The sequence below is a fragment of the Dermacentor variabilis genome, chromosome 9 (assembly GCF_050947875.1).
Source record: "Dermacentor variabilis isolate Ectoservices chromosome 9, ASM5094787v1, whole genome shotgun sequence".
Taxonomy (NCBI): domain Eukaryota; kingdom Metazoa; phylum Arthropoda; class Arachnida; order Ixodida; family Ixodidae; genus Dermacentor; species Dermacentor variabilis.
In genome coordinates this window covers 137,936,024-138,008,112 of record NC_134576.1, presented here as the reverse complement: position 1 = coordinate 138,008,112, position 72,089 = coordinate 137,936,024, and the positions used below count along the sequence as shown (strand labels likewise).

General features: G+C 47.4%; 1 protein-coding gene and 1 long non-coding RNA gene across 2 annotated transcripts in view; one reads left to right on the top strand and one right to left on the bottom strand.

Annotated features, from left to right (window-relative positions):
• LOC142557673 (uncharacterized) overlaps positions 1–17,346 on the bottom strand; it is a 62,043-nt gene extending 44,697 nt beyond the window's left edge. Inside the window, exon 1 of the long non-coding RNA XR_012822806.1 lies at positions 16,597–17,346. This is a non-coding gene — a long non-coding RNA (uncharacterized LOC142557673). The remainder of the gene's footprint in view (positions 1–16,596) is intronic.
• Positions 17,347–19,985: 2,639 nt separating this feature from the next.
• Positions 19,986–66,995, top strand: LOC142557669 (uncharacterized). Its single transcript, XM_075669682.1, has 7 exons — positions 19,986–20,092; positions 20,151–20,686; positions 54,647–54,833; positions 58,856–59,113; positions 60,427–60,606; positions 61,936–62,251; positions 66,685–66,995. The coding sequence occupies exons 3-7, from the start codon at positions 54,664–54,666 to the stop codon at positions 66,781–66,783; spliced, it is 1,023 nt and encodes a 340-aa protein (XP_075525797.1). The 5' UTR covers positions 19,986–20,092; positions 20,151–20,686; positions 54,647–54,663; the 3' UTR covers positions 66,784–66,995.
• The last annotated feature ends 5,094 nt before the right edge of the window (positions 66,996–72,089 follow it).

The window sequence follows — 72,089 nt, the reverse complement described above, 5'->3', positions numbered from 1 at the left end:
TTATGATAGAAAAGCTGGGACGTTGGTCTGAATCAATGTTCTGACCTGCTACTCGGCGTTGGGGGAAGCGGAAAGGGTGTGGACGGAAAGAATAGAGAAGACGTTGATTATGAAGATGGTGGTGAAACCCTTGCCCTCTCCAAGACTTCAAAGTATCTTCCAATCCGCTCTCATACAAAAATTTGTTGAGAGCCTTCAGACTATTAGGCTGACGGCGGGGCTAGGGGATACGCGCATTTCTGGAATAGTGAAACCATCTCCCCTTTTTCGAGAGCGTACCTGCGGCCACGGTTCGCGTGTTGCGGCTCATGTCGAGCGCAATAGTAGTACACACCACAACTTTGTCTCGGCCTCGTTACTGCCATCATCATACAAGTTACAATAACCATCATTACAATTGCCGTAACGCAATCTCAAATTACACTCGTCATAGAAAAGATCGACAATCGCGTTAAAGTCGCGAATCATTTATTTATTTATTTATTTATTTATTTATTTATTTATTTATTTATTTACAATACTACTACTCTCATTTGAGAGCGTGGCAGTTGGGCGATACAGTATACATGTATATCAGTACGCATCTAGGCAGAACAGTTAATTGAAAAAAATGAAAAGAAAAAGAAATCAATTGCCCAAAGATGGCAATATAAGAAGTAAGCTGAGTTTAGGAACAAAAATGCATGTTTTCAGATGACAGTTAATTACCATGATACCAGCAGTGAATAACATGTAAGTAACCAGTTATACATGAAATAGGAGCGAACTGAAAGCTAACACTTAACGCGTCAAGAAATCTTAAAGTTGTTTGAAGGGATGCGCTTAAAACATATACACTTTGAGAGCGAGAAGAAATAAATTGAAAAGAAAATCTAGGCAAGCAATTAGCCGGAAAATGGCAGTTACAACAATCGTCTTAGGACTAGAAGCAATACCGTAATGAAAATTTATTTTGGGAACAGAGCGTACCATATGTCCACATAATAGCAGAGCCATACCAAAGGATGCATGCGCCGGCAATTTTCGTCGACACCGGCACACTGCGGCTTGTACGCCATTTTCTGACAACGCGATTGGTAACCTGTAAGCAGAAGATGCCTTGCCTTAACGCAAGAGTCGTAAAGCTGGCTGACGTCGCGGCACTCCAAGTGGCCTATACCCGATGCTGCTGCTTGCTCTGCGGGGCTCGCGTTCTTCGGCGACAGTTGCACGCGCTTAGCAAACGAGACGAAAGCGTTGGGGGAGTATGCTGTAAGAGTCCACCTAGTGGACTGTCCATTTTGGCCGCTGCTGATTGGATGCAGCTGTACGAGCGGCCTCGGGACTCCCTGTCTGCACAGCTGCGCAGCCGATGAAGCCCGGTCTCTGACCGTCAGTGGCAACGCCCTCTTGAGCAATTCACGCGAGTTTTCTTAAATCTTGGGTGAAAGATGAACTCTAGAATGAATCCTACAAATAGGTGCTCGTATTTCACTTAGAACAGTACATTTATAGTGCACGCTTACGGTACGTGCTTAATATTTAAGCAAGCAGACTTTATCCACAGACTCGGTCGCATTCTTAATATTTAATGAGGATTTCGCAGCAGCATTTGATGTTGGTAAATTACATACTAACGACCAATCTTTATTTCACGTTGTTTGTTACCCGAGAATACCACAGAGCTGCACAGGTACCCTTTGTTTCCACCATTCAGTCAGTCGCATTTCCTGCAGTCGTCTCCGCGTCGTAAAAGGATGGCCTGTACGATCGGGTGATTGAACGTGTGTAGTTCGCAGCACCATTCATTGACTAGAATGTGTATAGTGAGACATGTAGCGATACTGCACTTAAACCGCTGGTCGCCTTTTCCGGAAGCGAGTGCTCTGTGAACTCAAATATGTTGCCTCTACTACGCACATTCATGTAGCTAGCTCAAATCTGACTTCGTCAGGGCCATTATCAATGCTTTTATTGTGTTCTTCACTGCAGCTGAACGTAGCAGACAGATCACTTTTTAGAAACTTAATAAAATACATTCCATGCGCATTCAACAAACGGTTCTAGAAGCCAGCACGCTAGGCCATATATGCAAGACCGCCTAGTAATGTTCCCTGTTACCAACTCCACGATCATATCCAAAAAAAGGAGGCAAGCTAAATCGTGTGTAGTACGCGACAAGTAAAATGCCCGTATTAGGAATGTGTCTTCGTAGCTTTCCTGGTTCGCACGCCATCTAGAAAACGAAATACAAACAAAAATCTCGTTGTTCCCCACCGAGACGATGACAGCTGATGACGTCACAGCTTCCCTTGGCTCTTTAGTCGCAACGGCGACCGCGGAGGAATGCCTGTCCGGCCGGTTCGACGCCACATCGCAGAAAAAAAGGGGGGCTCTTTTAATAACGACGCGACCCAGATACGCTTGGTCTGCCCGCAGAAAGAGAGAGAAAGAAAGAAAAAGAAAAAAACACGTGGCAAGAAAGTGAAAAGGGGAATGCCGAGAGAATTGCTAAAGGGCGTTTTAGATCGACCGGCTTTCTCCGGTGAGCCGCTGGTACGAAATAAAGAAACAAGAAGTCAAGAATCTCTCATCCTTTATCGAAATTCTCCGCACCAGCACCTCGAATGGAATTGCGCTTTCTCCTGAGCACGTGGGCAGATAGCAGTTTCCTCGTACGCACAGCCGTGCCGTTGTAAATGATCTATCCTGTAGAGAAGCAATGGGTTGCCTCCTTTGCGGCATCCGCGCCGGTTCCCCAACGTTTGCCTCGCTTAAGGGCACATTTTATAGGTTTCTTTTCTTTTTTTGCACTGCAACTGTGGGATTCAGTGCGGTAGCGCAAACACGCTGACTATGGGGGGTATAGACAGCTGGTCTGCGAGCTGTGCTTATGCCTGCGTCTTCCTTTTGACCGCAAGAAGAATAACACCCGCTAAGCGTATGGCTGGGCGAACATGTACGTCATTCCCGTGAATAGAGCCCAAAATTGGGCTTGCGCACACGATTTGCTCAAAAGAGCCCAAAAAGCACAGAAAGACCAGAACAGCAAAGAGTCCTTCCAACCTGCTTCAGTAAAAACCTTAGATACAGTCGAAGAACGGACACCGTGGGATTCCCTTAAACGCTGAGCTCCTTTCGCATTGGGCAAAAGCTTCATGCCTCGGTTGAGCTTCGCTACCGCTAAGGCATGAGGAAAACGTGTACCCTGAATAGCAAATGCCTGGAATCTTTTTCCTCTTTAATAAATTAGAAGAGCGCTAAGATAGATACACGAAGTATATAGCAAACAATAGAGGTGCTTGTATAACATCTGATATATTTTGTCAATTGTTTTTATTCTCTACAGCACTGTTTCCTTTGAGTTATAATTCGCATTTTTGTCCATGATTGGCGTTCTTTCTCTTAATTTTTTTTTATATTGAATACTACTGTTACTTCTTTGCTTTTATAGGGCGTCTTAAGTTCTTGGGTTCAATCTCATTTTTCTGCACTAATCGGTGTTTTACTTTGTTAAGGTGTTAATCTATTTCGATCTTTATGTGTTTATCTACTGTGGTGCCAACATTACACACTGCCCCACAAGGACTGTGTAAGGTATTTATAAATAAATAAATAAATAAATAAATAAATAAATAAATAAATCTCGGGAGGAAGTAAGGGGAAAAGGTTCATTGTCTGCACATGCGCAGAAAAAGCGCCACTTTGCGATTAAGAACAAAGCTCAGCAGCCTCAGAGGAACAGAACTCATCACATGAGTCTTTCAAGCACCCTGTTCGCGACTTTCCGCGACATAACAGATGTGGCACTAACGCAGTCGCAGTCCTTTTGCGTGATGTTATAAAGCCCCCAGAAACTCTCGTGCGACAATGTCGCTGCTTCTTCCTAATGCCCTAATTTCAGAAAACCATGGCACGCACTTGCAACTTTATCAGTGAGCGAGCAAACGTGCATGTCAGCTTCTTTTTTTTTAAGTTAGTGGCGTGTACTGGGGGACTACGGACGTTCACGCAGCTAAGTGTACCCTACGTACAAAACCTCGCCCAAGATGGAGGTGTTTCATAACCCCTACCCCCCTCCTGCGCACTGCACAGGCGGCTTTGCGTGCTTCTTACAAGTCGAGTTACATTCCCGCATCACCGCAAACGGAAGCCTTGCCTCAAGATGGGATTTCTACAATTCGCCCTGGGCCAATTCAACGCTAGCTTCGTAATGTTTTGTGCTACTGAGGACAAACATTCACAACCCGCCGTGGTTGCTCAGTGGCTATGGTGTTGGGCTGCTGAGCACGAGGTCGCGGGATCGAATCCCGGCCACGGCGGCCGCATTTCGATGGGGGCGAAATGCGAAAACACCCGTGTGCTTAGATTTAGGTGCACGTTAAAGAACCCCAGGTGGTCAAAATTTCCTGAGTCCTCCACTACGGCGTGCCTCATAATCAGAAAGTGGTTTTGGCACGTAAAACCCCAAATATTATTATATATTACAAACATTCACACATTAAAAATTATCCACTACTCTATATTCCAGTGTCATTTAACCTATTGCTGCGAATCGTGGCCTTCTACATTCAGATCATACCTCGAACAAATGATTCGCCGCGAGAAAGGGGCCTTGTGGATTATTACGTTGTCTAGCATAAATACCTAAGCCGACTACTGTTTGAAGAACTCCCCCCACACCATTTCAGCTTCTATTCGAATTAAAGGTGTCAAGAACGAAGTAGCCCACTACATGGCGCGAGAGTTTAGCGACTGCGCTTTTGGTCACGATGACCTGTCAACGTTGAGGAACCGGGTGGTCTTCTTTCAGGAGATCACCACCCACTATCGCCTGAGCAAGAAGTTTTATCCCCCTGCAGGTGATAAAACTTCAAGTTAAAGGACGGGAAGTCACTTGCTGGAGATTTCAAACAGGCACCTTCGCCAACTTAAAGCTACATTCTAGTATTTATCCTGTAGAATACTCTGAACTCTGGCTCTGGTGCCACGACAGGCGAGCAGACATTAATCATATGTAATGGGCCCGCACGGTCGAGCCCCACCGCCAGTGTTCGCAATTTTAAATACCAAGGATCGGGAGGCTGCTCTACTCAACTCGGACCCGGACCTGCAACACCGAGTCGTCCAGGAAGCCGCCAGGGCAAGCAGGCTCCTGGCCCCTTATGGACCTTTTGAATCTCGTTGACAATAAATTTTTACGAACTACGTATACCATCCATAGCGTCACAAACAAGAGCTACACTCTGCTAATAAACTTGTTATCATACCAATCTCTTGGACTATAAATGCAGGCAACCTAACTTTCACTCTCCCTGCAACTTCTAATGTCAACGGTTCACGTCTGTAGCAATTTTGTGACGCAAGAATATAGAATATACTACCACTTGGCACTAAAGTGGCCAAGAACTTTGTAGTGGTAGTGAAATTGTTCGTTGTTCGGAGAGATATATTTCCACACATATTATCTATGCTTTGGTGCTTAATTCTATTCAAATGAGCTGCTAATGTGTATGATAGGGACATTCATTAATGGGCCATTGACCTGAAAGTTTTGTGATGTACTGTTATCTAGAAATCAATAAACAAATCAATAAAGAATACTGTAGCTTGACCCATTCATCGATGGATCTTGCTGTCATCAGAGTTCATCGTAGTTTGCTTTTATCGTCTTCTGGTCTGTACTCTTGCAGTATTAAACGGTTGATATCAAGTACATCAGCTGATCATCATGCATATAATATAAACCGCTGTTTGCATCCTTCGGCAACCACCACGATTGGTCACCTTCGCGGGTGCAAAAGCGGCCCCACAGAGCAAGTGCAATGTGAACGTGACTCACGTGACCAACGTGAATGCGCATTATATTGTCTCCGGAATTGGCCCACTTTGCTATGAGACTTTATCTAGGTGTCGGGCCAATCCTGGAGCTGGTGCAACAGTAAACTGCACATAAATCAGCGAAAGGCAGACCAAACACCTGTGCCAAACCCCAAACACTAGGAAAGTAGGCGTCAAAGGCTTGGCCTATTAAAGGAATTGTCTTCTTGACCACCTGATATCTGTTGCAGTGAAGACATTTAGGTATGATTTATTTTATCACTGAGTAGTTCCATAGAAAACAAGGCCAGCAACCAGGAGAAGTGTTAAAGTAGTAAAGAGAGCAGTGCTGTCCTGCGCACGAGCTATTCTGAAAGCCTGGAGCACCCCCTGACAATCAGGAAACTCCATGTGGGCTCTAATGAAGCTTCAGTTTAAAGCCATGGCTGCTCAGTCACCACGGCAGGTATCACCTGCACGAATCATGGGACTTTTGTGAATCTTCTACACAGCTGCTTTGTGTTTTTTTGTTTTCAAGATAGAATAGTTACGGTATACCGAAGGCAGCTAGGATCCGGCAAATTCTGACAAACGTGGCATTAGTCTGCGTGTGGTCTGTTTTAACCTGCAGCCTATAGTCAGTTTCCATTTCCGAAGCTGAGCCTAAAAATTTTCTGCAAGCAGAATCATGCCTGCGATATCTAAAGGTCGGCTTTCAGTTCTGAGCTTTAGCTTCGCGGCTCCTGTGTAAACAAATGGGGACGGAGAAAACACTTTTCTTGGCAATGACTGCGCCGGATTTGGTATAGTTCATGCATTAAAAAAACAATCCTTAAAAATCTAGTGGCTGTAGGAAGCGTCTTTCTTTTCTAAATGAGACCGCCGATCCCTTTTATTATGAATGAAACAAACTCAAAGGACGGCTACGAGCGTGTAACGACCGCTCGCCTCTGTTCCCAACTGCCCATGCCCTTCATAAGGCCTCATATCCTTAAAGAATAAGAAAGTGCGCTTTCAAAACGCGGTAACTTACAGCGAGGTGTCGTCTCGGCAATACGGCCGTGCTTTAATTATAACGCGCGTCTCCGCGCAGGTCGCAAACTACTGTGGCAACGCTTTCCGGAGCTTTTTCAGTGCTCGTAAATACTTCCCCATCCTTCTTTGCCACATGCCTTCGAGAGAAAGTACAGGCACATGGCGGTGCGTCAAATTCAAATTGTGGGGCGCGAAGCCCTGAAGCTCCACATAGGATCCTATGCGAGGCCGTAGAAGAGCGCTCCCAACTAATTTTTTGAATACTTGCGGCACTATAACGTCCACGCACAGCCTCTGCTGGGGTATTTTGTGTTCCGCGTCCATCCAAATGAGGCTGCCGGGAATCGAACTCGCGATTTGGATCTCAGCAGCAGCAGCATATTATATACAGAAACAGTGCGGCGGCGGGTGAGGAAGGCGGAGCAATTGCCAGCAAGGCTCCATCGTATACTGCAGCCAATAACATCCTCCTCGTCTTTGGGTGAGCGTGAAATCCTTCAAATAGCGACTTGGCATCTCCAAGGCAATACCGTCCCGGCAGTGCGCATGTTTTCAATCAAACCAGATCAAATCGCCGTTGCGCTTTCAGTTTGTATTTGCCCCAAAAATAGCGTGACCCGGCCATCGCGGTAGCTCAGGCGATTTGGCGTACTACTACTTCTATGAGACCGGAGGACTTTTAGGAGCAGCAGCATATCAAAGGAGCCTTATAGGAGCACTAACTGGCCAGGCAGCCCTACTCCCATAAGGCTTGATGAGAAAAACACACAGAAGGGTTCAAAATACAGCATCTTTACCATGTCCCTTACTGTGGTAGTGTCGTCATAGCTAAAGCTTCCTTCTGGACGTCCAATGAATGAATGAATGAATGAATGAATGAATGAATGAATGAATGAATGAATGAATCAATCAATCAATCAATCAATCAATCAATCAATGAATGAATCAATCAATCAATCAATCAAATATGTGCATGCCTCCTTCAGCAAATGCGCGCCAGTTTCTGCGGTCAAACAGAACTGTCACAGCAGAAGAAGAAGAAGAAGAAGGACGCGCCATCAAGACAGCCAGGACGCTCTGGGACTACTTCTCTTCGTGGGCGCGACCACGAACCTCCAGCCAAGCAGGAGAGGACCAACCCTGTATCTGTGGTCCGGATGCAATCGCCGGATTCTAGAACTACAAACCCGGAGGAAGAGCACAGGGCAAGGAGAGAGTTCTCCTAAGGAGGCAGCAGCAAAGACAAGCAGAGTTTCGCGTTCTCTTGCTTCTGCGGAACGGCAGCGTCGGCCGCGTTCGTCGTCGCAGTCATATCCGTCAGCCTCTACCCGATCAAGCAACAAAGAATAAGAAAAGGGCTCTCGGAACAGCTAACATTCTGCTGCCCCGAAGACGCTGAGGCGTTGTTCAGGTACGTCAGCGCCAGCCTGAACCCTTGCGATGATCTCGACGCGTACACCTGCTCTAACGCTGTCAACCAGAATCACTTGAAACGCCAAGTCCAAACGGCGGAGCTCATGTCCGCCCTCATTACCGGAGTGCTTCCCACGGGATTCAACAGTGGGAAGAGCGGACGCTTCCTCACCACTTACTACAGGACGTGCATAGAGACTGTGCCTCGTGATAAGTCGTTCCTTGCTTCCATCGCCACAGCTCTCTGTCAAAACACCTGGAAACGCCTCGGGCGAACGGATACCAGAGCGGCTTTGGTGTACATTCTCACAGCGTCCATCAGGTACTTTCGGCCATCAGTTGTCCTTGTCGAGGAAAACCTGCTGACTTCGTCGATTTCTTTCCGTTTGACACCCGTCTGCAGTCTCACAACATTAAAGCAGGCCTCGCTGGCAGCTTCCGTCAAATCGGTGAACGACTGCCTGAATGCCACTGCGACTATGGAGGGCACGTACGAGTTCGCGCTCGAGTTGTGCAAGCTGATTAGCACCACTCCGAATAAGACGACGAATTACGCCTTTCCAGACCAAAGCGACGCTTTTCAACGAGAGGTGTGAAAAATATATGACCTCAAAGATGCGCTGCATGGCATCGGTTATACTCTTACAAGCTTCAAGTCAATCCACGTCACTCGCGCCGACGGAATCCGTCTACTGCACGACATTTTTATCAAAGGACCGTCACTGACATTTTTATCAAAGGACCGGCTTTTTATCAAAAGCCAGCCGTCACCGTTGCCGCAGTCAATGCGGTCAGATACTTGATTTGGCAGAGCCTAACGCTAGCCGCCATGATTTTCTACACCAACTACGACGGCTCTTCAACTCAGGTATTCCACATTTGCAAGCAGAGCGTGTCTAAAATGAGACGACTATGGAATGTGTTTGTGGCCGAAATGCTCAGCAGCCCTGACAAGGATGCCGAAGCAAAGGCAATATTCACCCGGGTTAAACACGCCGTGTTTTCCGATTGCCGGGCGAGCTTGCTCTTCGATGCCGAAGACTCCGAACACCTCAGCAAATTTTTCGGCGATCTCACTCTGGTCACTCCCACGGCGGCCAGCCGGTCTACGCTGACCGCCATGCAAAAGCCGACCCGCTCCTTCAGTGAGAACCTCTTGAGAATTCGCTCTAGCGAAGCCGAAATCATCGCGAATCGCAGAAAGCTCCTTAGCGATTTCAATGTGACATTCGTCGTCCGGTACGGCCTCTTAGAGTTCCTCGGTGAGCGGCGGCTGCTACTGTTGCCTGAGTCTCACGGCTACATTGAAGTCGGCTCGAAGAACCGTGACCTGCCGAACACAGCTACCGCGGGCCACGTGATGGCAGAGAGCATGTGGTACATGACGCTGCACCAGATGCCATGGAACTCCAAGACGTTGGCGAACATCGAGAGCTTGAAGAGGTGCTTCAAGGAGAATTACTTCGTGGGGTCCGACAAAGGGATACACATGATGACCCTTGCAGCCCTCGGGCTGTACTCCGTCTTGAGCGCGGTTGAAAAGACCAACTGGCACGTGCCCAGGCCGGCTTTTAGCCTGTTGCAGCTGTCTCATGCGCAGTTCTTCTACGCTTTCACCACCTATTATCGCTGTCCGACGTCCGTCCAGCCCGGCGTTGCGTCCTACATCAACAGACCGATCACCTACATCGAAGACTTCGCAAAGGCTTTCGATTGTCCCTCCGGGACGCCGATGGTGAAACCGTGCCAGTGCGCCATTCGAGGTTCGCGCGCTTGACCTCAGGTGCGCGTCATGTAATGTTTTCTGTAGTATCTGAGACGGACAGCTTGTGTGGAACCCTCAACTCATCTACCTGTTTGTTCGTCATGTCAACTATATTTGCAACGTTGTTTTCCTCATTTCTTTTGCGTTCAGAACTGCACCGCCTATACCATTCAGAATTGGAGTCAGAAACATGGCAGAGTTCTACGTGAAGCGTAAAAAGAAACCATTGCGCATACTGATATCCTTACTTCAGATGGCCTTGCGGAGAGCTCACTTTGCTGCTTTGCATTGGGAGTGATAGACGTTCTTAAAACTTTTACAATATTTCCTTTTGCTGTTTACAGTGGCTTCTGCAATATATGTCCCTTAAATTAAAGGGCGCTGCTTCTAAGGTTGTCAATATTTTCTAGGACAGATTTCGACCGTATTGAACCCACCCTTAATGGTGTACCAGAGAGACGCTCGATGTATGCGTTCCTTCGAACTCGAACATTCGTAAGTGTGCGTGTTGGTTATTAATGTTTGTTGTGATTCTTTTTTTTAACAAATCGAACCTTTCTGCAAACAACTTTTGTGCAGTTGATATGTCGTAAGCCCTTGATAAGAGCATTTATTTTTCTTGTGATCTTGGTTATATTACGTCACGAAGCAAAAAGGAGATGGACAAGTTGTGGACATGTCACTGAACCCCGCAGATGCCTGAAACACTGTTCAGTTACGGCAGACTCGAGTCTATTTATTTATTTATTTATTTATTTATTTATTTATTTATTTATTTATGTTACCCTCAGGGTACAGTGTACATTTCAGAGGGAATGGGCAGCGATTCACAACAATGAAAAAGAATACAAAGCACGTTTCATACAACAATATAAAACAGTAGATGAAAAAGGATTTAAAATCCTAACAATTGTCTTACTTTATAAGACAGTTGATGAACAATAATATTAGGCAAAGAACAAAAATAGGATACTAAAATCAGTTAATGGACAAAACACAAAAGTGGTAATCAGGTAATCAGCGTTGTAAGGACATTTTTAAATTGAATAGATTCAGTGATGTTTGTCAATGATCCAGGTAAAAAATTCCATTCTTTACAAGTTCTTGGAAAATATGATTGTGCACATGTTATGGTGTCGCAATGGGGCATTGAGACTTTCTGTAGGTGATTTTGGCGATGAAAAATGAAGGGTGCTGGTTGAATTCAGCGGGAGCGAAGATTAGAATGAATGAATAGAATTTATTGATAGGAAAGACAGAGAGGTCGACCTGAGCTAGTGCGCTCTAGTCTGCTACTCTGCACTGGGGAAGAGGGAAGGGGAGTGAAAGTATTGGAATGGATGATGATGATAAGAGAAGTGGTGAGTGCTTATGTACATGAGACAGTTGCCTCGCTAGAGCCGCTCGTCGAGCTTGGTGTCCTGCAGAAACTCCAACAATACTTTTGTTGCACGCATCGAAATTGCAGTGTCAGGCCATGGGCCGAGGATAGCTTCCTCCGACAGTAGTTGCCTGCCAACACTGGCTAAGAAACTGTCTAACGTCCTTCGCTCCAGCATATATGCTGGGCAGTCGCACAGTACGTGTTGCAGTGTTTCGGGCATCTGGCAGTGTACACAATCAGGGCTGTTCGATTGGCCGATGAGGTGTGCGTAGCGACGGGTGAAAGCAACGCCGAGCCGAATCCTGTGTAGCAATGATGTTTTGCTCCGTGTAAGCTTCGGGGGCAAACAGAATTTACCGTCTGGGTCAATCATATGTAGACGTCTGTGAATGTTATCAGAGTGGGCTCTGTAAGCCTTTGTAAGGTCCTGCATGAGTGCCTTGATCATGGAGTTGGTGTCAGGTCGCGAGTAGGCAATCCGTACTTCATCAGAGGAAGAGGAGGCCGATCTTGCCTCACTGTCAGCGAGTTCATTACCAAAAACACCACAATGGCTAGGCACCCATTGAAAGGTGACCACGTGGCCACTTAACTCGGCACTGTGATAAAGTTCGACAATTTCCAGCACGAGCAGATAGTATGGTCCTTTGTTTAAAAAGTATTTTAGCGCCTGTAGCGCTGATTTGGCATCGCACAATATTGTCCATTGATGGTGTGTCTGCGTTCTCATAAAACGGACAGCCTCCCGAATTCCCGCAAGTTCCGCAGCCGTAGATGTCGATTTGTGGTCTAATCGAAATCGTTGAGTAATTCCAAGTTGTGGGATGACAAATGCGGCCGTTGTGGCAGATGGCGTGACCGAACCATCGGTATATACTTGTACAGTCCCACTATATAAAGTAAATATATGGGACAGGGTGAGCTGCTTCAAGCCAATGGAGGAAACGTGAGATTTCTTCCTAATTCCGGGTATCTGAAGCCTCACTAGTGGTCTTGGCAATGTCCATGGAGGTGTCGCGGGGATGCCTTATGGAACAGACAAATGCGGGAGTGCTTTGGGCGGGTAGCTAGTCGGATGAGATTCAAAAACGTTTTCATTCGGGTGGCGCTAGCCGAACGATGATAGTTATCCAAGATAAAACGAGCTCCACGATTCTGCAGTTTCCAGCTTGTTTCCAGCTATGTTTGAATTCAGCCAGATGTGTGTTCACAGTCAGTGTGTAGATGGTCGCTCCTGCATTGTTTTCTGCATACTTTATAGAACCTCGTTCGAGGTTAATAACTGGTGTTGATAAGGCCAACCTTGTTGTTGATAAGGAAAGACTGTCGATAAATTGTGGTTGATGCGTCGTGGAAAGGTTGCGCCTACTAACTCGTTTAGAGAGGGAGGGGGATGTATAAGCTTCAAAAGAACAATGACCTGAAGAAAGAAAGCGAGTAGGATAAGAAAAAAGAGCAAGCAGAAAGTTTTCAACTGAAAATGACAGAAAGCCGAGCAAGCTCGTCTGAATTCGTGGTACATAGCGCGCAGAAGAGGCAGTCTTCCCTCCTTCCCGTTGTTCTTGTGTCGTATTTTGTGCGCCTGCATTCTAATGGCACGAAGTTTCATGCTTGTCTCGAAACTGCTTGTTTGAACATAAAATGTTTCGATTAGTTACAAAACGTTCAATTAAGCTTCTGCATTTTACTCCTCCATACTGAAGGGCTTCTCGTATCGCGCGTACTGCAGAGAGCTGGATGAAATGTCGGCGAGGCACCAGCTATGCAGCGAGTTCGTGAAACGCAGGTAGCGTTTAAAGTCAACACAATATGGAAGTTGGTGCTGAAGATGCGGTGGTTTGAAATTCCTCAATTGGCTTCGTTGCCTGGACCGAAAGGGTCGCTCCTCGTGAGGGGCCATCCTAGGAACCGGGCCTGCCAGATCATAACTGAGCAGAATCTCAATAAAGTTGTTACCACCACCAGGAATCAGTAACAGGGGACGAAATAAAAATAAATGCAGCACTGCTTCGCACGTTCAGAGATGTGCACAATTTTGTGTACCCGCCGCGGTTGCTTAATGGCTACGGCGTTGCGCCGCTGAGGTCGCGGGTTCGATCTCGGACGAGGCAGCAGCATTTCGGTGGCGACGAAAGGCAAAAAAACACTCGTGCTCTCTACTTAGGTGCGTGTTACGTGATGCCCAAACAACAATCTGATTATGAAGCACGGCGCAGCAGTGGGGTACTTGGAATTAATTGCGACAATAACGCGCCCTCCGACTGACGGTACCACGGGCGTCTCTGCATTTCTCCCCCATTGAAATGCGACCGGGGATTAAGCTGGCAATCTCGAAGGGCAGCCGCCTCGCGCACGCGACAGCCACTGGGCTATACCGCGGCCACGGACCGCGGCGGGACCACATTGTTCCCGATAGTTGCACGATTATGTTTCCACCGTTTACACATAAGGTAAGGCAGCGATAGGCCAACCGTCACTAGCGCTCAACTAAAACGGTAAGGACGGCGGCAGCGTGGCCGAATTGTGCTCCATGCTTTGTGATCTGGCAAGAAAGGAAAGCCGCAGCATTCTAGAATGCCGTTACTGAGCAGAAAACACCGACGTTTCGCAACGGAATAGGAACGGGCCATTCCCAGCTTGCTATAGCAATGGCCGCTTTTTCTCCTATGTCGATGGCGACGCGCGGTCTGCTTCATTTTCCCTAAGGGATGGTTGCAGTGCGCCTCGCATATGAGAGTACCTCCTTCTCAACGGTTGCCATACATATGCGTTTCTCTTTGGAACATGTACCTCTGCGCAGTAAATGGAGTTGGCGTGTTTCTTCTTTCAGAGCGGCAGGCCGGAAGGTACAAGAAGGTGGGAGGCTGTGCAGCTACCGAGACTTTGCCAGAATGCCGGCCTCTTACCTAATATCTTCATAACTTGCCGCAAGGCAAGATGCATTTCTGTATTTCAAGTCACGGGACATATTTTGGTACGGTCCCGAAAATTGTTACGACAAGTCCAGATGACCGTTCTGTTTGCCTGTTTCACGTTGCCACCTTGTATACGGTGTTTCGCAGTTGAGCACTGTCTTCTATTTCTCTCTCTCTCTCTCACCCAGTTGAGTCATTAGAAGACAAATTGTGCACGCGAACTTCATCGGTTGCCTCGTCGGAGCCACTTTAAAACCCAGTAACTAAGCAACGGCGGCTGCACACTACTCTTACACTTTTTTTTTTCATTTGTTAGGCATTCAGGCACCGTAAGCTCATTCACCAGTTCATTATAAACAAAATCACCAAAGCAATGCTTTATCTTAAGCGGACTGGTGACTTTTCAAAATTCGATACTTGTAGCAGCTTCAGAGTGGTCTCCAGCACTGCTAGAACTTGATAACAATCCACGGGTGCAACACTTCACTTGTCTATAAGATGCCCAGTGGGTATCAAAGTAAATTCAGCTGAATGTGACTGACAGAGGACTAGGCGTGGTGATGCGAAAAGAAAGTGGTGTAAGCGGATGCACTGCGGTAGTTAGAGATTTGAAGGAGAGCCTCCTTGCGGTGAGCGTAAAAGAAACCCCGGCAGAAACCATCTCACGATTAATGCCGACGTCAATGCAATTGCAATTGAAGCAGTGTGACGAGACACCGTATTGCCCACGCCGAAACGTACATACTACATGCAGCCACACTCCTCTCTCGCGCTTCCGATGATGATGATTTAGTGGCATCCCCTTTGAAACGGTGCAGTGACAAATAGTCACCTAGCCTGCTGGATTCAATCAGGTTTGCTATACATGTTTTTATCTAGCATTTTTTATACATCCCCTTAATTTTTTTCCTTCAAAATCTACCTTCTGCCGCTAGCGATGAGTGTAAGAGATCGGGTAGTATCAATCTCTTCCATGCTTTTCCACCAATACCCTAAGCGTCTCTTGCTTATCTCGACTACTGAGCGGTCGATGCTTTCATCCACTTAAATCCAAGCGCTTCTGGGAGGTGCACGGTACCTACGGTTCTCGCTGGGTGAATCCCTTCGCATTCCTTCAGGATGTATTGAGTGATCTCCAGATTTTTGCTGCAGCGTACATATGCCTCATCTAGTTGTGAATATTTGCTCCGGTATGTTTTTGTCCTTAGGCAAACAGTTTGAGCCTCAAATAGTAAAGCACTGCCTCTTTGCGTTATCGTACAGATTTTTCCTTCTAATTTCTTTCTTCTCATTCTTGTAAATCTTCACGACCCTTTTCGTTTCCATTCTTTGCATCCAATTAACTGTATTCGTTTCTCTTTCTTTCTGGCGACTCCTGGTTGTCTATATACAATTTCATTTACCCAGTACTTGGTTGCCAGCATTCTTGACCTCTTCTTCCATTCTGTATCCCCGCTTTTCAAGTACAAATACGTGTGCACTTAAGCTGCCCATTTATTTTAATCCATGTACCTGAGTCTCTCTTCAAAACTAATTTCAAACTAAACTTCAATTTCAAAACTAAACTTCGAACTGCACACGCTGCGCCATCTAGCGGCGCCGCCGCGGAGTCCGCGCGCGGCGTCGGTTTGATTTAAAGGTGTTTTTTTTTTGTCATTGAAGAGCTGCACATATAGACACATATTCAGTTAGTCAAGTTAGCGTCAAAGAGATTCACTTAGCAGCTCCGCATACCTAGTGTCACATACCCAGCGACCAAAGTTGGTGTCAAAGTGGTTCTTTGAAGAGCGGCGCAGATGAGCGGTTCATATCCAGTGCTCCGAGTTGGCCTCGAATAGTTAGTTTTGCTGAATAGGGGCACATACACAGCGCCACGTACTCCGTGGCCCAACTCGGCGCCAAGAGGTTCATTAAAAAGCGGCACGTACGCAGTGACAATATATACTATGACGATTGCTTTTAAACCCTGTTCCTCAGCACAGCAGCCCTCATGTGCTACCCATTAGACCATGGTTCAAACCAGTGACCAAAGTTGGCAGGTAAACAGACACAGATAGTAGACAGACGGACAGACAGACCACAGAAAACGCGTCAAGCATCTTAAGAATGCTAATCACATTAATAAGCTGCCTATGATGATGACGGCGATACAAATACGCTACTGAACCGCTTTTCTGGTCACCTGCGACCTTCAGTCACTATGAGTGATGCCAGGTGGTACGTACGTAAAGCATGAGGATCACTATACGCAAAGAAAGCAGGCGAAAGGTGAAAAATGTACTCACGGCAGCGGTAGCTCTTCGGTCACGTTTCCGAGACGTTTCCAACGGCATTGTGCCCCCAGCGGCGTGATATTGGATACAATGGCAGACTTTCGGTCTCATATGGGTAATGAGCGAACGAAAGGCATACAAGCTCGACGGCTTCTTGTGCTCAAACAGGCCACTGCAGGATAGGACCGTTTTTCCCGCTCGACGAATACACTAGAGTCGGAACCTAGCTCTCAAACACACGCTGTGTGTATACACGTTGGGCAAGCACAATGAAAAGTCCGTCAACGTGCAGAGACCACGCCATCCACGCAACAAAAGCTCGTTCACGCTGTAGACTCCCGCGCAAATGTCACCTTACCATCCCCCAAAAATCAGTCGTCGCCTCTTCGTAGGCTATAGGCACCACAGTAGTTAGCTTCGGAACGCATTCGCACTACTCGACGGATCGCCGTGTCAGTCGGAAGACGGTTGGCCTGTGTGACGTCGTGGCTGAGCTGCAACGAATCATGCCGCAAGCATCTCGTTAGCGGCTTCCTTTTGTGCGACGCGATTGGGCGGCGCTGAGCCACGTTATGCTCCTGCGCAGACGGAACCGGTGATCCGTCTCATCGTGTGAGTGTAGAATACGGGTACCGATGACCAACACCGACGGGAAGGTTATCGCCACATCGCTCTTTTCTACTCGATCATAACTGCCGAGAAGCCTCGGTGACGAACGATAGACGACGCAGAACTTATGAGCGGCGTCTGTAAGTTATCGGAGGCTTTCCTCCTTACCCGTGAGTTTGCCTTCTCGTTCTTCGGAAGCCTTCTGCTTCGCTACGTGAATCCCGGCGGTATAGAAAACGAGTGAAACAAAACTGCAATCTCATCGGCCGCTGCGGGGTCGCGCGGTTCGCGCTTTCAGATCTCGTCGTCTAGCGTGCCGTGCATCTTACGAGTCTTGAAAACCAAGCCTACGTGTTTCATAACGAGCCACGGTGCGCCCAAACACGCTGGCTCGCAGCGGAAATAGCGCGAGCAGAGCGGGCACTCGTTCCCAGTACGATAAAGTAGGCCCTTATTTGACAAGGTTTCGTTTCAGAGCCGCGTAATTTCCGAGCATGGGAATTGTAGCCTGCACTATCTCACCACTGCGGGAGGCGCCAACAGCGAAAAAATTAGCAACAAGCTAATAAGAGCGACAGCTTTAAAACTATTAAAAAGCTCTTTTCAGAAAACGAAACTCTGATGCTTACAGTTCTGCGACTCGGAAATGACAAACAATATAAAGCAGACCAAATGTATGTACCATACACGCACCGCTTTGGCACATATACCAATAATATGTGAGTAGGACTTTTGCAGAACTCATGGAGACAATGTAAAAATATCGCATAAGCGGTGAATTCACACATCAAATTTGGCCTGTTTAGGTGCTCTAACGAATGCGTTTTACAAAACTGCGATATCTGTTTTTGGTGCATAGTTACAGATTACTAAACTTCGCGCTTCCATTTTCTTTAATCTTGCCAATTTATGGCAATTTGTCTAAAAATCGAAACACGTAACTCAATATTTCGCTTCCTACAGTCACTAGGACTTAAATATTTCGCTCAAATGCAAGAAATTTCATTCATATCGGCCAGGTTGATTCATAAACGCATTTCTGCGTTTAATATGTATGTTATTGAGTGTATACATATGGCGCCGCGGTTAAGGAAGTTACTCAGCGATTCTGACATGAAAAATTCGTAGTCGCTTTACGTCGGAATTTTCTTTAGCATAACAGAAGGCTTAAATACGGCAATCGCTTCATTTTCTTCATTCAACCATATGAAGAAATTAACAATATACCTTCCCCGTGAAATCTTTTCTCAAAAATGAATAGACTTGCAGCATTTCAATGGGCAAATCTCATGCTTTTGACGGTAACTGTGTTATGCCTCGATGAATGTATAAAATGGTCAAGAGAGGAACGGGCCCCTACAGGGGTACAGAGTACAGATTACGGTGTACAGGGTACAGAGTACAGGGTACAGAGTACAGCGCTGATGTTAACGATATCTGCGAAACAGTACAAATTTTGTACGCTCTTACCAGACGTTAACAACAGCTAACCACGTAAACATCTGTACCAGGAAGGACCGAGCGCAACGAAGCTTTTTACGCATCTATTCATGTCTCGGTAATAATTTGCTGAGGGCCCATCGATCGATGTCTGCTTGGGCAGCCGTTCCCCGGCTGCTCTATTGAATATATATATATATATATATATATATATATATATATATATATATATATATATATATATATATATATATATATATATATATATATATATATATATATATATAGTTCCTGTTTGCTATGTCCTATCTGCTAATGTCTCTCCCTCTTCATTTAATCTGCCCCCTCCCCTTCCACTGCTGATCGCTCTTGTGGTGTCAGCAGACTGCGCTAGACAGTTACTGCGTTCAGTAGCAACTTCCTCCCCGTCCTTTTCTTGTGTATATATATATGAACAACCAATTACTACTAAAGCCGTCCCAACAAACCGCATGCCAAGGAACACGGATGAACACGACTATCGACCGGTCAGTCTCATTGTGCGTCTTAGAACACCCAGGACTCCGCGCAGAGCCGGTAGTTCGGTCATCATATTCTCTGGCAATCGCGACAGTTGATCGCAAGGAACAGTGTGATCGTTGCAGAAAGGATCATTAACGGTGTGAGAACCAGGAAAGGGTACCTTCTCATGCGCCTAAAAGAATATGAGGAATACAAAGTAGTGCATGTTAAGCATTGGGCGATTCCTACTGCCGCGGAGACTGCGACAGCCTCGACGCCGAAGTTTCTCAAGAGAGCTTAGCTAACGCTCGGCAGGAAGGAAAGCACTATCAGAAGGTCCGATCCCGCACAGGGCTAATTAGCTTCGGGGATGTGACGAAAATCGACGTATACTGAGCACTGTGTGGCCTAGGCCCGCCAATGGCCCCTCGGGCGTTCCTCTGTCCCCTCGTCACGCACAGGAAGAGGTCGAAGATCTCGCTCGGGGGTGCCGGCAAGAAAGTGCGACCGCGGACGTCCGCTTTCCACGGAAGCCCCTGCCATGCGTCTGCACGCAGGACTGTGCGTCTCCGGAGTCCCGCGAGGAAGGGTTCAAGAAAGGCGACTGAAGCCCCTTCGACAATGCAGCAGCAGACGAGGCAGCGCAACAGCCGCCGCCCTGCCGGTCCGACACGCAGAGGAGAATCTCCGCGGCTGCGGAACGAAGCAAAGAGAAAAAAGTCGTTGAACTTGTTTCACCCAAGGCGAAGGCGGGAGGAGATTGTGAGGGCGGCGGGGAAGGGTGCCCGGCCGTACGCCATGGCGTACGTACCCGCGTTGAAGACCCCGGCTGCGGCGGTGCCGGCGTCTCCGGCACACCGGCTTGACCAGACACGACGACTCTCCCGTTGCCTGCCGCGGCAGTAGAGAAGAAGTAACGGCGCATGCGCCGGCACGCACTGCCGATTGCAACCAGCAGGTAAGAGAACAGGGGGGGGAGACGTCATTCTTGTGGCCATAGCGGCACCTTCTTACAGCTTCCCTCTCTCTCTCGCACTCACCTGGCCGCCGACGACGTCGGTGGAAAGAGGCGCCGAGAGGCCGACCGGCAAACCAGCCGCCGCGCCACGCTGGACCTGGCGGCCGCTCCTTTCGACGCTGCCCCTGTACGTTCGTAACGCCGCGAGTACGTGTGTGTGCGCGTGTGTGCGTTCCCGGAGAGTTCCCGGCTCACCTCTGCCGGATTGTGTAGCCATCGCCGAGGACAGCTATACGAGTGGTGTGAAACTCGACGCCGTGCCATCGCTGCAGTTCCAGAATCACTCCTCGAGGAGCATCCATCTTTCAAGTTGTGCCGAGCGCTGGTGTTGTTGTCGTCGCGGTCGAAACGATGCCTTCTTCGCGAGGAATGCGGTGCTGCTCCCCGCCGACCGCTAGAAGGAGTGCTCGGCAGTGACTCGTCGTACGGCCCTTGCGACTCGGATTCCCGGTGCCCGCGGGTTGACGACGCGGCGGCGTGTAGTACGTCTGTCGCGTTTCTTTGTGCATTTCTGAAGAGGAACGGCGACGGCAGGTGAGATGGCGAGTCTCCTCTTTCGTGGGTGGTCCGGAAGGAAGTGCGGGGCGTGCGCCGTTTGCGCAGTGCTTGGTTTCCTTGCAAGTTAGTTCCGGAAGCCCCGCCGTGGCGTCTTCGCTTTCGTGCGTATAGTACATGTAATGACGTAACGAGGCTCGCCCAGAACGCGCTCTGTTTAGGTCCTGTTCTAGAATGCCGCGAAGCCGGTCGCAGCGGCACTAGTGCGCGTCTATTTACGCGGTTATAGATGCCGTCGGCCATTTTCGCCAGCCAAAGGTGGAGCGGCGCTGCGTATTATTAACGACCGAAAAACCAGATGAAACGGAAATACGGTGGTTTCTTGCAGATTAGAAGAACGTGGTAACACTGTGCACATATACGCACCAGGTTGGGTGGTAGACCAGGCTTTAAGAGGACGAAATCACTTGGAGATTAATCACGCAGCAACGTGTATGATGTATCGCTAAACACATTGTGCTTGAAATCGAAGACGCAGTGCTCTATGTAAAATGTGCGACAGTTTCCCTGCACAGAACTTCACCTGAGCCTCATTGCCGAATTACTAAGATTGGAACTTATAAATACATCTACTGTAGAAAAGCAATGTTGCTTCAATTTTCACAACATAGTTCTCTAATGAATGCAAGGTCATATAAGAAGGATTCCGGTTACTGTAGCAGTAAGCTAAGGTTGAAGGTGTTTGGTGACCTATTCTCCCTCCGCCTTTGTTTTTACTTTAACGGCTAAGTAGCTCCTTGATCTAGCGAACTCTTGACACTACACTTGCACAAGAGTTTGGTATATATGTAACGAATCACGCCTCCTATACCCTCGTATACAATGACTTCCGTCTCAGTACAGTGGAACCGCAATCACGTTTTGTCAAGGGAAGGCGGTCGTGCACGGTGCATTAAACAAATGTTTAAAGCTTTTTCTACCATTATCGTAGTGGGCACGATTCTATCATACCCTGGTAAACGTAATTTTATTGCACTCCTGTCGAAAGAAATTCCATATCTCGAGCAATTCAGGGGAGCGGCACAGTACTATAGGTTACACATAAGTCTATCCGGTCATTGAAGAATGTTTATTCTCGGAAATCTTAGCTTTTGGTTACTTTATTTATTTATGAATAAAGCCCCACTGAAAGCTAAAGCCAGCAAAAGACAGGATACGAAAGCAGCAGGCAGCGTTGGCAGCGTTTTAACCAAAGCAGCCCAGGCAATCTCGAACTTGCGCCTCCCCCGTAGAACTGGCAATGTGACTGCACCGCCGGGCATTCCTCTTCACTACAACGTATTTGTTTTGTCCTCACACAAAACTAAGCTTCACAAGCTATTGCTGTCATTTACTGAGCTCACATAACGTTTAGACTTTTATTTATTTATTTTTAGAGTCCCAAGTTGATCACACTTGCTTTAACAAAGGAAAAAGAGCCACGAGTGCAAGTGGGACGGTCCCTTGACGACGTGAAATGCAGCATGACGAGCATAACAATGCAGCCTGCGCCGCCGCCGCCTGCATCATCGCAGCGTCGCATAATAAAGTCAGTTTCAGCGGTTTTTATGGACCGACAAGGAGACCTGCGGAGATTTGCCCGCTTTCCGGTTGAGTGAATTATTCAAGAGGCGCTATAGGCGATGGGCGCAGCAGCTCCGACTGCCAACAAGATAACGTCATGCCGCCAACAGGACTTGCGCTCGGCAAGCCTTTAATTCGTGAGCAATTTTTTCCCCTAGCACTCCCTTAAAAGACCATCAATTTGAAGATAACGGCGCCCCAGATCGGTCCCGTATTCTGTGCGTGATTACGCGCAATGCAACAGTGTGACAATGTTTCGTCAATATAATAAAGGACTGCCTTTAATTGAATAAGCGGGCATAATTTTGAGGGCGAAAGCCCTTCGGCAGTAAGAGCAACCATCTGGTGGCCTTCTTTTTGTTTTTACCAAGGCTGCCTTCCTGACCGCACCCTCAACACAAACGGGAACACTAAAATCTAAGCAGCCATTTAGGTTAGCGAGGCCTGACTAGCGTAACCTATGCGCTTAGACCTTCAAACCTAAGCTGGCAAGGCTCACTAAAATTTTAGGCTAGCAGGGCAATACGCCAAGCATCCTCTACCACTTAGTCTGGGAATGCAACAAGAAGTCACAGACAAAGCCCATCCAAGCACCAGCAGAAAGCCAGTCGGAGGACTATAGCCGACACACTCAAGTCCTGACGACCAGCTAAGGGCCTCGGCTACCAGGGGTATTGCGGCCGCCCACCACCGGGCACCGATAGCTTGGTCTCCCAAATAAAGTTTATTTATTCGCTCAGTAGCAAGGCTTGTGGTAGTTTAACGATAGTCAGACATTGCTGGCTTAAATGACCGGGCCAGGTGGCTTGCACTATTCTATTGCTGCCGGCATGCGTGAGGTCAGCGAGGCAACCTCACAGGTCACGGCATTGATGTTGGGGACCCTGACAAAGTATTGCTGGATTTTGGGCAGGAAATGACGCCGCCTACTTTTGATGGCATGAAGAAGAGAAAGGCGCAAAACTACTACCCTTCAATAGAGAGGTATCAAAGCGCGGTTTATGCACAGTCTACATGAGATTTACACGCACGAGTGCATTTCGGTGTAGCAAGAATTAGTGAAATCCTTAGTGGCTGCAACGTTCTTCACACCCGCAAGGATGTTCCTTATTACGCTTCACGACCATGCATGTATGAGCATGCCACGTGTCAGTAAAGATAAAGAAAAAGGTGGAAGAATGCAGGCGTAACGTAATATAACTACACTGGTGCACACATCTAAAGCTTCCAGAGCTTAGCAAAATTGCGTCGCCACATGTATTGCCCTAATGTTAAGCCTGCGTCCGCCATTCAACAACACAGTTTCAAATTACTTATACTCATCAAGTGATGTACGCTGCACACGAAAGAATAACGCCGCCTTTCAACGCAATAACTCTCCAGCAGTGCTACGGAGCGCTGAAATAAGTCAGTTATATGGTAAATATGTTCTTATAAATCCGCAAGGTGAGTAAGTATAAAGTATACTGAGACGGAACACTGCGCAGCCAGCGAAAGTAGATTCATTCGTTGCTCTAACGCTGTGTATGAAAGCACGTTAGTTGGTTTCCTCTAAGCGTTGCTTATACCCAAGAAGAGTCCACCTGAATGCCCTGTTAAACTGAATCTCTCTTGTTTTCTTTTTTTTTATTATTGTGTGTGAGTGAATGCCCTTGTCAAGCAATGAGTATTCATTTTTACTGCTGTTATCGCTCTCGTTTTACCACGTAATTTCACATTTCAACTGCACCTACTCTATAGCTGTCTGGAAATTTTATGTCTGATTATAATTTGGGATGTTCCACCCTTCTGCTGGCGAATCTCTGCTGGCGCATATTGAATATGCGCCATGTTCAGTGGCCAACAACAACATGGGTGACTGGGCAAGAATCGGATGAGAGAGAGCGAGATACGTCTTCTTCGTCTTCAACGGCGATGCTTGCTTTGTTAGAAAGCCGTACTTTGTAGCTTCGTGCTGCTCTCGAGTGGATAACGATTTCCCTTTTTCCGTAAGTTATACACGTACGTGCACAAACTAACGAGAGTGGGCACAGTGACACTGCATCATCCTGTCCGAGCTTATATAAAGCCGTCATCCAAGCCGAAGGTTCGACTCCCAGCCGCATTCCGATACAGGCGCGTAGTGACGACTCTCGTGTTCCGCGCTTTGGGTGCGTGTTAAAGAATGTCACGTGGTCTCCGTTTATCCGGAGCCTGTTTCTCAAAGCATCACTGCTGCTTCAAGACGCTAAACCCGCTAATCTTTAAGTTTTCAGTTCGTGGCTTCATATCTGCCAAAGCACCGCCACACGTTGTTAACGCATGCCATTGCCACTGTGCTTTAATCGTTAGCTCACAAGATAGTTGGCGCAGTCCATACTTGTACCATTACCAGTACTCACGTACGGGGCAGAAACCTGGAGGCTTACGAAAAGATTTCTACTTAAATTGAGGACGACGCAACGAGCTATGGAAAGAAGAATGATAGGTGTAACGTTAAGGGATAAGAAAAGAGCAGATTGGGTGAGGGAACAAACGCGAGTTAATGATATCTTAGTTGAAATCAAGAAAAAGAAATGGGCATGGGCAGGACACGTAAAGAGGAGGGAAGATAACCGATGGTCATTAAGAGTTACGGAATGAATTCCAAGGGAAGGGAAGCGTAGCAGAGGGCGGCAGAAAGTTAGGTGGGCGGCTGAGATTAAGAAGTTTGCATGGCCACAATTAGTACATGACCGGGGTAGTTGGAGAAGTAGGGAAGAGGCCTTTGCCCTGCTATGGGCGTAACCAGGCTGCTGCTGCTGCTGCTGCTGCTGCTGCTGCTGCTGATGATGATGATGGTTATGATGATGATGATGATGATGCTGCTTGTGCGGCTAGTTCTGAGAGAAAAGCACGAATCTCTGCTGCGAAGCAAAGAGGGGCGTGCCTAAACGCGCATAGTGTTCCCTGCTCTTTTTTTTTCGTGAAACGGAGATAGGTTCGGTAACAGGTGCTTCTTTAAGGCTTTAATGCAGCGGCCGAATGTCTCGTACTACAGTAAGCGAGTGCAGTACGAGGCTAAGAGACAAGAGTGCCTCCAGTGCTCTTGGAATGTTCAGAACTCCCTCTGCTATTGCCATGCAACATTAATAGCAGTGCGCCACTACGCGGCTTCTTCGAAGACGTGAGTGGACCGGTTCGGCCGCCTCGGCTTTTGACGTCGAGTGCAGCCTGGCCGCTATTTTCTTGACGTGATCGCAGCTCAATGAGCATTTCCGTCTGACGAGACGAGCGGCTGGTCGCTTTGAACTAGTCTTCGTGTGCTCCCTACGATGAGATAGTGTGTTTGTCATTTGTTTCCTTCTTAACAATGTAGACAGGGGCGAAAATTGCATACGGAGGGACGTGTTGGTGATCCATACTCAATGAAAGAGTGCGAACAGAAGACGAGGACGGATCAGACGAGACAAAGCGCCGACTTCGAACAAGAGTTTATTGAAAAGAGGTGCGAATATATAAACAAGCTAAAACAGCTTGCGCATGCTCGGTTCTCGGCCATCTAGAGGCACACGTCGGATGCAAACAAACGAAAGCAAAGCGCAGAAATGAGTGTACAAAAATAAGAGCTTCGGTACTCGTGGTTCTCTCATGCCTCGTCATTGTCACATTGTTTCTTTTCCTGCATATTAAGAGGGGGGGGGGGGGTGTTGCTTTATGTGTGTTTTCATCTGATCTGTGCCTCAAGATGGCTGGTTACCGCGCATGCGCAAGCTACTTTAGCTCGCACACATATTTTCACCTCATTTCAATAAATCTTAATGGCAGTCAGAACATCGCATTCTTTCATCTAACCTCGTCCTCTGTTAGCGTTGTTCCATTCAGCGAAAATTGTGCAAAAGAAACGCACACACGGACGTGAGCAAACACCACAGTCAACTATAATTTACTTATAACATGACCCGCCGTGGTTGCTCAGTGTCTATGGTGTTGGGCTACTGAGCACGAGGTCGCGGGATCGAATCCCGGCCACGGCGGCCGCATTTCGATGGAGGCGAAAACACCCGTGTACTTAGATTTAGGTGCACGTTAATGAACCCCAGGTGGTCAAAATTCCCGGAGTCCTCCACTACGGCGTGCCTCATAATCAGAAAGTGGTTTTGGCACGTAAAACCCCAAAATTTAATTTATAGCATAAAAGCAAGGGAATTGATGTGTAGTAGTATAACATATTTGACAAGGGAAATCCTGCAACACGTATGGAAGCAGTCGTATAAATGACACATTCTTTATTATACTTCTTAATATAAAACGCTTTCGGTGTTTTATCTTGCAGCGGTGTCTGCTTACCTAGAATCCTACCGCCCCTGAATCACCTCTCACGCCCCAACTATTATTGTACGCCGCCAAGTGAGCGTTGTCTTCGTTATTTAAAATTTTGCGCATCCCCCATCCTCTGTAGTTCACGCACTGACTGGTCTGGCCCGCATGATAAATGCCACAAAACGAAGGAATCTTAACCGGATTCCCGAAAACGTTATTACGATAGGACTGTTCATACGAGAAGACGCCGGCGAATCGTGATGCTGGACATATTATTAACGAGAGTGTTCAGGCACTGGCAAGCAGCACCTATGAACGAAAAGCTTTCTAAATTCTGCCACCGAAGCACAAATCCCGTGGAAGAGTACGTCAGAATGGTGCCTTGGTGTTTTCTTCCCTTTGTTTTTATCACATCTCCACATTTTTCTGGCATTGTTTCAAATGCGACGGCATAGCTTTCTTTCAAGCTTGACGGGACAAGCAGAGAACACTCCAAGCACAATATGTCCGGCAACTAATTAACTTTCTCGCTGTAACCTAGTGTAAATAAGGCACGGCCTCACGCCTAAACATGTGTCATTGGATATACCGTGCTAGTCTTGCTCGTTCTAGGTTTTGGCCTCTGCATGAGGGTTTCAACGACATCCGCAAAGACAGGACAAGTGCAGCCAGCCGACAATAGTCTGCGCACCTGGGCCCGAATTAACCAAACCTGCTTAACCTAAAATTTTTAGTAGGATAAAATTTCAGCCAATCTGGATACAAGGCATATTATTGGCATAGGTGGCCGGCCAATGACAAGGAGCCCCTACGAAAGAAATGCTTTGTGAATTCGGCCCCAGATTTGGAAATCTAAAAGAAATTGTTAGATGTTGGCACTATTTCTGGATCGTACAATCCAGACGGCTAACGGCAATTGCCCTTTTCTTCGTCTCTGAACGCGTCGAATGAGATGGCAACAGGCCGAATCCACCGTGGCTCAGAAGCGCCAGCGCCCACGACTTTTGCTGATATTTCTCTTGCATTTTTGCTCGTGGTCCTCGTCGCTGAAGATGGCCTTCGGCCTGGCGCATGTTAGACGGCCGTGTGCTACGCGCTTTTCTGAATGCTGGAATCCAACTTGCCCTGAGCACAGCGAACGTTAGCACAACAACGATCACATGACGAGTACTACGCAAGTACGATCTATTTGTTCACAGCAAACACGTTCACAGTTCGCCAGCTCGACACGCCAGCCCGCGGCTCGCTCACCATTGTTTGCTGGTATAGTGAGCTCGCGTGGGATTTACTCTACTGTTTCTCACCGGGTCTAGACATTCATTTGGCAAAGCCGCTTCATCCAAACGTAAGCGTGAGACACAAATTTCCCCTTGTCAGTTACGATGTCTGACCCGCACAACTGAATGATCGAGCTTGTTCAATACGGTACCGGGAGACAGTGACACCGATGGTGTGCCGTCATTGCTGTGTCCCATTTCTTCACACCATTAGCGGATCACGCACGAGCCCCTTTCTTGAATCAGCAATAATAAAGAAAGAAAGGCTGCTGAGCAGCCATTGTCTTTCGTAGGTGCGAAGTTTCTTTCACGCAGGTCTTGCCGGAGTCTTGCACTCGGCAGCGCCCACCCCTCCTGGTTGACTATCACTTGGCGCGGCAGTGCACAGGAGTTAGCCTTTGTTTCCCGACCAAGACAGCAGCGATGTCATGAGGAAGGGTGTCGCGTGCGCGTCTGAGCGGTTTCCTTGAGACATGATGTGTGCGCCGCTCTGTCCTTAATGAGAGTTGCTTCGATTCTCCCAAGGCTCACTAAATCGCTTCCGTCTATGCCTACCTGGCGCGGCTTCTTTATTATTATTATTAGCGAGTCAGTTCAGGGTCCTGCAATTTGTCGAATCACGGGGGAGTAAAAGTTCAGAATAAAAGACTCTCGGATTGATTTCAGTTGGTGATTCCCTCTTTTTTTTTGCGTTCCACTGCTTATGAGATGACAGGAGCTCCGTACCTCTGAAACGATTAGGCCGTCATTACTGACGCTTGCCCTTCGCACTGGACTGTTTGTGCACAAACCCGCAGTAGTAGTCATCACGCTGGCTCCTTATAGCCTATAATCCTGCTCAGCGCACAGCGACGCGTAGTCTAAGGTCACTGTGGATAGTTTCCCCGTCTGCATATTCCACGATACCTCAAAGAGAGTCTTTATTATCTCAATCATGTTTCTCTATCATCTCACTTTCTCTCTCTCTCTCTCTCTGTTTCTAGGTGAGAAATAGAATTATGAGAGATAAACAAAAGAAACCTAAATCGTCAGAATTAAAGAAAGAACTCATCTAGCCCCCTCAAAAAAGCACATTAAGGAAATAATACACACGTTAGTTATATTTCGTAAGATTTCTAACAGTGTGAACAGCTCAGGTAAGACTTGCCGTGTGTTATGTAAGTACGCCGGGCATTACAACATTAACGCGGTGTGCCATTACGTTAGTAAACTTTAGAGTAGAGTTAGGTGACCTTCTCTATACTTATTGCGGCTCGCTAGAAACGGGTGGCTCGTTTCGCTGCAGAGCGAAGTTACAGTGAAATGAGAAGACTGAAACTGGAAACAATCGCCTGTTTCATTCTTATTCGCGCCTCTTCTATGCGTTTCACTAGTTACTGCACAGCTGTACACTATACCGGACATGCCTATACTTACGATTGTCTCATCAAATTATGCGTCGTTACAATATTCCAGCAGCCATAAAACGCGTGGCGGAAGTCTACTCATCGAAAACTTTAATGACCAGAACTTGTTCAGATGATATTGCATATGTAACGAAGTTATTTGTAGAACTTGTGGCATCCTCAGTGTAGGCTTAAATATATATTTTGTCCCCCTTTATGGGTAATTACGTAACGCGGTGCAGTCCCATCATGGTCTGGAGGAAGCTCGCTCATTTCCCTATCTTGGTCAACACTATTTGTGACTTTTGGTTTGACCACTGTACGAAGTATACTGGTTCTTTTACGTTAGTTTGCCCTTCGGCATAAAAAAATTTGCTACGCGTAGCAGCGAAGCCATGTCTCCCGCCTAAGGTTATAAATCTGGCAGCCGGTTGGCATGAAGACCTACACGGCGCAGTTGACGTCCACCGACGATTCCCATCCAGTGGCATATCCAAAGCAGGTACTGCCGGTTTGCCTCCTGCACAGGAAGTTCAAGAGCCCCTTGAGTAGGACTTCAATAGCAAAATTTGCTCTTGCAGTCGCTTCATTTTTTTTCTCTAAACTTTTTAATAAGCCTCTGTCTTTTGCTGTCAATCGTGACTGCAGAACTATGGTACGTATGCGTTACAGAAGCTCTAGAGATGCGTCGCTCGTCACGAATACCACCGTCGTAGTCATCATCATCATCACCGTCGTCGTCATCATCAGCCTACTTTATGTTCAATGCGCTATGAAAGCCTGTATCATCGATGTCGAACTAACTGTGTCCCGCGTCAACGGACTCTAGCTCTATGGTGGAGCTGTATCAGCATGCATCATGCTGCATCGTGATTGTCGCTTGGTATATCCGCCCTGTGAGGTCGATGAGCGTGCCCGATTTGTGTGCATGGCTAACTTTTATATATAGTCTATGCAAAAATCTTTCTCTTATAATGTCTGTTTACGCCAAGTTCTACGGTGAGCGAGGTGCAAGTCGGGGGCAAAGTTGAGTGCGATAGAGCACTCGCGACGGCACAAGTGCGTATTCCTGGATTCGCCAGCTTCGCAACGAGGAGAATGTAGCAAAGAAAGAGAACGAGTTGGATGCCTGGAACTGGAGTAAAGCCTTGGTGGCGGGTTTGTCTGTTCGCGCTCTTACGGCTCTCGTTTTCGCTCGCAGAAAAATAAAACGTTCCACACGTCAGTGTTCGTCAACTGCGTTTGGCGCGCTTTTTTCTTTATTTTTTTCTTCTTTAATGCGACTTTTGACCTCCGTAATAGAACTTCTGCTTTCTTGGACAATTAGGTATCTATATACTGTAGTAGAATCGACATTTGGGCAAGTTGGTGCGGTTTGAACATTTTGAAGGATCAACGTAAGACGACAAAAAACAGAAAGCAGGAAAGATACAGGAGAGCGCTAACACGTGTCTTTCCTGTTTTTTTTTTTGTTTTTTTTTTGTCGTCTTGCGCTGCCCCTTCAAGATGTTCAGACCTTTATATGCAGTTTACGAAATCCGTCCTGGTTATTTCTTTTCTTCGTCGTGATAGCCTTACTTTAACTTCGTCATTTACGCAGTGCTTCATAGCTTTCTCAGATTAATTCTGCTTTCTCTATACTGGCTGACCTCGCTTTAGTTCACTCTATTATACAACAATAACATGCTACAAGACACGAAAAATGAACGTTTCCTTTCCTGAACAATGAGATCTCCGTATACGCTTCACGAACACTGCCAAATCTTTTTTTAGCCATATCTGAAGCTCATAACTTGCACGCTGATTTATAACGCGCTTGCATGGAGACAGTCGCTTAACAGGCGACTGTCTCCAACACTGGCTAATCTGAGTTTAGTAGTAGGTTAGGCACTTCCTCCTTTGGCGTTTGTTTCTACCGTTCCGTATCCTCGGGAAAGAGGCTTTCTTGCTTGTTCGGCTTGTCGACACATAACCAGCAGTCTGGAGCACCACTACCACCACCATCACAGTTAACGTTAGACGTAGCACCTAGATTACTTTCTCTTCTTTTTTTTTTCATTCCACCTGCCACCTAATCGCCAAGCTATCGAAATGCAAGTGAACGCGATTTCCTACGGTTCCCACAAGTTGAGCTACATCTAAGCGTCGTCGCCTCGCGGCGAGGAAATGCAGGAACGCCAGCGGGAGGAAATCTCGCGCCGTGATGGTCTTCTTCCGCGCCCCAATTACGGCCGCGGGAAATTAGCATCTAGTTTTCCTCCTTAATACGCCCGTACGCCCTACTTCACACTGAGACGTCGTTCCGTCCAGTCCGCGGATCTGACTGCACGTTTTTACTCGACGAGTGGATCGCCAGGGTCCGTTCTGCCTCGCCCCGTCACGTGTTAAGCTCGTTTTGCTCTCCTCCTACGCATTGAACGTCACTTCCAGAGCAACGAGGTCGGCTGCTGGAAACTTCGCGTTTGAAGCCAAGGAGAAGGGGCCGCTGCTTTCCGCTGTCTGCGCTAATCTGCGCCCTTATTTTCATGCCGATCAGCACGCCTGGCAGAGCGCATCCCGCCTGTTTCATATTTACATTTTGCCATTAAGTTTTCGTTTGGCGGTACATGGTTCAGGAGGCACGCTGAGTGTGGCATTGACACTGTGGCTTTTGTGCCTCGCAGTTTATGAGACAACTGCTTTTCTTGTTTACTCTGTCGCTTGGTAGATCTCGCACGGTGCAATGCAAATGAACACACGCACGAAATGCTTTCGTGATTGCTTATTTTTTGTGTTGCGTCACACCGCTCGATGCCCCTTTGTCCAGTACACAGAACAGGCAAGAAGTTACAAGGTCCTGGTTGCACGGCCATCAGCCAATCACACAAACTGGGCAGATGAAGCACTGAAGAATAACAACGGAATACTTATCACGCGGCTAATTGAGGGAATCCTTAAGTGTCACTCAACATAAGCCTTAGCTGGCGCTGTTATAACGGGCTATCAAGGCTACAAGTGCGGCTTGTTGGTGACACTTCATGGCGAAGCGTGCTGCTTGTGGCGCTGAGATGCACAAACACGTAACTACACATAGTGGACGCAAACACGAGACAGACAAAACTTTGACTAGTTAGTGTGCTCGCCTCCTTCAGTACCACAATCAGCACGCTTTGCCGTGAACTCCTACGACGATCTCGAACCGTCCATGAGACCAAACAGTACTGTAACCAGACTGAAATGCCAGAAGCCTTCATCCGCTGAAGCCAAGCCTCGAGTCGGAAGGTCTCCGGCACGTTGCTACAAGACGCGCAGAATTTGTGCACCGTCCTCGATAATGTTAGGCCACCAAAGCTACATCGAAGTTAGACGCTTTCATGAGAGTGAATGCGATCATAGCACATGACTAAAATTTATCGCTCCAAACGCACGTGGTTTGCCATGCGCCCGCGTGCCTGCAGTTATGGGAACACACACCCATTGACATCGGCGCGTACAACAATACTTGGCTTCCGACAGGTGCGCAGAAAGAACGCAGCACCCTTCGGGTTCCGGGACTCGTTTCACCGCGGCCGCCAACAGACAGGCGACGCCCATCAATTATAGGCGTTAATCGCCGCGAAAGCGCATTGAGCTTCATGCGTAATGACTCGATTACTCAAAGCTGTCGCACGCAAGCGCCATGTTGGATGTCATTGTAAACTGTGCAAGCGGTAAGCAACCGTTTGCAAGCGTGCCATGCACTAAAGGAAGAGAAGGAGGAGGAAACACTCAGCCCCGATGAAGTAAGTGCCAGCCTCCGAGGCTTGTGTACATAAAGGCCACGTTGGGGCGGTTACGCGGGAAATAGTAGCCTGATTTATATTGACGGGGTCGCCCTACTACTACGTTACCACTCCAACCAGGCACTGAGGCTGCGAACGTACGTCAAAATATAATAAGCGCAGATGCAGTATAATTCCCTGGCTCAAGCGATGATAGTGCGAGATTTAATAGAAACTGAGAAGGTAGGCACGCGGTTGATTGCTGGTAAATATGGTCATCCTATCCAACTTCTTCGGTTCATGTCCTTGCCGCTAGCGCAAGAAAGAAATGAAGAGAAAATATCGATATGTTAGGCGCTATATACAGCGATAACAGAAGCTAAATGCACGTACTAACCGCGGCAGCAAGGAAATTGCACCATCGTGTGAGCGACATAACGCTGAACTAAAATTCACTAATAGCAGGCAGCCATGTAATATAACGTTGACAGCTGCCGTAGCGAGCAGAAACAAAACATTTCTTCACGCTGGTCACAGTTCAGCGATAACGAGCCAGTAAACAGTTTTCCAGTGGGCTTCGCTGCATCAAATGACGTTGACATATACCGCAGCAGCTTAAGCATGTGCCCTGAGGGACGCTTTATAGTGTAGAGTTTTACATGATGTTCCTAACGTGCGCAGAATTTTCATCACACGGGCTTTGGAGCATTCCTCCCTTATCAGCCATCTCGCCTTGGTATCGATGGATACGTGACCTCGCGTGCCACGACCACGAAGTCACACTGGAGTCACATATTTCGCATCAGTTCTTGAGCAAACAACTCCATTCGCTCTGAAACTGACTCACGTATCTGATCAATCGGAGAACTACAAATTTCACCATGTCGCTGATAACCCGTACCGCCACATAGGATGAATTTTCCCGCTTGCAGGGGCAGCAAGTGGCAAGAGTCACTGAGCAGTGCACAGTGGCCTTCAGGTGAAGACATATCTTGAGCATTGCTTAAACGTTCGTTCAGTTGCATAACTTGGGTTCCCACGAAGGGGCATATTGCAATGGAGCTGTTTAGAGCGCAGTCGTTGACTCTAGACTTCTGAGTCTGTGTTCCTTCGTAGAAGTCAAACTAAAAACTTGTTATGCCCAAGGACAATCTGGTAAACGCATTAGTAAGCTGCTCATGATACATCTGATAGAACACGCGTGCATTGAAATGAAAGGCGCTTGATTGATTGCCGTTCTGCGCTGCGCCAGGCGTGGCATACCGCTCGGAGGCCGTTCAGAAAGGAAAGGGGGCGAGTAAGAGCGATTCGCGACGCGGATTATTTTGACGCAGGCGGTTGCGCATGCCTGTTGAACTGGATCAGGCAGGACTTGCTCTGAGTTTATTCTACACTGGGAACGCAACGCAGACAGGACCCGGCACTGCTGTACAGTTTGACCGAAAGCCGTCCGTGTGACAAAGAGCCCAGCTGAATGGAAACGCCGCCTCGTGCAGAGGAAAGTGGAGAACAAGAAACCTGGCATCCGCGTATGCGTTCCTTGTTGACGACGAGAATGAAATCCAGGCCAGCGGCTTCTGCGCATAATTTTTGCCAGCGCCCGCGCGTTCACCTAAGTGGTTGATTGTACGGCGGGTACAGTGTGTCTAGTGCGCGGCAGTTCCTGTACACGTGGTGTGTGGGTTTGAGTGTGCCTGCGTGGTGCGTGCCTACATACAGGGTGGGCCAATAATAAACGGAATGCCTTATCGAATATATTAAACAGCGATTACCCCGGCATATGTCAGTAGGACAACAGAGATTGAATGAAGACAAGTGGGCGTACATTTCAAGCGATTTCAAGCTTTCTTTCACCCTTCCCCCGGGGATATGTTACACTGAGCATATATCTGAATTGACCCTTTTGGTCACTATAAGTATGTGCCACAAGGTTTATGAACATTCTTCGCCAATCCTACAGAATGGGTATACCATATATGCCATTGGGTAGCTGCCCGAATGGACAAGCAAAACAAGAGGCAAGGAGTGAAGAAGCCGACAACAGAAAATTGAAGAAGTCGGCTACATAGAACTGAAGAAGTCGGCAACAGGAGCAGCCGAGTGTGGAGAAGCAAGTGAACAAAATGGGACCATATCGCGCAATGAGCGAGGAGCGTTGAGCTACGTAGTAATGAAGGAGAATTGAAGTGAATATATTTCGGTAAGTATAAAAAGAAAGCTATTTACCACCGGTTCACACATATGGGTGAGATCCGTCGGTATATTTTTTAAAGCTACAGAGGCAGGGCTTGAGAACCTTCTACCTGTGTAGTCAAGTTCTATACCTTTACGGTGCTAAATAAAAGAACCTTTGAAGTCAGCTTGAAATACATTTGTTCATACTTGCCATGAATCTCAGTTGATGAGGTTGTTCCTTTTCTTATTTCTCCCAGAGAGAGAAAGAGGGAAAAGTTCTTAATTGGAAAGCATAGATTTTTGCTAGCGTTCATATGTCCACCGTAATGCTACTCTGCATGGGGTGGGGGACGAGGATTAAAAGATTCCGCAGGACAGTGAAAATACGGAAAATAAATATATATATAGTGAGCCAGTAAACCTGAAAATCATACCTACGGGTGAGATGATGGGCGAATTCAAGCTTTCCTATATCATGAAGTGAACCTTCTTTATTAAGCTTTCCGAGAAGGCCAATTTGTGAGAGGTATCGAAATAATAAATCCGGTGCACGCCGCTGTTTTGAAGGGCAGGACATTAGACCTAAGACGTCACGTAACGTTAGTGGATCGTGAAAAATCATGTCCATTTGGCGCTCAAATCAAAGATATCTCGTCGCAGTACGCGAGGAATTCAAGTGACATGTGTCCCATTGTCTCCACACTGCCACAATTATCACAGTAGGGATCAGTGGTACGTCCTGTGCGTGAATGCCACCTACGGTCAGTCGAGGGCGATGGCACAATGTCGGGGTCAACCAATCGCAGGATATTGGTAAAGCGGCAGCTTGCAGAGGCGACCTCTTTTTGCGTAGGCATGACGCTTTGCCATGTTCGGAGAATCTTTTGCTCTTATTTGTCCCATTTCTGTACGTTCTTGCGTGTGCGCTTGTCAGTCAGGAGTATGGAGCGAAGAACTCGACCAGGCGCGACGAGTTCTCGCAGCACCGTCACTGACATTACGGGGAGCTACATACAATCACCGAAACAGGTGCACCTCTGGAACCGGTTAAAGGTCGACCGCCTACAGGCAAGTGTGCGTGGTCAAGCAGCACAGGTTTCACTGTCGTCCTTCACCGTCGGCGCTCCCCCGCTACGCGTGAGACGTGCTCGCCAGCCGATTCGGTTGTCCAGCAGGCACGCCCGCGGCACGCGCGAAGATCGTGCCCATGACGCGGCACGCCCACGGAGGCAGCGGCTGCAGCGGCTATGCGCGAGCGGGCCAAGGGCGATCCCTCGCGCACGTCGCCTACGATCGACACGGCATTAGATACGCTGGGAGGACCTGGCCGTGCAGGACTGCCGATTGATGCGGACTCACGGGCAGAGGTCACTTGGACCTCGAGGTGGCAGCGCTGCACCAGTTGCCCTGCGGGCAGTGTTAGCAGCCATTCTTACGGAGTAGTAGGAGGAAGAAGAGCTGGAAAGACAGGAGGGTTAGAAAGTGTAAATGCAGGTTGGCTGCATTGCGCTGGGTAAAAGTTTGAAAATTTATTTTTAAAAATATGTGCAGATCCCACGCACTGCGGGAATCTATGTTATGCGAAGCATATTGAAGTACCTGGCTGTCCGGCATTGTTTGGCGTTCCACGAAACGACGCCAGAGGACCAGCGTGTTCCTACAGAGTAATTGTGTGCGTGGGTCGTTGTACCACGTTGTAGACGATCTTATAACGACAATAGCATGATTTCTACGCCAGCTGTTCGACGCGAGCCTAAGACATGGTGATTGTTGGCTTCCGCCTAGGTAGTCGACGAGCGTAAGCAATAGAAGCACGGATTCTGATGTCATCAGCGAATATGTGCTGTACAATCGTACATACATATCGCTATTTCATGTGCTAGTTGTATGTTAAAGCGACGATGACATTTGTACTTGAGTGAATAAATGTAAAAGACCTTATTAACTTGGCCGATCGTGAAGTCTACAACGTCTCAGTTTCTACAGAGCACAAGCTGCTACGAGAAAAGTGCTGGGCAAAGAGGGCCAGTCTCGGAGGTAGTGCAGCCATACACGGCGCCTTCGAGCGCGAGCTATCGCAACGAAAGAAGATGACAAAGTGGCGCGGGGTGCCGCGCCGAGAGTTTCAAAGAGCTGGCTGGTTTTGGAAGGAGAGAAGCGTGCTTGAGATCGTGGCCTAATGGTTAGAGTGCTCGTATGGTGCGCTCGACGACAGAGGATCGATTTCCACATCGGTCACACACTATTTTACTTTTCTCAAAGCGAGGTGAGACAGGAACCTAACTGTCTACGTCTAAGTGCCAAGAATGAGGCAAGGAATGCTTCGTATTTAGATCGTTCAGAAACCATCGACGATGATTGACAATGCAATCGAATAATAGCCCTAGCGAATAAACAAACGAACGTTTTCCTTGCCTAGTGTGACCACCGACCAACCACAAACGGTTGCACAAGGTACTGATTCACTTTGAAAGGTAATCGAAGGAGAGAAGAGATTCCACTCTGTGAAGGTGGATGACCAGCGACGCTGCGTAGCGCACAACACAGAATTTGGAACAAAGGTGTACGAACACATTTATTGTCTTGATCAGTGGTCATCGTGACGATAGGTACGCGCACAGATTTATTTTTATGCATCCGCGTTCATTGGTATAATACATTCATTATATACATTTGGGTTTTTATTTCGCGATATACTGAGGCAAATAATTTGAGACCGTACCGACTGGCAGTGGGCCAGTGCCGTCAGCGCCTTCGCAGAGAGAGGGGCAGTATAGGAACGCTGGCAAGATGAACGGCAACAGAGCCAGCTGTGGAAGAAGACAACGAAGACGAACGTTCGAGCAGTGGCACGAGCAATTGCTGATGACGATAGTTCTTGCACTAACACATTTGTTGACGGACGCGAAAAATGGACGGAATTCTAGGCATACGCAGCTTAGCTGTAAAGTAGAGGAAAGAAAAGGTTCGCACACTAACGCGACCCAACGCGCTACAATCACACATCCCACATGTTCTCGAGTATAGCAGAGCAACGCGTTCAAAACCTTCTGTGTTGAACTTGGTCCGGACCAATCTTCTAGGATTCCGTCCTCTGTCAAAGGGCGATCGTTTTTAAGTATCCTTAGCCTGAACAGCATGAGATGGTTCTATTGAGAAGGTTAACCAATGGACTGCTTTCTCGGGGCATCGCTGTTTGTTTGCTGGTGGCAGTGGTCGGGCGTCTCGCTCCGGCTCACCGCAATTGAGCACACGTCATTCACAACTGCGTGTGAAACCTAAGAGAGTGCAATGCAACTCGGAAATGAAAACTACGGGCAGCCAGCGCCAAGTGTTTCCTGGGATGTGTTGTGCAAGTTTAATTCATCTTCCTTCCAAAGCATTGGATGTTTCTTCCTTACAGCCCACGTTTGTTGAAGTCAGCAGCTATGGCAGTGTCGTTATTGTTCGGGTTAAGTATGGCGGTGACTGTACATAACGTGTGTTGACTTTCCCTCGTAATCACAAGCTTGTTACCTTAACACACTAACACTTGATGTCGCTGTAGCTTTGCTCCCTGTCACGTAGAAAGAGTGCTTCCAGATGTTTGCAAGCCAGCACAGCATGATTGTTGTGACTTCCGAAACGCGCGATCACCGCTATCCAATCTACCTCTAGATCACGTGTTCCTGATACGCATCTGGGGCAGCATCCACACTTTCCGCATGTCATTATGTCATCTTGTCCACCAGACGTACTCATATGGTCTCTCTCTCTCTCTCTCTCTCTCTCTCTCAACTACACTATGCAACAAAGGGACCTCTAAAACGCCCACTACAACGTTTATCCTTGAGCACAGAGTGTATACCGCGTTGTAGATGCGGACAAAAAAAAAAGTAATAAGCGGGGCACACCCGGCGCTAGCTCACTTGTTGTTGTAAGCTAGTGTGTGTCCCGCCTAATATTTTGCCCTTTTCTGTAACGCACTACGTTTTCTGCTCAAACTATGCTCCAACGTCGCAAATAGGAACGTTGCTAATATGCGTATATTGTTCTTAAAGTAGCGGGAAATAATTTATAGTCACTTTGAAAATGAATACCCGGCAATAGCAAATGACTCATCTGCAGCCGTCGTTGCGGTTCAAACTTGCTGGCCACCCTGGCACGCGCCCAAGCGGATGCAAACACCAACGAAACGGACTGAGTGCATGCGTTATATGCGCAGCTGCGAGGTGCTCATCGCCAACAGCGTACATGTGTCATAGATAGGGTTTGGCACGCTGTTTCTTTAGGCTCGTTTTAGTGTCTGTTAGGGAGGCGCCGTTGGTGCCAGCACGGAAACGTGCGCCAGTATTTTTATTTCCCGACGAGCAGCTTCCCAAAAACACACTGTGAGACCGAACTTCAGATGTGCCTAATAAATTCTTCTCGCGTGCCTTGGCCAGTTATGCGCCGCCAAGATTACGAACTGGATTTCTATTTACCCTCTAGCCTCGCACACAGGAAATGATTCATCGTTGCAGGTATTGCTGGACCGATTAAGACGAAAGAAATGCGGACTGTGTATTTGATAAGCGATTTTTTTTTTCTAAACGTAAGCATATGTCTTCATATGCAAATAGCAAAGCACTTATTTACACAGGGTGCTTATACTGTATAAAAAATTGTAACAGCGCCAGCACATGCATCCACAAAGTAACAAGGACGAGACACGAGCGCTGTAATTTCTTGATCGCAGAACGCGAAAGACTGCCACTCAAAGGCTCGCCAGTCGATCCTGACTCTCTGTGTTGGCGGCGTTCGGAGAATGTAGCGTGCCGCAGCTTGCCACAAGTTACGACCCCATATGTGCACGTGACATGTGCATACAGAGGGCAACGCACACACTGACGGCCCTGCTGTCTCTCCAGACCTCTGCTGCGAGACAATTCGAATACCTTTTTTTTTTTCGTACATACGGTTCAGCCACTGTGTCTTCTCTTGCATGCCGCTCACAGCGTTCTATCTGGACCGACCTGGAGCAGCAGTGCACACCTATCCGGACTTATGACCCAATGTGAGCTTTTTGCATGCCGTGTGGACTTGGCAGGCATGATCGCGCGTGTCTTTATCGTAATCGTGTGAACTTTCGCTATAAAAAATACGTCATGTGTAAAACTAAGCGGGTAGAATCGCCACAGTGCGCTGCGTGCACTGTATACGAGACAACATGTCACAATTAATAATATGCACGTGCAATATATCTGCACTCCAAAGGATCTTCCTAATGACCGCACTAAATGTACTTCACGGTTCACACCTTGAGCTGAAATAGGTACTTGATCTGCGCACTATAGCTCGCCCTATGTGTCCCGCGCTGCAAAGGCGCTCTTATCTTTTCTGAGAGACAGTGGTCTCAACGAGGTACTTTAAGATTGTAGGTTAACTGTGCTTGTTAAGTGTCGTATGTCTTGCGTTATCATTTCATTTATCATCGCAAGCATCTGGTACAGCAAGCTAGGCGGGCCGCCAGGCGAACCTCTCCAGTTTTCATGGCAAAAATCTTTCTTTCTTTCTTTCTTTCTTTCTTTCTTTCTTTCTTTCTTTCTTTCTTTCTTTCTTTCTATCTATCTATCTATCTATCTATCTATCTATCTATCTATCTAAATTTATGCATACATAAGCCCGCTAAGCAAGGCTGCATGCGTCACGCAGCTGACACCCTGCAAAAAAGGATAGTCACATGTGACTGTCTAGCGCATATTTCTATCACCTCGATTCTGTGTGAGGTAGCTTTAATAACAACAGTCATATTGTAAATCATAAACAGGCCTTCGCACAATGTCTTTATGTTTCAACACTGCACTAGGTCAGAGAATGATTTTTTTTCTACTTGGCAATTATTGCAGCGAAAGTAACACCGCATGCGAACATTAAGCTGGCAATAGCCAATTTCTCACACGTCAATCGCTTTAGAAGGACCCGGAAAGTACCACGTGTGTAACTGGCAAGATAGAGAGAAAAAAATACGCCGCCCTTTTACGGGTTAAATGATTGCTTTCTGCCTCACGTCGTCAAAGCTGATCATTAAATCACAAGTTTGCGCTTATACTGCCTATATACAGGGCAGAGAAGTGTTCCGGAATAACATGAACTGTGAGGGCAGCGCTCAACAAACGAACAGTGATAAACAGTGACAACGTAAAAGAACGGGAAGCCAAACAGCGAATAGGGGCGCCCACGGACTCGTAGGCGGAGCTATTTGAGAAAAAGTCGTCCGGCAATTTGCGTCTCAAGGAGCCCGCTCCAAGTCCGGCGCAGGTAGTGAAAGACGCCCACTTTGAAAATTGCGTCATTACACACCTCCTACCGTGCGGTGACCCGCAAATGTATGCGTTACACTGTGTAAATGCCTCAGCCACCCGTCTGAAAAAAAAAAAAAAGAAGACAGAGAAAAATAAGAAAAGGTTTGCTGTTTACTCGGCGGCTGGTTACTGGGGGACTGCGGCACGGTTTTCTGAACACAAGCGATACGGATCAGCGAACACGGATTAAACGCCGCTCTAACTCTAAATACCCACTTTTCATAACAGAAAATGTGCTCATAGGGTTACAAATTGACGCATTTTATAATACGCGCAACTCGTTATGTGCACGCAGCTCTGTGATCGCTGTTAACCGCAATAACAGCAAGATAATAATAATATTTGGGGTTTTACGTGCCAAAACCACTTTCTGATCATGAGGCACGCCGTAGTGGAGGACTCCGGAAATTTTTGACCACCTGGGGTTCTTTAACGTGCACCTAAATCTAAGCACACGGGTGTTTTCGCATTTCGCCCCCATCGAAATGCGGCCGCCGTGAACAGTAAGATAACTGCAACGGTGATAATCTTTATGCCGCAGATAACTCGCGTGCTGTTTTTGTCCCGGTAAGCTGTAAGTTGCCCGCAAGGAAACCAATTGTTTAATAACACGTTACGAATTGTAAACTGTTCTCTCGAATCGGGCAGCTTTGCCTAAAATGAAAATGAAAAAGCCTGTACAGATACCATTCATCGACTTGGTTGTCTTTGATAATGGTGTTATATATATCCTCACGCCCAAAATATTCCTATAGTTGCATAATACGTTTTATAGCCGGTTATAATTCTCAACTGGTCTTTTACGAAGCGGGACATCTATCTCTTTGGTCAGATAGCTCAGGTACGTGCTCGCAACGGCCCCTTCATGTATACGTGGACCATTTGTTCAGTTTGTTCAGATAAGAAACTTCGTTTGTTAGCCTAAACGCGTATAGATACAGGTTTGACATCACCTGGCGGTTCGTTACCTTTACTTTCAATCCTGGGTTGCCACGTCACCTAGCAGCTTTTTAAAATGAACTACACATTTATTTTTCGTTGTCGGTGATGACGCAGTGGTGACATTGCTGGTAACGCAAAGCACGCACTTCTCTATACGCGGTGGCAACAACATTATTAAACGCTTCATATATAGTGCCGTCAGCACCTAGCTTTATGCAGCTTGATTTGTTATGTTGGCGTTTCAAGTTTAAATATCGACAACGATGAAAGCCGATTCCCTCGAGTATGCACACAGGGTCTTCGGAGGTCGTATGCCCCATGCACCAGCCCGTCAGCAACGCATGGACCGGTGCTCGCTCGCGTGTTTGTGTGAGCCGATTTATTGCTGTAGGCACGCGCCTAGCCCGCAACACTGGTATTGCAATTTGCGCCGCACCTGTGCGATTCTGTCCTGAAAAGAATCAAACTGGCTCGTTGCCTGCGCCACGTCATCACTGACATTAAGTATACCGAGCTACTGCGCGCCTCATTGAAGACGGGAACTTAACGTGACCACATCCACACCACTAAACTTCGATCACCTCGGCACACAATGGGTCTGATGTGACACACATCCAGTCAGCCCTGTACGCGTGGCACGCATCGATACACCGTCCACTCGTGTTCTGCTGCGCAATATTCCGAGAAGCGTCGCCCGAACCACAGTATGCGTGGATTGACCTTGAAAGGTTCTCATGTATACCTACCTCGTTGTCCGCTCTTCGCTTGCCCGTTTTCGACACCGGCGTTGCAGAGGAAAAAAAGGTAATCCAAGAGAACGAGGAATTGACCCAGAATGCAGGCGCTGGCTCTTCCCATAGGATCATGCATAAACTGCGCGAAGAGTACAAGACCTGAGCCCGCTTAGCCTTGCTGCCTCTGTGTACGAAAAAAAAAAGGGGGGGGGAGTGGGGGAGTGAAGTTACAAAGAAATAGCGAGAAAAGAGCGACATACGTAGGGGCCTTTGTCTTACCGTTTCCATCCTCGCGTCTCACGCTTGCCTTGTTTCTCACGAGGGCATCCATGTCCGTGCGCAGCGACCCGGAAAAATACAGCATCGCGCGCCGTCGTTATATCCGGCCCCCTCCCGCCGCGCTACTCTCGGGTGCGCGCTTGGAGCACGCCCTGGCCACGGGGCGCCCAGTTCTTCGACACCTCGACAGCGTAGAGCCCGCGTTTCCATACTGACCGCGTGTGTATACCGTCCTTTCCGCCGTTCGGCGAAACCGCTGCGAATCATTTGCCGAACTCCAGAGGGTGTCGAATGCAAGAGAATGGGATATAGCTTTGATATCTACACTGACCTGCCTATATCTATCATCCTAAATTCAGAGCTTTTGATGCAACTGCATGTAGAGCGGGTAAGGAGGTATCGGAGCATCTAAAATACGAACATGCCAACGTTCTCGCGTGGAGACAAGTATTGTATTTGGACGAAGCGCGTCACTGAAGTTCCCACACCAGGTCGCCGTGACGACATCGTGGATTTTGACAGCAGCTGCTTAGATCTATAGAATTATTTAATTGTATTTCTTTCAAGATAGCCTAAATTTTGTTGTAAACGAACCAGCAAGTTTCAATATCATTTACCGAGCCACAACGGCCCAAACATCAAAGGAATGCATTGCTCAAAGTGCTGGGGTTTCAGCGCGAAATTCAAAAATGGAACGTTGACCTTCATTTTTTTTTCTTCAAATAATAGGCACTCAAGCATGAAATTAACAGAAATAGAGGTTTTATGAATACCTAATCAGTAATGTCACGTGAAGCAGGATAGACGGAAGGAATGTGTACAAGCGCCATACATTCCCATTCGGCTTTACTCTATTTAGGTTACCCGCCGTGGTTGCTCAGTGGCTATGGTGTTCGGCTGCTGAGCACGAGGTCGCGGGATCGAATTCCGGCCACGGCGGCCGCATTTCGATGGGGGCGAAATGCGAAAACACCCGTGTGCTTAGGTTTAGGTGCACGTTAAAGTACTCCAGGTGGTCAAAATTTCCGGAGTCCTCCACTACGGCGTGCCTCATAATCAGAAAGTGGTTTTGGCACGTAAAACCCCAAATATTATATTATATTATTATCTATTTAGGTTGAACATGTACCAACCAGTCCAAGTCAGCACTTTTCTTGCGAGGATGGCCACGTCAACTTGACACTGGTAGGGCGTCGGATTGTAATGGCCGATCAAACGCCAACGACGCGGTTTCTTTAGGCCGGAATCTTTGTCATTCCTACCCGACTTGCAGCCCAACCAATAGCGACAGACATACTACATCGGGCGCAGCTGCTGCTCGTGCAAGTACTGCATAAAGGAGCGACGCAAGCGCGGCGATGATGCGTGTTTCAGCACAGGCGAAACGGTGACTAATTGTGCACCGCGGAGCCTCGAGAACATGGGCATTCACACCTGAATGCTTGGTAGTTCGATGCCATTGCACGCAGAGCCCCGGTATCCGCACAGTTGCGAATAAAACGCTCGTTGGCACACGCATGCGTTGGAAGTAGGATGAAGCTTCCGCGCTGCGTGAAGTAATGCCATGCCGCGAAAGCACCGCATGTGTACTCTTTGACTTCGACAGAGCTTCAAAGCTCGAAAACAGGCTTGATGTGTCCAACCGTTCGTATATATGCGCGCACCTGTCTGTATTTTCCGTTACGCCGACTACAACCGTTGTCAAGCATTCTTCAGGACACCTTCTCGTCCTCAGCTTCAAGCTGGCCATAGAGCGAAGAAACACAAAGCTTTGCCCGCTACCATTACTGGTATTCGAATCCATGCTCATGTAGCAGCTTGCAATTGGGAGCAGGACGTGCTAACTACTGCCTCATTGCACAGCTGTGACACTTGGAGTTTGCGCGGGGTTTCACGTGCTAGGTAGACTGCAAGAGTTGTGGCGTCTGTGCATGTATTTCAAGCCAACAATACGCAATAGTGAAACAGCCGAGGGCGGCATTGCGTGCACCGTGAATAAGTATGGTCTATATCTGTCGCAGCAAACGGGTTTTCAGGCGGGAAAAGCTGCTCAAGTGTGTTAATTCCCTTTTTTTCTCTTTTTTGGAGTTAGCAAGGGCGTGCAGAAGTAGACATTTCGCTGGACACGAAACAAAGTGGTAGACCGCCGATAGGCGGCTGCTGACAACACGCTCACCAGCATACACAATCTCTCGAGTACCGTTGTTGCTGCCTGCAGGACATGGTGCACAATGCCCAGGTCATGCGACCCTTCACCTATATTAACAATCAGGCGCCCTATTGTCTCTGTCTGCAGCTTCTGCCCTCCATGCAAAGGTGGCCGGTCCGCGAGCCCTCAAGCAGCGCCGACTAGCGCAGCTATCGATGAAAGCCGAAAGGAAGCCTAGCCGAGAAAGAAAGAAAGCAAAGGTGTTACGCGAACAAGGTGGGCGCGTCGGGCAAGATCGTCCACACAGAAGGCCTAGCCAAAAAAAGAAAGAATAGATAATAGGACGGGAACCTTGCAAAGGTTTGCTGGGCCTAGCTAGGCGTGCGCGGAGCTAAAGAGGCGGTCGAGTCGAACTGAAAAGAGAGCCGGAACAAGAAGCGACGGTGGAACGCGCAGCGGTCTCATTGTCACCAACAGCCACGGGCCAAACAAAGAAGGTCGCGCTGCTTTGTCTTCGAGCCTCGCCGGGCAGGCGACGCGAGCGCGTCTTACAAAACGCCACGCTGGACGAACGAACGACTGGAACCACTTGGCACGCGAGACGACACTCGAGAGCGCTTCGGGCGCGCCAGGAGTGCGCGTACGCTTTGCCTGCGCGGCACTTCTCGAGACGCGCTGTGGCCAGCTCAGTCGCGCTCGGCGGGACGCGACGTCATGCCTCCTGCACGCAGTGACGGGGAGGATCGTTGGGATGTTTCGCGGAAACGTGACCCCGAGACATGCGCACGTTTGGTCCCGCGACGCCCTGGAGTGCACCTGCAGTACTTCGTCTTGAAGACCAGCGGCTAGCTTCAACCATTCCTGGAATGTGGATCGGGTGAAAGGTGAACTGGATCCCAGGATTCGCTGCTATAGGGCACCGCGCGATTTGTGTGTCCTTGGGTCCGTCATTCTCAAGCAAACTGCGAGTGAATCGTTCTAAAGACCAGTGCGCCTGCTTCAAACTTGCTACATGGATCTTCAGGAGATCAGTGACCGTCTTCGAGCATGTTGATCGTAGACTGAACGAAAAGTGATTCGGGCGATCGGTGCTTCTTGGCTTTTCTTGCGTAGGTTACCGCTAGATCTGTGCTCTTCAGAATCCGTCGTTCAGAGAGCAAACCAAGAAGCCCTTTGTTGGATCCAGGAAAAGGGCCAGCCGTGAAACTCCAGCTCGCGTGACCGCGGACCCAGAGAGACGAGGAAATGGCGGAAACCTTCAAATCTTGAAGATGCGAGCCCGCAAGCATTGTTGACTGACGAGAGAGTTTCGTGCGTTGTTCGCTCCAGGCGGCGATGGCCATCAGTGCTGAGTGAAAAAAGAGAAAAATGAAATTCGCTTGTTGAAGGCAAGTTCGTGCTTCTAGAATAGAGCGATGATAAAACCTATGCTCGATATGTGCTCTTCAAAAGCTTGAAAATTGGGATGTGAGAAGTCGTAGCTCTTGAAAGTCACCCTCTCTCTTTACAGTTTGCGCCGTTACATTACATACGGTGTTCGAGTACGACTTACCCAAACAATGCACTGACCTGCAAAAGGTTCACCAGAGCCCAGCAGCCAGTAACAAGTTACTATCGTCTGCCCACGATCAGTGAGAGGTTCACGCCGGGCGCACATTGACTTCCAACAACCGGGGATGTGCCACTTTCATTTTAGGAATTTAGCCCCCGGGTAGCGAAACGGCGGTTAATGACGCATACAGTGTTCCTGCTCGAATACGGATGACCAGAAAAGCAGCCAAGTGGCCGAGAACGAATCGACGATAGTAATACTCCTCTGGAATCATTGCACTATATAGAGAAATACAGGAAGTGGCCGCAGAGAGAGGAAGAAATGCCTTCGAAGCAGCGGTTTCCCGATGGCTCCTCCGACGAAGACGGTTTCTACGCTGACTCCGTGACCTCCCAGAGCGCGTGGCGAAGGTCCAGATTTCACTGTGAGTGTATTTCCTTTTCTTCCTTTCTTTCTTTCTTTCTTTGTTTCTTTCTTTCTTTCTTTCTTTCTTTCTGTCTTTCTTTTCACGCCGTTCGCGCGCTGTGGCCAACAAAGCTGCGGGCACCCCACTGCCAGCGCATGCCCACTAATGGCGATCCGCTGGGCGCGTTCCCCCCGGAAAAAGGGACACACACAAGTGACCGCGAATGCGCGTGTGCGTGCGTGTGGCAAACGCGCCGGCGCCGCGTGCTTCTATTCTCTCCCTGCGAAGAACACTTCGAAACCTTCGCGGAGGCGGGAGTGTGACGCGGGCGAACCGCCTCGCGAGTCGTGCGGGCGTGAGAAAAAGTTGCGAGGCACGCGGAGAGCTCGCGCGGTCGGGGTCTCGAGCTCTTTTAGCCACCACTTTGCGTTTCCCCGCAAGAAAACCGCGATCTTCGTTGGAGGCAGAACAAAGGGCACTTAGAGCTCGAAAGGTAACCTGTCATTTAAGCGCCGGTTTTTGCTGCGATGATTCAGGTTTCCAGCGCTTCTGTGCCCCGATAGCATCCGCTGATGCGGAACCTAGAGCCGGCGTAACCTGGTCAAGAGTGAAATCCAACAATGTGTGCATTTCTAACCTAGTTGGCTAGGACGACCTAATGAAGCCAATAGATATATAGCAAGAGTGGAAGTCAACAATGTGTGTATTTCTAACCTAGTTGGCTAGGACGACCTAATGAAGACACTAGACATATTGTTGTGAATAACAAAAAATTGAGCCCCTCGGTACCTCTCATTCTTATTACTCATGACTGGGACACGACTGAAAAGCTAAACAGTACAAATAAAGTTAGGTTGAGATGTATTAGCGGATAAGGTTCCACAAGAAACGGCACCTTATTGTAAGAAAATGCTTGGTAAGCGAGAAAAAAACGCAAGAACGAAAGACGGAGCGCGTCACTGAAGTTCCCACACCAGTTCGCCGTGACGACATCGTGGATTTCGACAGCATCCGCTTGGATCTATAGAATTTATTAATTGCATTTCTTTAAAGACAGACTAAATTGTGTTCTAAACAAACTAGAAAGTTTCAGCAACATTTACCGAGCCACAATAGCCCAAATATGAAACAAATGTATTCAAGTACGTCACGCCACGCTGACTTACTGTGCTACGGTTTCAATGCGAAATTCAAAAATGGGACTTTGACCTTCATTTTTTTTCTTCAAGTGATCGACACTCCAGCGTAAAATTAACGGAAATAAAGGTTTTTCGAATACCTTATCAGGCGAAACTGATTTGGTTTTCTTCTTTGGTGGCCTTCTTAAGACGCAGTACGGAGAGAGAAAGCGTACAACGAGGGCTGTAGAGCTGACTTGGTATAGGCGAGCCAGGGATGGTGCAAAGCTTTGATCCGTTCTTGGAGGACAAGCCTGTACAGCCGTTGCCAATATCACGTTGGACTGGTTCGTACCAGGTCGGTTTGCAGTAGTGTGAAAGCCTCCTCGATATTGGAACCAGAGAAAGCGTACTCCGGAGGAGCATCCAGCTGCTCCTAGAGCAATCAGAGGAGCCAAGTGATCAGAATTCTGTCAAATCCCGGTCGCTCTCCCCGCTCCAAGGTAAGAGCGCCTCCGAGCGCCTTGAGCTGGAGCGCGACGCTCTGCGTGATTGAACTAGGCGATTGTGTTCTGAGCGCTTTATTTCGACCAGCCGAATGTAAACCGCTCCACGAGAGCAGCGCAAGAGCGACCAGTCGAATGTGCCTTAAGCTTGACCAGTCGTCAGATATCGGAGCGAGTTTAGAGCGGTCATATACGTATAAAATCGTGAACTCCGAAATATGGCTGCACAGTGGATTTCGCAGGAATAATCTATAGGCGCTTCGTCGCACGACATAAAGTTGGGGTGGCACACCTTCGGCACCTTGGGCCATCCACGTTGCGTCTCAAGTTCGTTTTCAGCAAGTAGACACAAAGTATGCGCGCAAGACCAGTCACCTTGGCGCAGCGCGACACCCGCTAAGCCGCTGGACTCTGATCATGACGGCTCGGATTGACTGATTGGCGTGTGGGGTTTAACGGCCCGATCCAACATTTCGGCCCCATCGAAATACGATCGCTGCGCGTAAGAATCAAACCCGTGACATCGCGCTCAACAGCTGAATGTGATAGCCACTTAGCCAACGCTTACGGTACGACTCGCACTAAGAGTTATTGATTTTCTTACAGCAGGCTGCTATGATTATAGAGCAGACTTATTGAGTTATACTTGTTTGTTTTTACAGAGAAATAAATATTTGTCTCACTCTCTCTTCACTCGCAATTAAAATTGTTTCATAACTGGCTGACAATCTCGATCGCTAACGCAAAGCCATGCAGCATGGTTGGTCGACCCACGGGTGCCAGCCTATCGCGATATCCGTCAGGACGCACGAACAGTTTCGCGACTGGCGGCCGATAGGGCATCCGCGAGGTCCCGCCAATTTATTGAGACAGAGCACAATGGATAGCTAGATCATGACGCAAATGTCGCCTGCGGTGGCAGCATGCGGTGGATAACGTCTTATACGAGTTCTTGTGTCATGCCTCGGGCACACCTAGACGCAGGCGCCACCATTCGCTGAAGACGATGTCTTAAGCAAACTGGCCTTACGAGGATGACATCACTGAAGGCAGCGTGCAACACGTTGCGCCGACTGCGTGTGACGGGTAAACGCGCCTTGTCGCACGGGCGACCATTTCTCGCATCACGACCCGCTCGCATTTCGACACGCGACGAGTTGACGCTGACTTCAACTTTTTCGTCTCGTCTTGCTTGTCGCCAGTTGCGCTTTGGCAATGAAAAGTGATACGGCGTACTTACATCTCTTATTGCAGGCAGCTGGCTCTAGCGAAATGAACGCTAACCCACGCAAAAAACAAATAGAATTGTGAGGCATTACGGGCCCTGTCTACGATTTGACTGTGAATGCATGAGCCGTAATGCCAGACTGCTGACTAATTTGACCGTCTGGGGTTCTTTAACGTGCATTTAAATGTAGATGAGCGCTTTTTCTTTCGTTTTCCTTTTCTTTCTTTCTTTTTTTTTTTTCATTTCGCCCCCATCGAAATGCGGCCGCCCCGGTCGGGATGAACACGCGACTTCGAGCTCAGCAGCGCAATGCCATATAGCGACTAAGCTACCACGGCGGGTAGCACACCCAATCGGCCAGTTCAAATATTATGCAGAGGAGAATATGGAGAATTTGGGCCCCTCGCAGCTGACCTCTAGCGCTGGAAGCCGATGAAACGCGACGGAAATGAAAATCAGGACTGTTTGATTTCTGAAGCGAGTTAGGTACCACAGAAACTGCGGCCGCCGACTGCCATAGGAACTGTGAAAGTAGCCACGAATCGGTTCTCAATTATATGACTTTGGAATGTGTATTATCCACAGAAAACTACACTTCGATGCATCTCGATTGATAAGAGAAGTGCGGCGGACTTCGCCGGCAAAGGCGCTCCGAAGGCGTCAGCCCAGTCCGCGTAGAAACGCTACGCAGGCAAACCACCTATACCACTGCAGCTAGACCTCCAGGCGCCACAAAGCTCCCGCGTGCGAGCACCTGCGTGTATATAAGCCCTACAGTTTGCGTTCAGAGGTCAACTCGCCAGACAACTCGGTTGCACGAGAGCGAACGCCCTTAGCCAAGTAATTCCGGACATCAGGTATACCGTTTGTTATTTCGGTAGAGAACACAGCCGCTGAACGGCGCACCTGTAGCGGTATAGTACCAGATGGCTCTAACGTATACGCCGACTCATTAGACGTGTGCTCTCCAGTGTTGAGCCATTTCGGGCGATAACGTAATAGTTTCCGTGAAGGGAAGTCTGCGCCCGAAATGTCGAGAAGTCGCTTCTGCTGTGGCTGGTAAGAAACCGCGCAATGAATCTGTTGTCTACATTCGAGTAAGGTATGCGCGAGGCCGCTTTTATATTATAACGATCCATAGTTACCTTTCAAAACGAATAGCGGGCTCGGACGCAGGCTGAATTGCTGATACAATTTTGATGCCGAGCACGCCGCAGCGCGTAGGCCTACGTCAGCTTCCTGTTGTGTTCTGTTCACTTAACATGGGTTGCCCTGAAGAGATTGAGGTAAAGAGCACCTCGTCTACTTCATTTCTCTATTTTATTCAGCAAATTAATATTATTATTATTATTATTATTATTATTATTATTATTATTATTATTATTATTATTATTATTATTATTATTATTATTATTATTATTATTATTATTATTATTATTATTATTATTATTATTATTATTATTATTATTATTATTATTTACAATAACAATGCCAAAATGAATAAATTAACAATAAAGTGAAATGAAACCAATAAAGATAACGACATCACAACGGCGAGCTCACTGACACCTGTCGTTGCAGCTACCCTAACGGTATATACTGTATATTTTGTAGTCCTTATACGAGCGGTTGTAGCCTGAACAGATGGTTATAGTGCTGCAAGTGCTACTGTGCTGTGTGGTGACGGTATGCGGTGGCAGTATTTGACTGTGATTGTATGTGGATGCTCCTTTCTTTCTTTATCTCTACCTTGCTATCACTTTGCCTCCCCCTCACCTCTCTCCCCAGCGTAGGGTAGCAAACCGGATGTGCCCATCCGGTTAGCCTCCCTGCCTCTCCGCTTTCTTCTGTCTCTATTTCTCTCTCTATACGTTCGTGCAAAAAGTCCTTCACGCACCAAATAGACGGTAGGTCCAAACACACACCGTTTCGAAATTCCCCTCAGCAGCTTCGTTGCCAAATCGACCGCAGGAGCGCCAGCTTGAACCTAGAGTGAACGCAGCGCGTCACCCTGCACCGATTGGTCACACACGCGCCAACACTGAATCACTGCCACCACGCACGTAGGCTACATGACGCACCGCGACCGGGGCTCTGCTCGGCCGCGGCGGCATTGCCAGCGCGCGGGCGCCGGTGCTTCGCCGCTGCACGCGCCTTCATTGCGGAAGAGTCGCCGTGCGCGGTTTAGCGCGAAACAAAAGCCGTGTCGCACGGAAGTCGCCAACTTTCTTCGTTGCTCGAATGTGCCGCACGACTTTCGTCACGGATTCGCGTGACGCAATAAACAACGAGAAGAAAGCAAAGAGACCGAGAAAGTTGCGGCGAAAGCTTCTGAGCACGCGTTTGAAGCGGAGCCGCCCGTAATCGCCGGGCAAGCGCAATGCGCTCACGTGGTCACACCTGCCGAGGCAGTACCGCTGGGCTGTCGAGGGGCTCGCTGCTAATAGTTCGCTTCCGCCGACGTATCGGCTATCTTTGTGCATGGGAATATGCGCACAAAAAGTGAGAAAAAAGAAAAGGTGGCTGCGAACTCGCTTATGATAATGGCAGCGCCACTCTCGTTTTTCTTTTTCTCTCTTTACATTTAGGTGTCGCCAGCAGGTGCAGAGTCGCTCCAGTGTTAGCACTGCGCGCTTACGTCCACGTGCACGGACATGTCTGAATCACTTTGTCGTGAGCCAAAGCACCTTCTCGCGCCTAATCGTCGTGCGCATTACCGCAGTGCATAACATCATGCGTTGCGTGCACGTGATGTTGACGCGTTCAGCTTGTGCCGGTATATATATATATATATATATATATATATATATATATATATATATATATATATATATATATATATATATATATATATATATATATATATATATATATATATATATATATATATAAACGAGAAGAAAGGGGTTTAACCGAGGGGCCCGATTTTTATGTCATATCATAAAAAGCTTCTTATAATGGCTTCTTATGATATATATATTAATATGCACATATAATATTCGCAGTAATGTATATATAAATTGACATGTATGTAAGAATAACTACTAAAATATTGCTAATTGTGTTCATATAACTAATTACATTGCGGCAAGCATTGAAATTTAAGAACTGTACTCGATGAGTGCGCACAGCGTATCCACTTCAGTAAACAGTAAACAGAAATTCACCACAGTAAACAGAACGCAAGTGCAGTGGTGCAGGTTTGCCCCATATTCATTCGTACGTAAGCGCTGCATAAAGGTCTACCAACTCTCTCGCTCCGTCCCAAAACAGCATTAGATAGTGGCGCAGGCGCTTTGTTGCCATTTATTTTTTTGTTTCGGTTCTATTAGAAATGAAAGTATGCTGTTCAACGTCCTGGAACTGCATAGTTAGCTATGAGGGAGGACGTCTTGGAGGGCTCTGGGTTTATTTTCACCACCTGGGCCTTTTCATCGCGCAGTTGAAACACCAGTACACGAGCGCTCTTGCATTGTGCCCCATCGGAATGCGGCGGCCGCAACCAGGGATCGAACCCACGGCCTCGTGCTCGGAGCCAACGCGGCGGGTTGTTGCCCTTCTGTAGTTACGCAAGGGTACATGTGGGCTACTCGTTATTGCCGTTTTTTCCAGTCAAAAACTAGCTCTTCCTATGCCCGTCATTGCTCTCGTCCGCGTCGTCACCTATAGCGCTGTGATTTCCAAGCCTTGAAACAAACTACCGCGCATGCTTATAGGTCTTGCTTAGGTTGTACAAAATATGACTCGGTGAATATTAGTATATATTTCACTTTTCTGTAGAGCTTGCGCCACAACAGGTAGCGGGTGCTCTTTGCTAAATTGCCAATAGAATTTTGTTCAGTTGTGCGACGTCTTTTTAACGTCGTGTTTCAACTCTTTTTGCCTCCTGGTGAATAGAAGAATGAGTTTGTTTGTTTGTTTGTTTGTTTGTTTGTTTGTTTGTTTGTTTGTTTGTTTGTTTGTTTGTTTACTTCTTGTCTAGATAGTTAAGTGGATTTCGCTATGGTGTGTGACAATTATGTTTTATTTGGATTTTTCTTGTCTGTAATTACATAATACTACGATGTAACCGTTGTTGCTCGAGTGAACAAAATATCGGGGTCAGAGACCTAGTCAGGTGCAGACAAGCATCTTTAGTCTGTAGTTTTCTTGGTTTCTTCTTTCTTTGACACGTTCTTTTTTTCTTTGTTCCTAATGAGTGTAAAACGAGCAAGTGTGCCGAATAGGCAAAGCGAAACTGCATTGAACTTAATCCAGACTTCATTCTATGCTTGACCGCAGGTGACCCTGGCCCTGGGATGTTGTCTGAGCCGCGGCGTTCGCAGCAGCAGCAGCAGCAGCAGCAGCGCTCCTCGCATGAGGACGGTCACCAGTCCTCGTCCAATGGACGCCGCCAGCCCAACGGAGCAGTTCTGAGCAACGGACACCATCAGGCCGCCTGGCAGAACAGCTACAACAGGCCGCCCAGGTATGCACCCTCCATACCGACTGAAGGGCACACCGGTAGCAATATGCAATGCGCGTTCGCTCTGCAGTAACTGTAGTAGCCAAGAAACTGGCTGTCCCTGTGCAACGCTTACTAAACTGTCGTCATTAGCTGCGACAAAATGGGAAGTGTTCGTGCTGTGGAGACCGCTATGTCGAGATCACAGCTGAGAGCAAAGCAAAAATGAAAGCCTGGCTAAGAACAGTGTCATATCCTAAGAACTCTGCACAACTTTGCGAATAAGGGTTGTAAACACTAGCAGAAAGCCGACAACCATTGTTTCAGGTATATGACGCATATTAACCAATGTTAAGAGCATTGCCGTGACAACATTCACAAGGAGACAACGTTGTCGACATGTAACGACGGCTGTCCACTGTTGCAGGTCCAGCTGCATTTTCTGGATAACATGTGGTAGTACATGACACTTTACACTCGACATTGTTAAAGCTGCAGGTAAGATGGTTGATTATTGCCAGCCACGTGGCCTGGAAGAGCGAACCACTGCCCTTGCGCGAAAAAATGTATTCTGATTGGCAGCACTGGGCCTACATTGGGCCATTAATTGTCACTGCCCTAACAATATTGGCCCGATGAAATAAAGAGCATGATAGGTGACGCTAACGACAAAAGGAAGATGAAGCTTGGAGTAGCGTTGTATCGCGCGTACTTGCGCTTACAGGACGTTGGCGGACAGTTGATTCGCGTTGCAGTGCTCACCGAGGCATATCACATGGCAAAGGACAGGGATAATGCAGATGTTAAAAGACCACCACGGTAGGCAAGCGAGAGCACATAAACAGGGCAGTCGTACCAAAACATAACTGTATAAATGCGCCTCAAGGGGAAAATTGTGTCATCGTAATATCATTGGCCATAATGGCGACCCAAACGCACCCTTGAACAGCGCAGTGACGATATTTATATATCTTATGGCAGGCAGGTTTGTGCTGCCCATAGAAACTAGCATCATATAGCAAGGAGGGCTGCCCAAGAAACGTGCCCAAGAACGACACGTGCCCCTGCGACCAGATGTTCCATTCGCCGCATTGTTTCCCGGAAGAGCGTGCTCGTGAGATGCGGCTCCGTCATTATCACGTGGCTCCTGCGTCCGGCACGGGCTCCCCTTCCTTTGTTTGCGTCGCTCAACCTCGCCTTGCAACCCTGCGGATACGGGAGTATAATGCAACACCGAGGAATGCTGCTCCGCCAGAACACTGCGCCCCATCCCGTCATTACACCCCCTCTCTCTCTCTTCCCCCTCGCCCTCTCTTTCAAGCGCGCCGCCAAGCTCGCCGACCTGACACAAAGGTCTCGCGTGCCTTGCAAATCTCCGGCGCCAAGGCGATCCCCTTGGCCGCTTAAGAAGATAGCTCGAGCGGGCGCGCAATCGGATCAGTAAGCGGCGTTCCTATTGTTTTCCAGCCTGGCGCGCAGTCCACCCATCCTGCCTAGAAGGGGCCGCTAATAAAGCCAGGGTGCACCAGAACTGGGGCGTCGCGCATACCGAGAGTTCGCAAATGGTGCGCGTCGGCGACAGATATCGAGCGAATAGGGATACTTGGAGATTGCGCAGCCAAGGCGACCTAGTGTTCTTAAGAAGCCTAACTTCGCTTGAGTTCTTTTCTGCAGTTCCTTCGAATTTTTTTTCTTGCGCTCATTTGAATGTACACGGTGAATAGCGTATCCTTGAATTCAGTCGCCTCTTATTAAAATTTCCTAACAGCTGCAGTAGCAATTTTTGTTACCCGCCGTGGTGGCTTAGCGGATATATATGGCGTTACGCTGCTAAACCTGGGGGCGCAGGATGAAATCCCGGCCGCGGTGGCCGTATTTCGATGGGGTGAAACGCAAGAACCCCCGTGTGCCGCGCATTCGGTGACCGTTAAGGAACCCCAGGTGGTCGAAATTGTTCCGGAGTCCCCCACTACGGCGCGCCTAATAATCATACCGCTGTTTCTGGCACGTAAAACCTCGTAATTTAATTTTTTACATATTGTTGTTTTGCAGTATCAATGACCAAGCGAACAGAGAACTCAACCCTTTTACATTGTTTATTGATTTATCGGTTTGTTAATGGTTGTAAACGTTGGTAACAAGTACACTTCTGTACGACGTTGCGTTGTTGATTATTGCATATTATAGTTCGAGACAAAATAAAAGCTGAATGGGAGTTGAATTTATCAGTCGTGCGACATACAGGGCTTGCTACTTCAGACGAAGCGCTTCAGTTGACGTGAAGATGAACAGAAAGTAAGCAAAATAAAACAAATTAAGATAGCAACAAACAAACAAACGAAGCCCACATTAGCAGCAAGTTGCCGTGAAAGGGTTTGGAAGAACGTCGGCGTATGTTGCCGGATGAGATCTTCTCTGGTAAAATTGCTGAGCGGAAAAACACCATGCGAGCTGCACTGAATGACACAATCCTTCTGCAAGGACATTGTTCTCATAGAGGAAGAAGCTAGCATAACTGCGAGTCGGCCTAGTTGCAACAAATTCATTTTTAAACAAACTTTTTGTGTGCAAAACAAACAGGAACACAGAAAAAGAGCAACGCAAGGACGAGCGCTTTCTGACAACTGGATTTGTTTCACTGGATCGCGCAGATCTGAGGGTATTTAAGCAGGTGGTTCTTCGAAAGTAAAACCAGTTGCTGGAAAGCGCTCGTCCTTGTGTTGCTCCTTTTCTTTGTTCCCGTTTGTTTTGCGCACAAAAAGTTTGCTTAAAAAAGAAGAAGCTAGGTTAGTCCTAGCGAGCGATCAATGCTTTGGTGCCCTGCGGTTCACCACGAGTATGCCTTGTTCTTGCGAATGGCGCAGCGTCCGCAGAACTCGCTTCGTGGGCACTTTCAATGATGCCTGCCGTTGACGCGGAGCTCTGCCGTACACGGCTACGCCGTGTCGAAAGTTATCGCGCTGAGCGACCAAGGAAGCCGGAAATTAAAGAAACTCCGACTCGATTCCGGTCTTTTTCTTACAAGTCGGAAGTCTTCCTTGTCCCTTTATTGGGCGAGCGACGGCTATGCCTCCGGGGCCAGTAACAAGGCGCAGCTTCCTGCGGACACTCCATGCGCCCGGAAGCGATGAAACCACACGCCATTCCCGCCGGCCGTTACAGAACTTTGAAATGGCGCAGTTTGTGGCATACAGCGATGTTACCTGGACTAATACTCTGTAGGCGGTTCCATTTCCGTTTAATGGGTGTCGCCATATTGGGCAGCTGATATATACCAACGATACCTCAATCTTACGCGCAGTGACGTAAAGTGAACACGGTCATGCAACGCCGAACGTGTCCGTATACAGCAATCTTTGGGCGTGCGAAATGACCGTATAGTACTGTGCATTGGTCGTTACAGTTATAAAAAGCCAGCCCATGATATCGGCATTTCCAACGTTTCCGTAAAATGGTCTATACGTGTAGCAGAGAGGGCGCCCGTGTCTTTATTGAGGGCGATAGAATGAGAAGCGCCCGCCGCGGGCCCAGCGGCTGTGGCGTGGCGACGTTGAGCTCGAGGTCACTGGTTCGATCCCGGCAGTGACGGCCACATTTTGTTAAAGGCCAAATGCAAAGACGCTCGCGTACTTGCATTTAGGCGCACGTTAAAGAACCCGAGGTGGTCAAACTCAATCCGCAGTCCTCCACTACGGCGTGCCTCGTAATCGGATCGTGGTTTTGGCACGTAAAATCACAGAATTTGTTCTCGAAAGAGAAACGATAGTATGCCTGCATTATCCTAGGCCACTCGTGCGGTTTCGTGTTCGGAAAGAGCGGCTCTACGTAGTCTATGGAGAGAAAGAGTGACAGCAAGACTTGTACGATACAATTCCCCTTGTCGATAGGTTAGCTCCAGCCTGAAACATTCTTTGATCGCCAATTGTTGATCATTCCAACATTCAGCATGTCATGCCTTGGCCCCCTTGTATGCCGGAAAGAGGCCATCGAACAGTAGTCGTCTTGTTTTAGTGAATGTTCACGCTGTCGCGTTTCTTGCGGTTCAGCCGGCATAACCAGCAGCACAGCCACCACCACCATCAGCAGCAGCTGCTGCAGCAGCAGCAACAGCAGCAACAGCACATCCACCAGCACCACCACCAGGCACCGCGGCGTCCGTCGTCGCCGTCGGACGAGACCAGCAGCTCGTCGGACGACCGCGAGGAGATGGCGCGCTCGCTGGTGCGGAGACCCGGAGGAGGAGCAGGGCATGCCAACAAGCACTGGGCGCCGGTCGGCAGCCACGACTTCCGCGGAACGCTCAGGTGAGCGTATGCACTCTACGTTTGAAAGCATGCGAGTGGGCCTCCATACAGACTCCAGAGACCACTGGTACATTACATTGCTCATTGCCTTGAATCCTAAAACGCGCTTTTATCAAAGACCTTTAACAGAGGAAATTGTTTTCGAATGCCGACATCACGAGCCGACGCAGCAAAGGGCGACGAGGACACTGTTGCACTTCTTAAGGACGACAGACTGGGACAAGCGGCTGTGGCTTCAGCTGACGATTATAGTGCCACAAGTGTTCCTGCGCTGTGCGGTGATAGTATGCGGCGACAATGACCGACTGTGATTGTGCATCCGTGCTCCCTTTATTCCTCTCTCTTTCTCTCTCTACTTTCCTGTCACTTTACTTCCCCCTCCCCTCTTTCCCCAGCGTAAGGTAGCAAGCCGAAACTCCCCTCTGCTTAAACTACCTGCCTTTCCCTTTCCTCTCTCTCTCTCTCTCTCTCTCTCTCTGCCTTGAATCCTTTTCAACGTTATCTCGGAAGCACTCACGTAATTACCAAGGACGCTATGGGGAGATGTAAAAAAGAATTACGTACACTATTTATACTGGGACAGCGGCTGTGGTCACAACAAAAATGGCGGACCGGCACACACCAGTCCTCTTCCTCTCATTCGTCTGCTGCACTGCGCTGCAAGTTGTCTCTTCGTCCGCTGGATAAGTGACTCATAACAATATATTCGCCGCGTATATAAAGTCAAATGCATGTGGAACCGTGTGGGAGTGGTTCAGTTATAATCTTGCCGTTATTCTTTGAGAAATTTGACAGCAATTTGATCTAAACCGTAAACAGTTGCGTGATATACGCGTATAAGCACCCGAGAAATGCATTTTGAATATCCCAACTTGACGTATATCCAGGATGCAGCACCACGCGCGATGGCACATGTTACGCACGATGGTACACCCACCAACATGACGGTAAATGTTTATCTCCTTGTTTCGCAACGAAACGCGATTTTACCAGAAACGTAAGGAACGGTTAGTTTGCGCATGCAGCGCGTTTACCAAAACTCTGTGACCCAGCCGGCGACTGTTATTATCGTCCATGCGACTTTAACGGACGTTCTGACTCCACGAGAATGAATAGATGCGGCAGACCTAGGTACATGAATGAATTGTATAGTTCTATGTGATGCTCATCACGCACATTTTGTTATGGTCCCGTACACTTTCCCGCTCTGACCTCCCCACTGACCCTGCATGCCGGCCACCTCCACGGAACTAGAAATCCTTATGTTCTCAGCAAACATCGAAGCACCAAACCTTGTGTGCGCGCGTCTGCAGGTCCACGCGCAGCGTCCCGGCCCTGGCCCTGGCCACGTGGGACGGCGAACCGTGCCCCGTTCACGGCCACGGCCCGGCCGCCTTCTACCCGCCGGGGCACGGACACCCGCCACCTCCGGCCACTCCGCAGCAGGGCATGCCACCACCCCCACCCATGTCGGCTCAGGCGTCCATGAGGAGGTGAGCTCACGTTCGCGAGCTTTGGCGAACGCATCTTCGGGTTGAAATGTCTGCGAAAAACCGAGGAACAAATGTTTAGGATAAACGTGGTTTGAGCACGTCATCTCGGACCTGAGGAACCCTATATCCAGGCGAGCCCGAACATGTGCCAATGATCGAGACACAAGTACAGCGGACCGCGTGCACTTTCGGGTTAAAATACTTCATTTTATGCCTAAAATCAACGGTCGAAGGTACCCGCCGTTTACAATTCGTAGCTGTGTTTTCCACGAATCGACGCAGCAGAATGTCACATTAAGACGTGAGTGCCAGTAATTGTAGGTGGTGAAATCTCAGTAGGGTATCTGCCTTGAAAGTGTTAGCAGAGCAGAGATCACGAGGGGAAGATGCCGTCGGTATTTACCGGAGGCTAACCTTTGACCTACGGAAACTGGGAAAGCGGCGGTTATAGGGCATTCGTGGAATTTGTCTTCCGTGTGCATCTCCGTCAGCTGACACTCTAGATCTAAAGTTATCGCTGCAGTAGACATCGAGAACCGGTCGTGTGATTGGCCGTGCGTTCGCCAGAGGGATCGACACGTTGAGTCGTCTCGGATTTTCAGACTTCTTACCACCGCTTCTTGCCATTGTGCCATCTCAACAACAACGTCAAGAGCGAGAAGAAACAGAGTTGAGGTGACGCGAGACACGTACGTGTTCGGCGCATCGCCTCCTCTCGTGACACGACGCCTATGCGGACTTGTGAAATGGAGTCTGGTAAACCTGCATCGGAAATTACGAACGGCGACATTTCTGGCGATGTGTAAATTGAAGAAACTGTGATTTGTGAGCGGCAGTTGGGGATTTCCAGTCCAATAGACCAACGGACACGTTTGTCCTGTTTAATAAATTTAAGGTGCATTCGTGGCCGCACTGAAACGGACGCCACACCCACCTCGAAACATTTGCATTCCTGCGTTATATGTCCCAAACACTGCAGTTCATTTCCGTCATTAACGTTAAATATGTATAAGCATCTATTACAGTTACGTCGATTTTCGCAAACGTTTATATCTTTAAAGTGCGTAACAAGCTTACGTAATAACCGTAATTTGGTTCATTATTTGCGCAAACATGAAGGAAAGCTTCGCTTAACATCGATACCCACATATGCGTGGGATCCTATGAATATTTTCGTATCCAGCGTGCGCAGAACAAGAACAACTTCAAAATTTTTTCCGAGAATTCTACTCGTATAGTACATGCTAGACTAGGTGCTAAGGTCTGCGTGGAACCTGTAGCGAACGTCTCTCGAAAGTGATCTCCGCATTCGACGTTGATTCGACGCAGGTTCGGCTCCATGTTCGACGTGCGGCCCGGGTTCTACCCGCTGACGGCGCTGGACCGCAAGTCGATGCACGGCTCCATGAGCGTGCTCAACGTGCCCCCGCCTCTTCCCCCCGTGCTGCCCCCGGTGGGCGGTCCGCCCCTGCCCCCCATGGGCCCGCCGCCGTTCCTGCCCCCTCCGCACCTGATGCCTCCGATGATGCGGCCCCGGCCGTACGTGTACCCCGCTGAGCCTCTCCCCACGCGGGACCCGTACCGCTCCAAGACGCCCGTCCTGCAGCAGCCCAAGATGGAACAGGACTACTACTCGGTGGACCAGGTACGAGCGCGGTAAAAGGACAGCGCGAATTGGGCCAGCTGGAAAGTGTGCGTAATGAACGGCGCGAAGAAAGACGAACAAGGAATAGGCCCGTGTTCTCCCATTGCTTGTGTCGTCTTTCTGCGGCCAGATCATCATGAATGCGTGCTATTTATTTATTTATTTATTTATTTATTTATTTATTTTAAGCTATGACAGAAAAAAAACATAAATATTCATTACTACTGAGAAATTCACTAATAGAACAAAAAATATAAAACAACGGACTATTTAATTAGTGTACAAGTTAGCGAAGGCATTCGGAATGCGTGGTGGTCTATAATAGTTGCAACTGATGCCGGTAGGTGATTCCGCTCGTTTGAAGTGCTTGGTAATTAAGAATTTAAAAAATGAAGTAGTCCGATAATGGTGGGACACCGACGCTGTAACTGTGATCTATAGTCTATGTGAAATTTATTACGAATTTGGGCAGCACTGCCGCACTGGCCCTCTGCAGCGTTCCATACGCGCCACCTGTGGGTGCCGCAGCAGAGAGAAAGTGATTAATTTGACAAACGGCTCTTGTCCGAGCCGTCGTCGCCGGTAACACGTTGTCTTATGACCCGCCGTGGTGGCTATGCAGTAACATTGCAGTGCTGATACAGAAACATGTGAGCACCGCAATGGTCCCAGTCATAAAAGAAATATATATAAACAGTACGCCCTCACTAACGGGCATCGAAGCACGAAGGAAGATGGGCTGCAGTAAAAAAAATGGAAGTTGTAAATAACACAGTGGAAGGCGTTCGTTACGTTGCATTCAATATGGTAAAATCATTTCTCTTATATAGTAGGGAAAAAAGGCGGGGAGCTTAAATGGAACTACTTGCGGTCTGCTAACCTGCGTAATGGTGTAGGGTGTGGGCGATTAAAAATGAAAGCAGAAAGAGAGAAGCAACTCAACCACAATCTCAGCCAACGGACAGTGAAGTCAGTGAAAGTACAGATGAAATGAAATTCTTGAACATGTACCGTCAAAATATTTGAAACGAAAGGTAAATTAAGCAATAATTTTCTCATTACAAAAAAAAAGAATAGAACCTCCGTGCCCACCATTATAGCCCCAAGCCCCAAGGCATTCTCATAGCTATGTTAAACGTACAATCACTTGCGTATTGATATTTTAAAAGAAAGCATCTAAAAATATTCCTTGTTTATAGCTTCTTTGATTTTGCGCAAACTTGGCAGTGAGATTATTTGTTTCATTCCGATCGCTTCATATAGCATTTGGCATTACGCTTGGTTTGTCAAAAAATAATGCAAACTTGCATTCCTCTGCGGCCTTCGTGATGTCCGCATCGCATCCCCCATCGAGTTCCTCACTATGTTACCTAGAGAGAAATCTGGCGCTGCTGCGCTGTGGTATGCATGGGAATGCCGGTATGTTGCGACTTCGCATTGGCATCGTTCTCGGAGAGCCAAGCAAGCACCGTTCCGTCTGTCACAATGATTCATATTCTACTAAAACTGCATGTAAAACACTGTTTTAGCTTTATTATTACACAGAAACATGTTTTGTTTAATCATAAGAACTTGTTATTGGAAGTACAATTATATATGATACGTAAAAAGTATCAGCGGGCCGCTAAAGTTGGAGGACAGACGACAAGATTTGCGTTCACTTTGAAACTGTTTGTCGTCTGTTCTTGCTTTTCTTCGCTTCGCCATGCATTGTACACTCTTAGGCAAAGTTACACCCTTTGGCTTGCCCCTTCTGCCACACAACAATAATCGTTATCTGCCTTGATGCGTTTCCTTTCTTTAACGCTGCCAGCCCGGAACTTTCCAGTAACGAACGGCACGCGCGTTATCAGACGGGGCACTCCAAAGGGTGTAAACTGTTCTATGCTGATAACGCACGTGCCGTTCGTTACTGGAAAATACCGGGCTCGCAGCGTTAAAGAAAGGAAACGCATCAAGGCAGATAACGATTATTGTTGTGTGGAAGAAGGGGCAAGCCAAAGGGTGTAACTTTGCCTAAGAGTGTAGGTAAGTAAAGATGCAATTTCCGTGAATAGAACCATTTTATGGATATTTTACTTTAAGAACGTGTTATTTGTGTAGCCATATCCAAGTTTTAGACGAAGCCTCTTACAACACAAGCCTCGCAGGCACATATCCCGTCATTCCCATGAGGGCACGTCGCCCCTTAAGAAACTCCCATAGACGGTAGCGCCAGATTTCCCTCTAGGTGTATAGTGAGAAACTCTATGGCATCCCCCAACGAGTAACGGAAACTAATCCCGAGGGTCAGGCTTTGTATTACTGTAGAAGACCAAAGCAACCAGGTGACGTCACAGCTACACTATATTAAACAACACATAGTATGTCGACCGGCTAGCACTAATGCAACTTCGGGTTTGTTTCTTGACAAACCAGGCAATGAACAGTCCCAAGCATAATATGTCCTTTTTTTTTCTTTAGTTATACGGGTGACTACAGCGTCCGCTAAAGACATTGTTGCAGGGGGCACAATCACTCAAAGTACACCAATGAGAACATACAAGATGCGATAGATAGTTGTAGATTGAACAACCGTGGCCATAGAGTGCGATCTTCCTGCGAAATTTGTGCAGAATCAGAACAGCGGTAATCGCGAGACAAAGTGATTATGGGAAGGACAAGAAATGGTGGTTTTTAGGAGCATGAACACTGAAGTCTGTTCAAGGTCTCAAATTCAGACCACTCTTGTACAGGAACTTGACAGTAGCTTATAGAACATCCCGCCGGCTTTGAGTGTCCAACCAAGGTTCCAAAAGAAATGCAGTCGGACCAAACTTGATCGTTTAAGTTCTACAAATGTTCTCACTGTGCTTCAAAGGAGACAAACGTTCCCCAGGACGACGGACACTCCAAGTGATCAACAGCAAGAGAACAAGGGAAGCCTCAGCCTGAAGCCACCTTTTGCCAGGGAAACTTGAAAATACCCGTTTACCTACCTAATTTGCCCTGTATCCATAACCTTATATGATCTTATGGTATCATGTATGAAAACAAATATGATCCCATACCAGATGATCATGTAGGATTATTCTACGGAGTATACAGGTCATTTTTATTAGGGTAGCCTTGTTCAGGCCACTGACCAAGACAGGTCTTCTTGTTGGAACGTTGCCTTCCAGCTGAAGCATCTCTTGTTGGTCCCCTGCTTATCTGCCAGTGATGGAGTTTTCACTGCATACCGTATTCTAGACATGTTTATAAACATGTACTGTAGACGTGTTCTATAATCTCAGGTAGAACCCACACATAGCAACCCCAAAAAGGCACCGCACCCAGGCTTCATTAACTGCCAAGAATATACACTAAATAACTTGCCTGTCAGCAAAACGGCAATCTTTCGCTCAAACCAGGCGAGGAACAAGGTTTGAGCTTTGAGAGTGTGATGGTTGAAAGCGGCTGGTGATGAGGATAGTGAATTACGTGCCGCCGAGCTTTGCGCTGCCGATTCGGGTGCGAAATTCCAGGAAGGGAAATTTTCTCGTTCATTTTCATCGTGGAAACTGCAGCATGTGAGATAACGAGCGTCATTTTTACTCTGATACTCTATAGTGCGAGTAAAGTAAAATCTCGTAATAACGAAGCTGAATATAACGAAATAATGGATATAATGAAGTGAGTGAAATTCCCCTTGAGATTCTCAGAGATCTAGAGTAGAGTACATGCAATGATGGCTATAACCAAGTAGTTCTGGCTTCCCCTTAAGCTTCATTATAATGAAGTTTTACTTCTAGTATTTTAACGTTCTGTCGTATGCTATATCTTGTATCTGATGTATGCTTTTAATTTTTAATGAATTCTATGGATCGTTGAAAAATGTCGCTTCGTACTATTTTTCCTTATGCTTCCATTCTATCAAAGTATTTTGCTGTATAGTTAAATGTGTATGTTTTGCATATTGATGGTTGTCCCCTCAACAGAATCCCATGTACAACGGAGACTCAGGTTTCCTTCAAGCGAAGTTGTGGCATTTTGCCTGTGCATTCTCCCATTTTGAGGTTGTACGCAAGCTAATCAACCAAACTAAGCTGCCAAATATGCAAAAATCGAGTCCTGCAAAGAGTACTTTACCAGACTAACGTGAACTTGTGTTGCCCTTCAACATCGTGCTATACCTCTTGTCTTAAAGATATGACGCTTAAAAACAAAAAAAATAAAAATCTGGGGTCTTGCATGCCAAAACCATGATATGATTGTTAGGCACGCCGTAGTGAGGGAACTCCGGACTAATTTTGCCTACCTGGGGATCTTTAACGTGCATATATATCCAAGTAGACAACCGAACCCGCGACCTCGTGCGTAGCACCGCATCGTCATAGCCACTAATCCGCCGCCGCTGCGGGTAATGGAATGACAAGTGCGAGTAATCCTACGTCTTTCTCTTTCCATGGTAGGTCTGCTGCAAGGGTCACCTCATCGTGCTTTGGATCATCCTGGCGGTGGTCACGATAGGCGTGATTCTCGGCATAATCTTGGGGGTCACCGTCACCTAAGCCTACACTTCACCGACGGGACTCAATTGAACGGGGGGGGATTTTTCAGGAATGCCTACTGGTTAAACCCATCGCGAACTTCTACCTGAATGGGCCTGTATTCGGTGTCCTACCAAAAGTGGTGTTGCACACTTCAAAGCGACGACTGGTTGGCACCGCTTGTTAACTTTCTTGTTTTACTTTTTCAAAAAAAGAATATATATTTTTGGCGTTGTTGTTTTTTTCAGTACATCACATATTCAGCAGAGTTTCCTAGCAGACCGAGAATCCTGTTCCAGTGCGATTGCAGAGCCACTGCGTCCGCTTACGAGCGCACACGCGTAATTCTTTTTTTTTTCGTTAAGTAGATGTTGTCCCTGTATTAGTGGTATGTAGCATTAACTGCTGCCATGCAGAAATGTTTTAAGGCGGAAAAAGCGCGAAAACAGTACACAGTAAGTGACGCGTACGTGGATAGACGGAGGTTCTAGCCCCATTTCTATGTGTATGTATTAATTAGACAAACAAACATGCCGTGATAACTTTGCGGTTCTTTGAAGAACGCAGAGACGTTTAGACCAATTTACTTAGTGGTCACTGCTGGGCTGATGTTCGCTGAATATGAGCACATGTCCAGAGGTTACCCAATAAGAACAGTTGAATGTTTTGCACGTGTTCTACCTTCATTCGACTTTGCACGCATTTATTTTACTATAATATATCGTTTGACCTCATGCGGGTAAAAACAAAGCCTGTGCTTGAATATAGAAAGATGAAAGGATCACTTTTTTTCTTAATTTCGCAGGACAGCTCTAACAATATCTCACTTAATGGGCCATCAGGCGTACGCACCTCTAAGCACTTAGCCCTGCACTAAATAAATAATGTTAATATAAATAAACTTTGGGGAAAACGACAAGTTGTCGAGCGGCAAACAAATAGCAGTAGCGCTAAAATTTTCATCTTCGGCGCTCGGCAACTTACTGTAGAGCAACTTACTGTCGCTAACGCGAAGTTGCTTCTTTTTCTTTTTCTTTAGCAGTGAATACATTTATCCGTGAAGTTCTCGCTCAGTTGGCCCTTATAGTCCACGAAACGCTTATCCTCTCGGGTATACTTAGGGGTCGTCGTTTGCTAAACGGCCTACGTGTCCTTAGCTCTACTTATTGCGTCATGTGCGACTGTTGCGCACGCGATGAACCGTTGTCCCCTGCGACCGTCGCGCTAGATCTTCAACCACGGCGCAAAACAAAGCCGACGGGAGCCTAGAAAGAACGTCAAACAAGAGACAACTCGTGGACGTAAAGATTAGTACTTAATGTATCTCAGAGAAGTGCTGGTGCACGCATGGTCCGCCATTATTCAGCCAACATCCTGATTGGTGCATTGATTTGCCTAAACTTTGTGTTTTCTAATCCTAATCATTCTGTAGATTATCATATTCATTTTCTTCAAGCTCATTTTTCATTGCAAATGCATTGTATACGGATAATTGGTCTAATTAACCTTTTTACTTTTATCATCCATTGACAAACACATCCGTAGTTGACAGTGTATTGGTTGCTGTGTTTTATTATTGCGCTTATAATGACACGTTGCAATGAGTTACGAACGTTAGGCCCTTAATTGCTCTAAGTTAGAATAATGCACAACTGAACCGGAAAAAAAGAGAAGAAATTGTCAAGTTTTTTCTTTGTTGTTGTTGTTGTTGAATAGTCATCGCGCGTCAGATCGCTTATGTCAGATCGTAGAAAGGTACAGTTGCTGGTCGTGAATACAGTGGCGGATAAAATCCAAACACGATGAGAAGATGGAGGCTCGAAGCGATCGGCCGTGGTTGAACAAGAGACGTCGCTGGTGCCAACGTTTCGACAAGGCGGACTTGTATTCGTCAGGGCAGCGAGTGACGAAGACAGGAACCGCTTGAAAGGGAAAATTGTCATCCACCCGAGTGCAGTGCGAAGCTGCAAAGGGTTTCCCAAAAAAGAAAAGAAAGCTTCACAGTTGAAGGAAAAATCGTTCACCGAGTTGACGATTCATTCGGCCTCGCTTTTGCGATCTCCCGGCCTCCAGGTTAGCTCAGATGGTAGGGCGACTGCTCCGGAAAGGGCTGGTCCCAAGTTTGATCCGCGAAACCAGGACGAATTTTTCTTCAACTGAGAAGCTGAAATTCCGTGTGGGTTTCCTTTGTAGCTTCGTGCTACAGTCTGGTGGATGACTGTTTTCGCTTTCGTGAACGTTCCTGCACCTTGCGGGCTTCCACAGAACTGATGTGTCATAACTCCCCTTGCCGAAACATTGGCTGCAACTCCATTTTATATATATATATATATATATATATATATATATATATATATATATATATATATATATATATATATATATATATATATAGATATATATATATATATATATATATATATATATATATATATATATATATATATATATGAACAGTAGGGGAAGAAGAACATCGCCTGATCTTTGTATAAAACTGCTCTATGCTGTCAGCTAAGGCACTACGAGTCCATAGTTGTACGCACTAATTTTACGCCACTTTTTAGCACCCCGCCCCCCACCTCAGCCGTCGGTATTACCAAAAGAGTACCTTGAAAATCAGCCTGACTTTGAAGAACAGTAAGAAGTTGGGCGTGTCGGTGCAGCTGCATATTCAACTATATCGGGAACAGTGCAGATCGTAGCACTGAAAGGAGGCTAAACCACAGAACTGCTGACTCACGACTCTTAGTTGCGCGTCAGCGCTCTTGTGCTGCGGTCTTCTGTTTCTTTATTAAAGGCCTGACAGTTTTATTACCAAACCTTAGCTCGGAACGTTCCAAAAGAAATTGATCGTCGTATAAATCTTTCTAAGTCTGCAAGAGAAACAGGCATCTCAACGCTTTCTATAGAAATTCATAGAATGTTTAAGTCACACAACATCAGTAGTTAAATTGTACCTAACAATCTAAATAATTCACATAAATTTATTCTGATTTAATGTTCTAACATTTTCACTTTACGAAATTACGATATCTGTTCTTTGTTGCAGAGTTACAAGGCTGCATATTCGAACTTTGCCTATAATATATATATTTTATCTACGTGAATTTTTCCGGAAGCAGCCGAGGACCGAAATTGGAATGCTGCTTTCAAGAGCGTCACTTAAGTTAGATTCACTCCTAAATGGAGCAAATTTCATTTAAATAAGTTTAATGAGTAGCTGTTGACAGAAACTATTTATTTCATACTGTGTACTTGAATACACACTGCCTCCAATAAAGATTCCTTTTTACGCGAACCGTTACCTCTGGAGCTTATATCTGAATATATAAAAAGACATATAATTTTTCTATGCATCCTACGCACCGAATCCGATGATGGTTGTTTCAATCGAAAGTCGTTAAAGTCTACCAGCGCTATAAAGTAGATTCCACTTTCAGGTAATGACTTGTGCTGAAAATGAAATTACATGCACAAGTTGTTTAAAATCGAAAAGTTTAAAAAAACCTTAGGCTCCACATTTACATCTCCATGGCATAGGACTAAATGAGATATGACAAATAAATGTAATATGAAATGTAAATGAAGATTAAATGTATAGTATTTATTGGGACATCTCAACCCTAGAAAAGAACTACGTTAGAAACAACAACTCCAAACTATATAAATAGTTTGTGAATCAAGCTTTTGCGAAACCCGATAAACACTAACTACCTCATGTGAGCTGCCAACAAAACCATAAAATTTGCGCTCAAGGCTCTCTAACAGATGCAGAGTACACAATTGTGCTATCTGTTTTTCATGCCTAGCTACGAAGTTGCAAACTTCGTGGTTCAATTTTGTTTCTTATTTGCCGATATTCGGCAATTTTTCAAAGCAACTAGAGGCCCAAGATAAAGTAGAGATACTCCACTTGATGTTTCTATAATAAACACAGTAAATATCACACAGACTGATTCCGTGATAGTCTTATGGGAGCGTTCCAGCGCTTCCTATCTATCTGAATAGGCAAATCAAACTTGACCCCAAGATAGATCATGTTAAATTACCGAATGGGCTTTGCGCAGTCGCAGTGGCTCCAAACAAGTGCAAGTGCCTCTCTTACTGGATTCTCGGTCTTTCACAAATCTGCATATATATCCGCTGAAGAATTCCCGTTGACGACAGCGCGTTCCTGTCCGTCTGCAGTCGCCATGTGCGAGTTTTCTCGCAAAACGTTTTTTTTTTTCTTCTCCATTCCATTTAGCGGTGGCAGATAATGTAACGTCACTACGACGCGTTCTAAGTAGCATCTCCTCGAGTAAACTGACCTCGCCAATAATGCGCGCGAAACAAAACGAGAAAGATCATTTTCTGCTTACCGCATCAGTACTATATATGCCCATCACGCCTCGTCCGTAAGGCCTACGTGGTAAGCGGCGGGCTATGAAGTGTACTATTTGCCCCGTCGCGGTATTCAGACCGGAGGCGAAAGGCGGTCCCTATATGGAAGCACACGGTGTGGACTACGGGACACCTGTCGCTGTTTCGATGTTCCCTCGTGCCTGGTGTGTGTGCGTGCACATATCGCTGGCCTAAGACTCTTAGGATTGTGTTGCTCAACTTGTTCGTCGCGTCAGGTAGACAGGCGACATGTTTCGTTGCCGTCGCCTCGGATGTACACTGCCGCGAAAGACGCGACTTGTCAATTTCTGCGTGAATACTGATAGCAGGAAGTGTACAGTATTTAAGAAAGGTTAGCGTGGGACTAATTATATTACCCTGGTGTCGATTGAACGAAAGCTATAGGTCGCAGCAGAGACCGATGCATAAAGAAGAGCATGGGTGGACTTCCAGCAAAGATCTTCAAGGTAGTTGCGGAGGAGAAGTGCGAAAAAGCAGCTCCGAACTAAGGGGCTGTAGTTTGCCACTGCCGTCACCAGGAGTGTCTCGCATAGCCCATGTAAATTGTTGTATTCTGGCAAGTAGCTGGTGTTGTGCCCAAAACCTGTTGAAGTTGGCGCAGCAGGTCGGCATATCGTTTTTCTCTTTCTGCTGCCGGAAATGCGCTTCTAAACTCCCCTTGAGGACCGCACAGAGTACGGCTTGGACCATAGGTTCAGTAGTTAAGGACCCAACGCACGGTTCTAAGCCCACCTTACTTCCATTTCTTAGTATGTATAGAACAGTTGCCGGACAGTATGTATAGTAATTGCTGGACAGTTAAGTGACTAGCGACTGTCAGTTGCCACCCTCGATGCCTTTCGTATGAGCACTTCATACGCCGCTGCGTGGCGTTAGACATAACAAGGTGTTTCACCGGAAAGCGCGATATCTCAAAAGTTAAG

What these genes read in the sequence shown, in the direction of transcription:
- LOC142557669 (XM_075669682.1), top strand. Translation starts at nt 54,664, where the DNA reads ATGTTGTCTGAGCCGCGGCGTTCGCAGCAGCAGCAGCAGCAGCAGCAG. An exon ending in AGCTACAACAGGCCGCCCAG is followed by an intron (nt 54,834 to 58,855) that starts GTATGCACCCTC and finishes CTTGCGGTTCAG; the next exon opens with CCGGCATAACCAGCAGCACA. An exon ending in GCTCAGGCGTCCATGAGGAG is followed by an intron (nt 60,607 to 61,935) that starts GTGAGCTCACGT and finishes GATTCGACGCAG; the next exon opens with GTTCGGCTCCATGTTCGACG.